At 47.8% G+C, this 53,739-nt stretch overlaps 2 protein-coding genes and 1 long non-coding RNA gene across 3 annotated transcripts; all 3 read left to right on the top strand.

Moving 5' to 3' along the window:
• The first annotated feature begins 21,973 nt into the window (after positions 1-21,973).
• Positions 21,974-27,592, top strand: LOC117849837 (uncharacterized). The gene is made up of 7 exons (XM_034731540.2): positions 21,974-22,554; positions 23,248-23,657; positions 23,963-24,115; positions 25,718-25,810; positions 26,556-26,614; positions 27,031-27,124; positions 27,284-27,592. The coding sequence occupies exons 1-7, from the start codon at positions 22,083-22,085 to the stop codon at positions 27,494-27,496; spliced, it is 1,494 nt and encodes a 497-aa protein (XP_034587431.1). The 5' UTR covers positions 21,974-22,082; the 3' UTR covers positions 27,497-27,592.
• Positions 27,593-30,547: 2,955 nt separating this feature from the next.
• LOC117848005 (uncharacterized) lies at positions 30,548-32,556 on the top strand. The gene is made up of 2 exons (XR_011897816.1): positions 30,548-31,709; positions 31,791-32,556. It is a non-coding gene; the product is annotated as an uncharacterized lncRNA (long non-coding RNA).
• Positions 32,557-34,896: 2,340 nt separating this feature from the next.
• Positions 34,897-39,302, top strand: LOC117848336 (uncharacterized). The gene is made up of 3 exons (XM_034729691.2): positions 34,897-36,939; positions 37,023-38,676; positions 38,776-39,302. Exons 1-2 carry the CDS (start codon positions 35,319-35,321, stop codon positions 38,663-38,665), a joined length of 3,264 nt encoding a protein of 1,087 aa, XP_034585582.1. The 5' UTR covers positions 34,897-35,318; the 3' UTR covers positions 38,666-38,676; positions 38,776-39,302.
• The last annotated feature ends 14,437 nt before the right edge of the window (positions 39,303-53,739 follow it).

Raw genomic sequence — 53,739 nt, 5'->3', positions numbered from 1 at the left:
GCGGCGCGTGGAGCGGTAGCGGCGGCAGTGGGTTCGGAATTGAACTCGTCTTTGGCGGGATATCGTGTATGCGCGGGCGCGTGGCCGACGGATCTGGTTTCGACGGCTCCTGATTCAAAGAGGGCAGAAAGGGAGATGGGATAGAAGATCTTTTTTCCCTGGTTCGATGAACTGCTTGAGTGGCAGTATGGTCCAACAGCCCCATGTCGTGTACGTACTCGTGTAGTTTGCTTGCTCGATACGGTGAGCTCCACCAAAAACAGGTGTATTCGGGTTTTTTTTTTTGCTTTAACGTGTTGGAATTATTTCTTCTATTTCTCCCGAGACACCACGTGTCTTCTCGATCCCGGACGAATCAACGGCGATCAAAATCAGATGCATCTTCTGTGCATCGAAAGCGCTCCACCAAACTGCCACGGTACTCGAGTACTGTAGCATCGCGCGCGCCCACCCCCTGGGCCCCGTCCGAGATACGTGGCCGGCCCGGCCGCCGCGCACGGTCTATCAGGTTCGGCAGGCGGCACTGTGCCCCGCCCGCTCCGCGAGGTAGGAGCAGAGTTAACAAGGCGTCAGCTGACGCGCTCGCGCGTCACCTTTGACGTTGCGCTTGCGCGCCCGTGCGACGGGCGTCCCCGAGACTCGCCCGTCGGCCCGTGCTCGCGCGCGCGCGTGGAGGTGGAGCCCGTCGTGCTGCCTGGGTCGCGTCGCGTTCGCGTCCCGTGCCCGTGGCCGCGGCCGTTGCGTGTGCGCGAGGGGGAGGGAGGGCTGAGGGCGACTCGGCGTCTCCCTCCGTCGCGTTCGCGTCGCGTCGCGTCGGCTGGGACCTTGGGGGACCGAGAGCGAGCCGAGCAGCTAGACGCGGCCGTGACGCCGGCGGAAGCATCGGCGTGCGTCGTATACCGGGTGTAATGTATGGGGGTTAATTGGTTTCTGTTCCAGCCTCCCAGGCATGACAGGCGCGGTACTTGCCGACGACGCCCTCTGAAGAAAGGGAAAAGAAAGAACCACGTGACCTGCTCAATGTTAGTAGTACATTGTCGCCACGACGAAGCATAAACTCTAGTCTCCTTCATGTACGTGCGAGTTTTAAGGTTCTGCATCTACTAACCTCCAAATACAGTGGCCATACTGGATAAGTACTGCTCAAGCCCGTACCGTACCGTAGCAGCGACCAATCATATGCATGCATTCATTTTTCTCTTGTTCTGCGGCCCCCGTATCGTTTTCTCACGGTTCACATCATCAAAGCAGTGGGCGGTAGAATGACTAGAATCAGTAGGATCCGGCTAACCGGTCAAGAGCACGCATACGTGGAGGGTGGAGCTGCCACATGTCGATCTATCGATGTGCGACCTTTAATTTGGGTCCATAGATCGGATGACGTAGCACCTTTTTTCGCTTGCAGAATCAGACCGTTCTAGAACGTTCCATGGCTCGATGGTCAAATGGTCACGCACCGTCCATGACTAGAAACTGGCCAGTGCTATCATTTTCAAGGTAGGTTTTGCTTTTTAGCATTTGGATAATTTTTCTAGTGGATGTATCTAAGCATCAGCATGCCATTTGTTCGGCAGCATCAGATTTGCAGTTGTAAAAAAAGAGCAAAATATACAACCTCATATCGAATTAGCTTGCAAAATGTTTTTATATACCATGTGTTAAGCAACTTCCCATCTGTATGAGTAATTATAATTGCATCCCATTGTTTCTAAAAAGATTATGATCTTGATATAGTGCTGCTACATCTCCAATACCACATCGTTTTATTTTGCTAATTTGTTTCGGAATGGTGTTTCAACCCTTTTGTATGGATTATAAACTTCAATTCAGATTTGTTTTAGACAATTGTAATACTAAAATGAGAAGGTGCAAAGATATTACTTCTTTTCTCTGCACAATATGTTTTATTACTTTTCCTTCTTGTGGTCAAGCATGATTTTGTGAATTTATTGTGCAACGAGTCTAGTCTGGATATTAGATGTAAAAGAGAGGGACATGCAAGTAAAGAAATTACCACAGTTGCTAGATTGCTCAATGGCACGCAATTCAGAAAGGGTGAGCGCCTTGACCTGCACGCTTTCAGCTCGCCCCTGGCATCCACGGCCTGGTTCTGCTGGTACCGTAGTCAATGTCGAGCACTTTGTCGAGCATGTGTGGGCAGGAGCGGATCAGAGCGATGGGTTGAGGAGGCACTGGCGATGGTGCTTGGAGAGGACGCCGTCGTTGTCGGATGCGAGGTCGGTTTTCGACACTGCAGTACAGTTGAGATACCTGTCCGCGGGCACCATCGATCGATCTAGACATCTGCGAACGAAGCAGCAGCGAAGCTTCCCCTGCAGCTGAGAGATATTCGGCTTTGGATGGACGCAATTCCTGCAGGGAATTAGCTTTGCAACTGTGGCTATACTCCTATGCAACTAGCTAGTTTCGGTTTCTGTGTCCGCACGTTGGGCATCGAGATATCTGTCTGAATAAGCCCTTATTTACTTGGCCAAGTTGAGACCTCCCAACTTGGGAGTTACTGTTTGGCCGAAAATTGGCCTGCACGTCAAATTCTGGATGTCCCAACTTTGCACTTCACAAACTTTGAAAATCAATGTTTGAGCATTTAAAACCAGGAAATCTTTGCATGGCCCATGCATGCCCACATGCAAAAAACGCAAGAACAGCCCAGGGGGACAACACATCATCGCATTTTCAACAAGAAACCTTCAACGAAAATTTCACAAGTACATCAACAAATTATTACAGTCACAACACCGTTCCAAATTATTACAGTCACAACCCGGTACAGTAACAAGACCGAAAACTGTTACATGGAATGACAAAGTACATCAACAATGACATGCCCTCAATCACAAATTATTCAAGACCTAGCAAACAAATGTTCAGCAAGCATGTCTCGGAATGCATTCATGCTTGCCATGTCCGCGCTCTGTGGCGCAGGAATTGTATGTGGCTGATCCTGAGTGCCTTCAACAGGCACATAATTTATGTTGTTGTCTACTATACCAAAGTGACTATCAAAGTCACCATTAATCCTAATAAAGTTGTGCAACGCCATGCATGCACATATTATCATTGTCTGTGTTTTAGGTGGATAGGCCGGGATGTCCAACAATATGCGCCACTTCATTTTCAACACTCCAAACGCCCTTTCAATCACATTTCTAAGAGATGAATGTGCGAAGTTGAATATCTCCTTCATACCTTGTGGTTCGGGCGCGTTTTGGAAGTCTTGGATGTGATACTTGGCCTGCCGGTACGGAGCCAGGAAGCCGGTTCGGTTTGCATACCCCGAGTCCACCAAGTAGTATTTGTCTATATGAAGAGTACATACCTGTAAGTTTACGATAGTGCAATTAGAAAACAGTAATGAGTGGGAAACAGGGCTGTGTACCTCTAGGTGGCATTGGGAAGTGGTCTGTGTAAGTTGTCATTGCATCGTCAAACACCCTCATGTCATGAACCGAACCCGGCCACCCAGCAAGGACAAAAGTAAAGACCATATCAAAGTCACAGGCAGCCATGACATTCTGGGTTGTCTTGCCCTTCCTACACATGTGCTGCATAAACTTTCCACTAGGCACAACAACAGGGATGTGAGTGCCATCTATTGCTCCTATGCAACCCTTGAATTCAGGGTAGAACCGATTGTTTTGCAGCCTAGGATGCATTGATCTAAAGTGTGGGTCACGAGGTTTAATTATGTCGGCAGATAAGTCTACTAGACTATTGAGGACTTTGTAAAATAGTCTATGAACAGTGGCTAGTGATCTCTCGAATCTATCCTCTGCTTGCCTAACTGATTGCGGTGCCCCACATATCCAAAGGAACAATCCTAGAGCCTCAATAGTGCTGGTTCTGTTAGATGTTCTAAGACCATACTGAGATGTCAACAAATCATGTAGCCTATGAAACATGTGTGGGGTCATCCTAAACATATTGTAGCAGGCTGAATCATTGTCAAGCTTGTTCAGTACCCATTGCTCCCCAGTCAAGGCTGGATTCCTATACGGCCGCCTATTGCAATACTTGTCCACATGAATATCATAGGCATACATACCGTGTTCACACGCCATGGACCACCAGTCGTCCCACGAGCTGTTGTAAAGTTCCAGCACTTCGTCGAATTCATCTTCTGAACATTCATCTTCGAAGTCTTCATCTAGGAAGGCAAGATGTAGTAAGGCTTCATCTTCTGCGGCTTCTTCTTCTGCAGCAGCAGCTTGTGCAGCATCATCTTCGACGGCTTCATCTTGTGCAGCTTCACCTTCTGGCCCATCATCTTCTGTAGCATCAGAAGGTTCAACATCCTGGGTATTGGAAACAAAACAGGCACAGTCAGTTCAATTCAGTTTGTAGCAACATTACTAAAGCCTGCTACCTCCATTCAAACACTCATTCATCTCACACAGAGGCAATCATTTTCAGAAATAATAATAAACATTACTAAAGGAAAGAACCATTCTTGTAATTAAACATGTGCTGACATAGTTCCTCATAGTTCATCATCACAGCTTAAATAATGACCACAACAACTGAAATGACCTACACGCCATGACCATCACACACAAAAGACAGGCCATCATGCCAACAGTACTAAAGGGACAATAACTAAACAATGCATGGATGTTAGGGTCTGGTATTAGACCGTAGCAGCATATTGCTTGATCATGGATAGCCTTGCTTCATTAGGTGTGCACAGGAAGATGTTGCGTAGATCGTCATGCATGCAGATCTTGACCACACCATTCCATAGATGTCCGTCCATGAGGTGCACTCCAAGCTCTTTTGCTGCATCTGTAACTTGTTTCTGTTCTTCTTTCCTAGCACGCCTTTCTTCTTTCTCTTCTTTCTTACCATCCATTCCATGAACCTGCTGTGCCATCCTAGCTTCCCTTGCTTGTTGCAGCTGGGCCAGCATAGCCTCCCTTGATTGTTCCTGCTGTGCCAGCCTAGCCTCCCTTTCTTGTTTCCTCTTCTCCAGTACCTCATCAATGCCCATTTTGTTATCGACCACCGCCCTTTCCAATACAGCCGTCATTGTATCATAAGACGACTTCACATTTGTCTGGTTGCGAGGTGTGCTGCCCTTGTTCTTCTTGGTGGGGCTTGTAGCTGTGCTGCGCAAGCTGCTGGTGCTCCTCTTGCTCCCAGTGCTGACTGGGGTCGCACAGCTCAGAGGGGTGCCACCGTCAGCTTCAGCGTCATCTTCCTCGCCGCTAGAGATGAAGCTAATCTGTCGGTTGACCCCTGGAACAAAGGAGGTCTCTCCAGTCACTGCAACCCCACTGAACATCCGGTCCATCTGGTCAATGTATTCTGGCCATCTGTCCTTCAACTCATACCAGTCGGCGTGCCCCTGCAATGCAAATACAACCCACACATAAACTTCAGCAGGTAGTACACATCTGTTGTAATTACACAATGAGGCTTGACAGATTAGTTACCCTTGTCTTCTCCCCCACCACTTGTCAGAAGCAACAACAGAGCCATCTTCTCTGTGCCCCAAGCTTGTGCACTTGGTGCGAAGATGGTCGATGAACTGCCACATCGACTTCAACTGCCTGTACTTGTAACCAAACTGCTCGCTGTTTCTAAACTTCCCAGTGGCCTCTAAGAACTTATCCCTAACATCTATCCAGCCCCACTTGCTCATGTTCCCGTTCTTGCAGTTACCCAAGTCAATCTGCTGGCAGTAAAGCTCACAAAACAACTGAGTGTCCTCTTTGGTCCACTTGGCCCTGGTTGGCTCAGTCTGTGCACAATGTAATTGAAACAGCAATGCATGAAACAGCAATGCAATCTGTGCACAATGTAATTAAAACAGGAATGCATGAACTCCTATTGACAGTAACCATGACTATCCTACACACATGACTATCCTACACATTTCATGCAAACCAGTTGACCAGATCATGGAAGGAAAGAGGGGGACAGGCAGCAAGTACCGAAGTGTTGTCGCCGTCAACTGCTTCAGCCGCGCCTCGACGCCGGGAACCGCGGCCCGTGGCTGTAGGTCGCCGTTGCCGTCGCCCGGGAGCCGCGGCCTGACCACCGCTGCCGGAAGCCTCTCGGCGGGGACGGGGGGCCCGGCTGCTACCGCCTGCTGCGCCTTGGTGGCCGGAGCGAAGGATGCCTTCGTAGTCGTCCATGTGCGCCCACCCGGAGGAGGCGTTGAGGTTCAGGCCCGACATGCCCAGGTGGCTTGGGGTGGGCACGGTGGACGACGACATGTGATGCGGCCCGGAGGAGTAGGGGTTGTAGGATCCAGTCCCTGCGCCCGGCGGCGCCAGGGAGAAGAAGGTCCTTGTGCGGTGGCCGCCATCATGCTCGGGGGCGCTGCCGAAGTCCACCCCCGAAGAATCGCCGTATCCCCCACCGTTGTAGGCGGCGGGGTTGCCGGATCCGCCGGCGGTGAAGGCCGGGGGGTTCCCGGATCCGCCGGCGACGAAGCCCGCGGGGACTCTGGATCCGCCCGCTGTGAAGCCCGCGGGCGGGCCGGATCCGCCGGAGAGGAAGGCCGTAGGGACTCTGGATCCGCCGGCGTTGAAGGCCCCGGGGTACCCGGACCCGCCAGGGAGGAACTCCGAGCCGTTCCCGTCGCCGTTGAAGTCGTCCATCGCCGCGGACGGGGTCAAGAACAGTGGATCCGGGACAGGCCACGGTGGATCCGACGGAGAACGTCCTAGATCTGGTGCTGCAGTGCTCTATTGGAGCCCAGGCAGCGAGGTGAGCGGCGGGGGAGACGGAGAGTGGCGGGGGAGGGGGCGACCGCCGCGGGGGAGGGGGAGAGCGGCTGGGTCAGGGCGAGCGGCGGGGGAGAGGGAGAGCGGCGGGGGAGGGGGCGAGCGCCGCGGGGGAGGGGGAGAGCGGCGGGGTCAGGGCGAGCGGCGGGGGACCGGAAAGCGGCGCAGGGGGAGAGGAAGAGGGACTGGGGGTGGTGCTAGGGTTCTGCACGCGGCCAGTGGTAATAGGTGTCGAAGTTTGGGCCGAAATCGGGACATCCAGAGGCCGAATTTGGACCCAACTTTGGCAGCCCGTTTACTTGAAAACTCCCAAAAGGTGGCCCAATTACTGTACAAAGGCCAATTCGGGCCTCAAGTAAACAAGGGCTAATTCTCGTCTGGACGTCACGTTTTGGTACGGTGATGAATCAGTTGCATGATAATGCAGCAACCGTTCGGAGAACCGAATTCCTTTATCGGAGCATGGAATTTGGCACTTGTCCATCCAGCGTAACAAGTATTGACACTTTTTGATCCGGAATCAAAGGAGCTTTAGTCCTGGGTCAAACAACCACTACCGATGACAGGAGCTTTTTTATATATATTAATTATAATTAATATTATGCATATACTATGGGTCTGTTTGGCAGAGCTCTACGCAGCTCCAGATCCAAAAAAACAGTAGCTCCACTACAGAGCAGCTCCAGCGTGGATCTATGTTCTCACCGTGAAGCTGAGCAAAAGTGTTTGGCTGAGACAACAGCTCTAAATCCAGAAACAGAGTTTTTGGTTGGATTGTCCACTAATACCCTTAGTATTTTCCATTTTTTTCTTCTCATTTTTTTCTGAGAAAAGGAAAATGGTCGGAGGAAGAACATACAGGTCTCCAACTACTGCAAGACGAAACTGTCATTTTCCGGATTCATTAGCAAAAGTTAAAATAAGGAAAAAAAAAGGTCATTTTTCAGAGGAATTGCAAGCAGCGCAATCACGTATTGACGTGTTTTTTTTATATACGCATGCATCTAGTTTCATTCGTCTACACTGACGGATAGTTAGGTATTACACGACGACTTTGATATGCTAATTCAGCTGAATTTTATCCCGTTTTACAAGGTTGTGTAGTTTTACAACTTTGATATGCCCAGTCATTTTCCCAAGCAGTTGATTAATTGTTCATACATAAATTAATTGTTCATACATAAATTAATTGTTCATACATAAATAATTGTCCATACATAGAAAATAAATTTGATAATTCACTACTTCATTACATTCTACCTCCAAGCAAGAGCAAGATTGGTGGCCAGCTCATCGCGAAAAATATCAATTGTAGTGACACTGCCTTCTGAAGTAGATCCATCCGATGGAACTACAAATCGATTGTATCGTTGCGGTATTGTAGGGACAAAATTAGGATCACGATCAAATCGAGCAAAGCCTGAATCCTCACTATTATGCTCACGAATGAAATTGTGAAGGACCATACAAGCAATAACTACCATTTTTTGTTTCCACATCGGGTAGTTCGGCATTTTGTATAAAATTTGCCACTTCATTTTCAATACGCCAAAAGATCGCTCAATCACATTTCGAATAGAAGAATGGATGCAATTGAATTTTTCCTTTGGGGTTTTTGGTTCCATACCTCTATGCCACTCAGGCATATGATACCTCTCACCCTTATATGAAGCTAGATAACCTCGACGATTGGGATACCCCGCATCGACAACGTAGTATTTACCTACAAATGATAATAAAATAATAAATTTATTTGTAGTCACATATAATGGTAAAGTAACTATTCCAATAAATTTTACCTTGCGGTGGATGTGGAAAGAATTTCTCGTCCACACTCAATGCATTGTATAACACACTTATGTCATGCATAGCTCCTGGTTGGCCCGTTGACACATATGTGAACTGCATGTCGAAATCACAGACTGCTAAAACATTTTGGATGGCTATCCCTATCTTCCCGATATACCTCACTTGATCATCCGGTGGAAGGGAAACACGAATATGGGTGCCATCAAGTGCTCCAATGCAATCTTTGAAATGTGGATATGCTCGCCTATCATCCCTTATTCTCCTATGAACATTATGGAAATTTGGATCTTTTGGCCTAATGAAATCCTTTGCCATGGCCATCAAACAGTTCAAAACATTCTCAAATTTTCGACTAATAGTTTCACCAGAGTGCTTGAATCGATTTTGACATAGATGAATAAAAATGACATGTCTAAAAAAAAGATGGCAAAAAGCTCGGCCATCACTTTGCAAACATCATATCGTACTTCCTCTTAAGCCAACTAAACCTAGCCTCATTGGTAGGAATAGTCATGAACATTTCCCTTTGCTCTTTCTTGATAAAAAGCTCAGTTGCCAAAAAATGCTCATCACTGCCACACGCAGCCCCACATGCGGCAACATGGTCCATTACTTGTTCAATAGTGATCCCAGCTTGCCTGCTTGCTACAAAAGAGGAAGCATTATCTGATATCTTGGAGATGTGTTCTTGTATAACTAATGTTGTGCTTGCCTTATGTTTCTTGTTAGGTTTATCAAGGATCACATGGACTTTTTTCTTAGCATTGGCAACGGAAGGAGAAACCTCCTGGACCTCATCGCCATTGTCTAAATCATTGTTACCACCCATCTCTAACCCATCCTCGGCATCAATGAAGTTGGAACTCATAGGATTGGGTGCTTCTTGGCTTGGGGGTATGATGGGGTTGGAACTCATAGGATTCCAATGATCTTGCTCTTCATTAATGATGTTTCCAAACATCACCTTCAACTCATCTTCATTTTGGAGAGGCCTATTCTTAAATTTCCCCACACCAGGAATGTCCTAAAAGTGTTTGACAAAGGTATTAAATTGAAATTATACAAGACTAATACAATCTATATATGAACAAAATACCATGCGAGAAGTGCTCACTTTTTTTGTTTTTTTCCACCACTCGGCGTCCATATTGATAGTTCCCTTCTCCCAGTTCCAACCAGTACCAGTTTGTTTTCTCATTAATTTGTTCCATGCAGACAAATCACCCCTCAACTTATCCCACTTGTTCTTAAGTTGACTTTTTTTCAACATGATACCGGTACTCTGAAAAAACCTTTCTTTCACCTCGGAATATCCCACATTGTTCAAATGAGTGTTTGGTCGATTTCCTTTTCTAACTTGTTCAGCAAACAACTTGCAAACAATGGTGGTACAGCCATCATTCCAATCCATATGATCACCCTATTAATGATTTCCCCAAAATATTGTTTAAATTCCAACTCTATTATACAACAGCTCCACTACAATGGAAGAAATAAATACCTCATCATCCCTTGCCCTTTTGTTAGCTGATGCAACACGCCTCCTAGCTTGCGCAACCGGCGTAGAAGATGCCTGCGACGCCATCAGGAACTCATCGCCGATCACCGCGTCCTACATGCCATTTGCCAATAATCCAATTAGTATAGCCCATCAGAAGATGCTGTCACAATATTAACAGAGTTAAGATTTATGATCTTTTATAATCTTGAAGTCCTGAACAATGAATGAATTAGCTCAGATTTGATAGCTGTCAACTAGGCGAGTAATTCTGTAAAATGATTTGCCACTTGCTTGCGTTGGACAGTTTCATCTATATTATATCTGTTAGCTGCAAGTTTCAATAGCCTCATGATCAAAAATAAAATCTTCCTTTCACCACTAAATACCAAAAAATAAACATGAACTCTTTTTGCAGAAAAGTGGTATCTATTCCAATTATATAGTCTGTGCAATAGTAGATAGAACAATAAAATCAAACTATGCTCCACAGCCTGCATTCGTCAATATTCATTTCCGAGATGAGTTTGCTTAATGCCCTTCTACCAGCAAGGCAGCAAATGTGCACTTGGTGTTAAATGCTAGTTTCCCCCAACATATGATATTTTTCTCTTGCATCAAACTATGGGCGAGTTACAATTGCCAGGCAGAACAAGATGGCCCTCGACTCCAACTTCGGAGTCTAGGGCCACCTTGTTTACTCATAAGCAACGATAAGATTTATTTTCTACCCTAAAAAAATGATAAGATTTATTTTCAGTAGAACAATGGGCACGCAATTTCAGTTCTAATTACGAATGATGAAAAATTGCCAATTGTGAGCAACTAAAAAGTCAGTTTGTATTAATATGTCAGAAAGGTTGCACACCATATTCTATACGGGGAGCTCGAGCAAGAGTGAACCAGTATAACATTCATCGATGGTACAATGTGGTGAACCAGTATAACAAATACAATGCATATAACGTTCGGTCATTTTTCCCTCGGGTGCAAATGCAATTATCGCTATCATGCTGAACAGCTTGCCTTCAGGTTGCGTTCAGCACGAATTAGCTAGTCTCCGCAATGTGAGCAAATGAAATGAAACTAAGCTCCCAACACCAAATGACGTTATGATCTGCAACTCAGATCTCCACATAATCATTATAACATGATAATCATGAAGCCAGGGGTAACCCAGAGTGGTTTGCAAGGGGGCAATTCAATGGAACCCATTTCACGCAACTATCTTTCACGAGTTGATTAACAATATCAGAGACAATATCAGTTGAGGCATTACTCACCAAGCCATCCGCGGCCACGCTACCACTGCCGGCCGCGCCGCCCAGGCCCGCCGCGGCCCGGCTTGCGCCGTCCAGGCTGGGCGCGCCGCCCAGGCCAGCCGCGGCCAGGCTTGCGCCGCCGGCCGGGCCGCCCAGGTCAGGCGCGGCTATGCTCCCGCCACCGCCCATGGCCGGAGATCCAATGACGCCGCCGGGACGGGGAAGTCCAACCCTAAGGGCTGGATTGGAAGACGAAGGGGACGGAGGAGGTGGAGGAGGCACTGATCTTCTCATTCCCAGCGGCGATCCGGCCACCGACGGTGACAAAGGGGGCGATGGAGGCGGCGGCCGGCGCTGGATGCGGCGGCATGCGCTGGTCGCGGGGGGAAAAAAGAAAGCGGCGTCGGAGGAAAAAAGAGAGGCGGCGTGGAGAAAAGAATACGCGAACCGGTACGAGGATGTGTAATCGATGGTATTGGTGGGTAATTTCCACCAACTCCATGAGGGGTTACAAAACCAACGTTTTGAGAGCACCCCCTCGGGTGCTCCGTGGATTTGGTGGATCTGGGAGCTGGATCCAGTTTTTTTGCGAATCTGGATTTCACGGAGCTGCACCGTTTAGCTGGAAAAAAAATGGGAGCGGAGCTGTTTTTAAGGATCTGGAGCTGCGTGGAGCTCTACCAAACAGGCCCTATCATGAAACATATATACAACATGCATACAATACGAGCATATACGTGTAAGTAGTGTACGTTAAGGATATATACGTATAAGTGTATATATAAGTGAAGCAACGATTAACATTAATATGGAAAAGAATTTAGGGGTAAAAAGAAAAAAATCTTTAGTCCCGGTTGGTAGGGGCCATGTGCCTGCGCCTGCATGGCGCCCCAATACCAACCGGGACTGAAGAGGGTTTTTATCCCGGGTGAGTGACTGGGACTAAAAAGGTACCAAGACTAATGCTCACTTTTCCACCAGTGTGTTCTCACTAGAGCACCATTTCTTGAATCATATCCATGATAGCAATATCATGACACTAACGTGGAGGGGCTGCATGGAGTATTGGAGTTAGGCAAGTTCGTGTGTGTGTGTCTGTTTGTTACGTCAAACAAGCGCTAGATTCCCTTCTGTTTTCTGATTGAAATGCGTGGCGTCATTTCTCTGTCGGTCTTTTATGTTCAAGAATGAAATTTGAGTCGGTTTCTCACTATTGTTTCCTTTTAATTTTCAGTAATTATATTCACAATTAAGTTATTTTATGTTACGTGCATATGTGCAATCATGTACATACCACGTACTATTTGGACTCACGCTTGGTGCGTGTTCGCCGGTTGGGCCATACTGCCCAACGGAGTGGCAACTCCATTTGGCATGGATCGGCGCATATCTCTCATGCTCGAGCAACTAATTAAGGATTAGGAAGGGATTAGACAATCTTTGTTTCTTTTGGTTTGTTTCCTTCCGTGGTATAACACGTATCCCAATATGGTTATACATTGCCAAGTCGGCCAATCGAAATAGCTAATCTGTGGGTTATTTCCGCCTTATAAAACGCGTATCCCTCTGGCTAGAGCTAGCTAGTGGCAAGGCTTGCAGCACGCTGCACGCACGGCACGACCCCCGCCGCGATCCATCGGGGTCGACCAGCGGCACGGTGCCACTCCCGTGAGGTCGCGCGCGTCACTTTGTTGGCGTTGCGCGGCCGCGCGCCGTCGCCGTCCGATCCGATCCGACCCCGCGTGCACGTGAAGCCCGCCCGGGTCGCGTGGGCGTGGCGTCTGAGCCAGGGAGGAGGTTCTTGGCGCGGGCATGGATCAGGGATGGAATGGAGCTTTCCGCTTTAGCCTTTATTGGGAGCCTAGCCGTCACTATCGCGTAAACAGCTGATCGAGCCAAACCGCTGCCACAGTAGTATCACGGTCCCTGGTTGATCGCAATATCGCATTGAGGAACAGCACTGGATCAGACTCTCGACCGGGAACGTCACATTGTCAGAAGCCATAAGAGCAACTCCAAGAGACTGCTAATCTTATCCCCAATACCCTTTTTTAGGAAAAAAAAAGAAAAAATGAACTCCAACAGTCCACCCAAAACTCCCCCAAAAAATTAGTGACGCGAAAAAACACCCTCTCACCCCGCATATTTTCGCAACGCGCGGCCTTCCCCAATCCCCCCGACCTCCGTTCCCGCGCCCCCTTTGCGCGCTCCTCTCCCGGTGCTGGTTCCAGCGGCGGCGGCGCTCCTCTCCCGGCGGCGCCCTCCTCTCCCGACAGCAGCGCTCCTCTCCCGACGGTGTCCCGGCGGTGGCCCTCCTCTCCCGGAGTATATGAATAAATAAGATCTGAGACTCCGGCCGGTGTTCGGCAGCAGGTTTGAGGCGCCGTCTCCCACGCACGCGCGCACGGCAACTCCACGCACGCATGCATGGTGTCGGCGGCCTATGCGCCTGGGTGCTGTCGACCAGAGCCACACCACATGCTATGCTATGGCCGTGCATCAAAAGGCTGGCATGGGCCTGTTTGGACGCGAGGTCATAAAGTTTATAACATGTCACATCGGATGTTTAAATACTGATTAGAAGTATTAAATATAATCTAATTACAAAACTAATTACACAGATGGAGTCTAATTTGCAAGATGAATCTATTAAGCCTAATTAGTCCATGATTTGACAATGTGGTGCTACAGTAACCATTTGCTAATGATGGATTAATTAGGCTTAATAGATTCATCTCGCGAATTAGTATAGGGTTTCTGCAGTTAGTTTTATAATTAGCTCATGTTTAGTCCTCCTAATTAGCGTCCGAACATCCGATGTGACCCCTCCTAAAGTTTAGTACCTGGTATCCAAACACCCACTTAATTGATGCTTTTTTGCCCAGAGAACCAAGCTGAGCATAAATTGGATGCCTCAAGGTCTGATTGATTGAGCCGTGGATGCGTATCGGAATCATTGCATTGCATGCTATGGAAGGAAAATTGCAGGCAAGGTAGCGGCGGCGAGCTTGCAGGCAAGAAGAGGATTCGCGTCGACCTGGAGCTCGAAGCGGAGGAATTGCTATGCGCAGTGGAGGAATTTGTGTGCACATCGATGGAGATGCTTCGGTGGACAAGAAGCAGAGGAAAAGAAAGGGGAAGATAGATGAACTTGTCCTCGATCGAGTCCAAGAACACAAGGCAGATCCGGAACTCGACGATGGCGAGGGGCTTCTGGTCATGGTGGTGGAAAAAAAAAGCACGGATCCTAATGGGTCCAATACGATGACGTGGTCTATTTTGAATTATTGGGGGTAGTTTTTAGCGATCTGCTGTGGGCTGATACGTTTTTAGTGGAAAAATTTTTAGCATAGCCCTCAATACCTCGTTTTGGGGGAGAATATTTTAGCATACTCTTGGAGTTGCTCTAACCCATGAGGTGTCAATATTTTTCCACCGGGTAAGGCATCCTGGTAGGGTAGAAATAAAACAAACATTGAAATATACTCCCTCTATCCCAAATTACAATTCATTTTAGCTTTCCTACGTGCATAACTTTTGCTATGTATCTAAACATAATATATATTTAGGTGCATAACAAAACCTATATATTAAAAAAAAGTTAAAACGAATAGTAATTTGAGATGGAGGGAGTATATGTGAAACGCAAGAATCCGACACGAATGATCGATGCATGTGAAAAAACGACAAGATTGGAAACACGCGAAACTCTTGCTGAAAATGTCATTATTTAAGATAAGAATATAGGGAACGCACAAAAAGTTCCCAGAATCCTATCACATGTGTCCTCAGCTTTTATTTATTTATGTAATAAGGTTCATTTCATTCCTTATAACTTTTGTGATACAAATTGATGCCATTAGGTTCGGATTAAAATGTTGGTGCATGTGTGTAAGCGTGATTCATGTGAGCGTACGTACTTTAAAACTTTTATAGGAACTCATTTTATGTTAAAATCCATATAAAATTCCTTCAACCAAAAAAAGCATGTACGTAGACTGGTGGCTGGTCAGTTTTTTAAATTGACAAAACCTTCTCAATGTTATGGAATCCCGCGTGTTACAAAATCATGTTGTCAGAGCGGGCGCCCCGTCATGATGATAGAATAGAGAAAGAAGGGTCGCGGTCTGTCACGTGGGGACAGGATTTCGATTTTGGGCTCCGCGAAGCCAAGTGTACTATTTGTTCCTACCCTTTTCTCACACCATTAGCACGTTTATTAATGCGCTGTATACCGGCGTCTGGACGCAAGGTCATTGTGTAGATAACCAATCTTTTTAAATTCATCGTGAACTCGCACATGTCTGGCGGTGACGAGGCGGTCGTCGTGGCAGGTATGGCACCGTGGAACTAGTACCATACAAGTACTAAATCTTGACAAGTGGATCATACATGTATGGTGTGCTACAAACACCAGTAGTATATCCCAGGACTTTTAGCTTGGTCACGCTGAAATTAACCTGCCACGCCAGATATTAAATACTAGGCCGCCTGACGAAAGCGCGTCAGCAGGACGACCTGTGTGTGTCATTACTCATTAATCGCGGATTTGCCTTGTACTGACCCAAATCAGCTGCACCGTGCAGACCTCGATGCGAGGCTGCAGGGTGCAGGCTCGTGGATCAGCGGGGACCGGAGAGAAAGAGATCGATCTCCGTACCCACTGGCGCGGCCCGGAAATCTGAGAAACGAAGCAGCCGCGAAGCTTCCGCGCAGCAGAATCTGTGCGTGGGTCGACCATGACGACGATGCCTCGTGGAGATCGGAGAGCGGCAGGACGAGCTAGCTAGGCGGCTAGGCCGGATATGGAAGCTATGGCCTGCTGTACGCCTCACGCACCATCACACGTCCACCGATACGGCGGCATGGCCCGGTGCGCGATCGAGCTGCGTGGACCGGCCGTTCCGAACATTATTTGCTTCTTGGAACATGGAATTTGTTCGGCGCTGTCTGCGCTCTCCACATTTCAGGGGAAAGAACGGCCGCCCGCTATTTGAGCCGCCGGTTCCGGCACCTGCTTCGCTCTGGTCTGGGCTCTGCGAGTCTGCGTGGAGGGCAGAAGCCGAGAAGCGTTGAGCATCTATCTGCCTTTCGCTTGGTAGTCGCTTCTGCTGTGGCGACAGAAAGTAAGATGGAGTGCACGCCGACGCAGTGGCTTCTCTGTTCTGGTTTGACATCTCCGTGGAGGGCAGAAACGCAGAAGCTAGCGTCGTCGCGTCGAGCATCTCTCTCCCTAACTGCCTTTCCCTTTGGTAGTCACTTGCCTTTCTCCAGTGTCCGGGAACCGGCAGAAAGATACGTGGCATGGCATAGCCGAGCAGCGATCGCGGACACCTGTGCGCATCGAAGATACACGGCCGGCCGGCCGGTCGCCGCCATCGGGTTCAATTCGGCTGGCACCGCCTCCAAATCGACGCGTCCCCCCGCGACCTCGCACGGAAGGCGTTTCTGTTGACGTCACGGCGCGCGCGTCACCTGTGACGGCCCTCGGCCGTGCGCCCGCCCCGGAGTCGCGTTCCGTCCGCTCCGCCCGAGCGTGCACGTGGATCGATCAACCCAGAGCACAGCAGAACGCGACCGCGAGACCATGGTCCGTACTCCGTAGCTAGCTAGCATCGGCGTCCAGCCTGAGCCGCGGGTTTTGGTTGGGGAACGGCGCTGGGCCACAGGCCTCTGAATGTCTGATCAACCGGAAGGGCACAAGTCCTCGACGACGATGGCCGCCGCCATCAAGCTAGGTTTCTATTTGCCACGCTAATTAGCTAAGCATGCCAACTAACCCCCGCGCAATGCTATATAATTGGCCTTGTCAGCGAGCAAGTACTCCCTCCGTTCCAAATTATAAATCGTTTTGGTTTTATTAGATTCATAAACTTTGTTATGCACTTAGATATACTCTAGATGCATAATAGTATCTATGCATCTAGAGAGTATTAGTTAAGTTTCATCTTTAGGTAAGAAATATATTTGTACTTATTCACCGGCCGGGCAAACATAATTGTTCTTGGTCTTGGTCGCCGTCGTGGGGTTCATCATCTATGATTATAATTATCTATCCATTGCGTGGCACTAGTAAAACATCAAGTATTCAAGTGGAGCATGCCCCGGTGCCGTGCGCACTGCCATTTCGGAGAAATGGACCTCTGCAACTGCAAAGAGCTAGCGATAAGCATGGCATAAAACAAGGGCCGTTCCGAGCGATCACTTTACTCGTCTTGCGCGATCTTGTCTCGCTCGCCCACTGGGTCGCTGCCGTTCCGTCGCCACTAGATAGTGACGAGGGTACTATCTGACCGGTCAAACGCACACGTGGAACCGCACCGTGTGGACGCGCGTCCTTGGTGACGCCCTGTCACTTTCACATTCTCCTTTCTCTCGCCCTCTCCTTGACCTGCTCTCTCACTTCGCTTTCGCGGCAATCAGTTGGTTCTAGAAAGTTCCGCGCTGTGCTCCTCCATTATTCCCTTCCATCACTGCCACTGCGCACCATCCTATGAGAAGCTTTTCGAGCTACATAGGACCGGCTACGCAAGGTAAGGATCACAAAACGTGCCGCGACCTGTCCGGTGACCGGCGCCTGCTACGTCCACGGTTTGGGAGGGGAAGGAATTATAACGCGGCATGCGCAGCCATTCCTTGCTTGGAGCACGGAATTTTTTGTTCGGTGCTGCCCACTTGGGAGTTGGGACTTGGCCCTTGGGAGAGGAGGGGAATACCTCGCCCACGTGCATTAGTTCGGTTCTTGCTTCGCGCTTTTCCTGTTGTGACATCAACGTTGACGGAACGGATCGGAAGAGAAACGGATACCGATCGAGTGAAGAAAACTGCGGCCACCAATCGCTGTGATGATGTTGTAGTGGTCATAGCACTATTCGAATCAGACCAATAGCTTGTTTTAGGGGCTGTTTGGTCTCCGATCACGTCACACCGTGCCACGCTACAGGCTGTGACGGTGGAAATTGGTATCATAGGTCGTAGCGTGGAGCTCGCCACGACCGGGAACCAAGCACGCTCCTAGTGGCAACAGTGGTGGCTATGACGAAGCAGCGGTGAAGATGTGCCTTCGAGCTTGTTCGTATTCTAGTGAAAACATGCGAGAAGACGATAAAAGGAGCATATCGACCTTAACCTATTTGAAATAGTTTGAATCCCACTTATAATTAAAATAAACTGAAACTAGCAACCAAACAGGTTTCTTTTCACACTTCTTCCCACCACTCGCATTTATACAAACGCAGCCGTTTCCTATGCGAGCGTTTTTCTCATATTTTTATGCGGTTGAGAAGTGATTTTCCCTGCCACTGTACCAAAAGAGGGCCCTTATATCTTCTTTTTGGTTTTGCTGGGCCCAGGCCTGCTTGCTAGTCCAGGCCGATCCAACACATTTGCGGCAACGCGGCCCAAGCTAGCCCTGCTGCGTGAGACATGTCGCCGGCGTCCGTGTCGACCTAACTAGTTAGATGTAGGAGAAATTATTTGCATCAATATTTTTGTTATACGACTTATGAATAATACCTGCAAAAAAAGAGAGAATAATAATAATAAGAGATAAAAGCTTACTACTAACTGTGACATCCACCGAATATGTTACGTATGTGTTTACCTTTAGATGATGCCATGATGGACATGTTTCTTGTAGATGGTGATTAACTCCACTATTGAAGATGATACGCAGGGTTTAGAGGGCGCTTGCGCAGAGTTGCTCGAGGTCATCGATTAATTGGCAGGAGTAGTATGGTGCTGCACTTCTGCTGCTGGCATGGCAGCTGGACCTCGCATGAACCAAAGGCTTTCGCTGGACATTTTCTGTTTCAATGAGCCTAGCCAAGGCCCAGTTGGTTTTAGTTCGGTCCAACTGGGTCTTACTAGCATCCATACCATCGTGCCTTCAACTCAATTTCGTGTTTGTTTTCAGACCACGCGGTGAAAACCATTCTATCCATGTTTTCCTCGCTAACCCTATGAACGCACTAAATGAACGCACTAAAATTAGACCAACAGATTTTGAAATCGGCAAAAGTATTATAGCTGTCTCATTATCGACCAACATATAATGATTGCAATTTGATTTAGAACTTCATATTTTCACTGAATCTTACACTTCGATTATTTGGACTCAGCAAAATTTATCGAGCGAAGTAAACCGGTCTCGTTTGGCAAACGCATTTCCATTTTACAGCAACTAACGTTGAAGATATTTTCCCCCTCCTGGCATTACGAAAAGATGAAAAATTCAATTTCTCATCACTCGAAAACTGACCCCCAAGTTGACTATTCGATAGCAGAGGGGACTCAAGCCCCCGTGTTATCTAGCTTGGGTGACTCGGGCGGGCACTCCAGCCCCGGCTGCCGCAACCCTCCGCCACCGCCTCCCACCTCCTCGCTGCTGCCGGAGCGGCTGCCGGAAGCCCGCGTAGCTGTGAGGAAGGCGGTGGCGGGGCCTCTTCTTTTTTCTCCCGAGCATGCCCATGTTGGGGCTCCTTCTGATGGACGGCGACGTCCTTCTGACAAGCCACGCTCAGATCCGGTGCCTCAATGGCCAGATTCGTGTGGCCCGTCACCGGAAATGGCGAACTCTGAGGCGGATTGACCATCCTCGTGAAAGTTTCGATGGGGGTCGCTGCGGCAAGTTATGGTGGCCAAAGGCAGCGATGCGCAGGGCGTGGATGCCGCATGGCGGCGGCTACGCGCGAGGAGGCGGCTCGGGTGGGGCTGCGCCTGCGGAGCTGTCGGCTGCACGGCGTTGGCGGCTAGCAGGGCAAAGAGGCATGAGGAGGATGCACGACAAGGAGACAGCGTCGTCACGCAAGGTGACCGCGAAGGAGGAGGAGGCCCCAGCCCCCACGTCGCTCTCCCCTAGGCAGCACGGGTGGCCCTACCTTGCCGGGTGGCAGTGGGGCTGCTTTTGCGGACTCTGGGGGAGACCCGACCGGATCTGAGCCATGTTGAACGGCGCGACGACGCGCAGCCGTGGTGGCCCTGCGCGTGGAGCAGACGGCGCGCAGGCACAGTGGAGGCGGCACGCGGAGGCACTGCGCGCGGGCAACGGTGGCTGTGTCGGCTGGGCGCAGAGGCAGAGTGACGGCGGCTCGGCCCTACGGTGCGCCGGCCTAGAGTCGAGGAGGAGCGGCGGGCCAACCTTGCGATGGCAGCGACGAGGAGGCACAATGGCACGATGCAAAGAGGCACGGCGGTGGCGCCGCCCCCGGGAGGACTTCCATGACTGTGGTCCTAATAGTGACGGACTGTGTGCATGCAACGGCTAGGGATGGGACGCTCCGGGCGAAAGCCTTGGCCGACAATCTTGTTGGTGGCAGTGGCGGCGGCGCCCTAGGGCGTCGTTCTCCCCGTTAGGGGCGTTATATTGGAGCCCCATCCATGCTGCACGGGGTTCTCTAGGTGAAAACTGTGTCTAGATTCTGGACGAGCGACGGCGGTGCCACTGGCGTCGTCCCCTCCTTGGAGGCGGCGTCTCTAGAGGCCCAACTCAGCTTGTGGCATTGTTGGTGACGCCAATGGTCATGGGAGGCTGCAGTCGGTGGCAGCTGTCCCGCTGCGACGACCTTGAGGCGCGGCAAGGAGGCATGGTGTAGGATGGCAAGCTTAACGTGGATTGCCGAACTCACGTGGAGGTAATTGCAGTTATGGTGGCAACCAGGGGTTGTCGCATGGTTGTTAGATTCGGCTGCTTGCAGCGGACCGCGGCGGCTGGCATTGCTTGGCAACTGTTAGTGTAGCGTGGGACTGCGTCGGAGGACAGCGTTTGTAGCAACGACATCATGGGACGGCTAGGCTTGCAGCGGACTGCGGTAGGTTGCTCAGCCTTGCTGGGCTACTCCGGTGCGGTACAACGTTCGAAAGACGGCACAAGCGACTTCTTTGGCATGCTGGCACGGTGGCGGAGGCTATGTGCGCGGGTGGAGCAACGAGGAGAAGTCGACTTGTGGTGATGGTTTGGCTGTTTGATGGAGACCTTGGGAGCGGGGCAACATTGCTCGCCATTCTGATGGCGACATAAGAAAACGGATCCGCAGCATGGAGTAATATGGCGGACGTTGCGAGGCCCCTGCACGCGGTATTTTTTTTCGAGGCGATGAGAGCGAGGTAGAGTCCAACGACGAGTGTGGCGAGACCCTTGCGCGTTTGTGTTTTTGCGGTGACGATTGTGAGGCAGCCTGCGAGAGGTCCGCATCTGGTGGTATCACTCTTTTGGGTGAAATGTGGTGTTGCAGCGGCACTACGGCGATGGGTTCCGCATGGCACTGGCCTTCTCGGTACGTTGCGATCTGTTTCTCTTGGTTCCCTATCGACATGGGGTCACGTGTGGAAGTTTCGATGACTACATGAGTGTGAGAATGTTGGTGAGCGCCGTGGTAAGACTTCGGTTCTGCCATCATTCTTCGAGTGAAGTGGTATGGTCGTGTTGATGTTCCAATCCAACCGATCAAGTTTTGAAGGTATCGATTTGAGTGGTTACCGGTGTTGACATTCCAATCTAATCGAGCGAGCCTCGTTTATTTTACTTTTCTTTTCCTGCCCATGACTGTTATATTGTTTCTGCTGTATCAGTAGAAACTCGCAATATTGTTCGAAAAAAAAAGACCCAAAAAATCTGCTCAGCCGCGCTCCAGCAGCAGCTCACTCCGGTCTCCGGTCTCCCCCTTGCCGCGCGTGCAACGGATAACAAACACTCGGCTTGTCGCCTTCCGTCGCCGGCCGCCACCAATCACCTCTTATCCCGCCGGGACTGCCCCCAAAACGATGGCCGCGGCGGCGGCGGGTGCGGCATCTTCCATCTTCTCTTCCACGGCCCCGCGTCGCCTCCCCTTCCCTCCCGCTCCCGCCCGCAAACCCCTCGCGGCGGCCGCGCCCAAGGCCCTCACTCCGTCATCTCAGAAGCTCCTACGCCTCCCGTGTCCGCCCGCTCCGTGCGCCCCCGCCCCCCCGCCGCCCCCGCCCGAGGGAACGGAGAAGCCGGACCCCATCAAGCTCGCGTTCGCCCGCGCCGCCGCCTATAAGAAGGAAAGGGACAGCCCGAGCCCGTCGCCGGCCCCGCCTCCCACTCCCACGCCTCCTTCTCCTCCTCCGCCGCCGTCGCAGCCGCAGGCTTCGGCCGGGGAGTCCGGCAGCAAGGAGGCCTTCAAGCGGGCGCTGGAGTACCGGAACGGCAACGGGACCGGAGCGCGCGCTGGTGGTGGTGAGGCCCCGCTGTTGGGAGGATCGCCGGATTTTGGTGAGCTGATTACATCCCATGAATAGAACCGAGGAATGGTTGGCGGCAGATGGAAATGCTTGCGGTTTTAGATTATACTAGCACCGCTCTGAGCTGGTGTGTCTTGGTTCTTGACAGAGGGCTGACCAGTCTGGGTCGTGATTTCCGGGCTGGTTCTGATCCGTGAGAAATTGAGAATTGTAGTTCATCAGCATTGGATTGTTGACACGCTATTTTAAGCATATCACAGACATGATTAGTCTTTTCAGTGAATCAATGTCACTTGCTTTGTGGGGTATTGGGGCTTGGGGGTGGTGTGAGGGGGATCATATATTCTAGGTGTAGCAGTTGAGGTGTATTATTTTCCGTGGTAAGCAAGGAGCACACTCGGACACTCCTAGGGAGGTTCAGATTCGTACATATGTTTGAGATAATGCATGCTTGCAGTATATATTTTTGTATTGCATTTGCCATACACATTTGAAATATAAGGGATACTCTCATGAATCATGATCATATTTGATTGATGTTATTAATGCTCATTACAATAGCCTTTTTCACTAAACAATGAATTGGATCTAGCACATGGGCAATTGGAAATGTTTTTATGACAGTAATAGATTTTGATCCACTTCAATAATGACATCTGTTTTATGAAGTAGTAGATTTTGGTCCTCTTCAATTACACTCTTATGATGCTTATTTTGTTTTTAGGTCAAAATGCCTTACTTAGTGAAGATGTCACGCTCGGCAAGAAGGGAGAGTACGAGTTTGATGAGACTGATTTTTTGGGCCTCGATTTTTTTGAGAAAAAGCGTTATAAAGGTCCACCACCTGGGCTGGCTCCAGCTTTTGAGCCTTTGACAGATAACGATTTTCCTGAGGTGGAGATAATAATTGGAGACCGTAGCAAATTTGAGAAGTCTCGTGGCTCAACAGGAATCCAACCAGCAGATGACAGGGAGTCAGAGGATTCACAATCAACTAGTGAAACAAATGAAGCTGACAAGGTTGACAAAGCACCCCCCTCAACTGTTATCGAACCAGAAGAAGATGAAGATGTTTACAGACCCACTGTTAGATCATGGGGAATGTTTCCAAGGCCACAAAATATTTCAAAAGCGGTAAGATATATTTGTAGCATTTCACAAGCTGTATTTGTATCTTTCCTTCCTTTCAGATAAAGAAATTTTCTAGTCTGCACAATTCCTTTGCTGTTATGTTGAATTATAATTGAAGAATAAAAACAACGCAACACTAACAACAACTTGATGAAGCTTGATATAGTACATGTTTTGGAACCTGTTGCCATTCTATGATATGTATCATTCATTCATTCATTCTTGATGAAGCTTGATTACAGCGTGATATACTCTATGGTACTGCTGCATTTGCTCAGATCTAATTTTCCCATTACCTTTCCTTCTAGTATGGTGGTGGAAGAAACATTCGCCTTGGTGGAGAGACTCAAAGTGCAGAAGAAAAGGCAGCCAAGGATAAGCGCACCAAAGAGCTAATAGCTGCATATAGGAATCGGCAAAACATGGTAGTCGATGCAAAGACAAAAGCAGAATGTATTGAGGTACTGATTGAAATATAACTTCATATAAGTTGAGTACTCCAGTGATTTTAACTTGACCTTTCTTATCCCTTCAATGCTTGCACTTTTATGGGACTTCTATGTCATGTGAGGGAATAATATTCAGATTTCTTCTATTTTGTATTCATACTTTTCAGTAGTGTTAAACATGAGCTTTACTTGTGGTTCAGGAAAATTTGTTCCTATTTCATTTTATTTTAAACTGGCAGAAATGCCCGTGCGTTACTACGGGTCTTTACTTGCTCTCACGTCCTTATTCACTTGTTCCTAATATGTTGGCTTCGCTTTAGCGCTAGGCCATAGCGCCTCTGGCCGCCATAAGCAAGAGTGTGTTCTCCTCTTCTTCCTGTTTCCATCCACCTCCCTTCTATAATCCACTCCAAATCGTTCCAATCAAGTGCAAAATTGAGCCCCCAATTGCTAGATGTGGAGGCATTCGTTCCAGATCTGAAGGGAATGGACGTCATAAAGAGGGGGGTGTGAGGTCCTGGGTGAGCGGCAGTAGTGCGTGGTGAGCACGGGGAGGGTTGGTCACGCGAGCGATAGAGCGGTGGCGTGCGTCCCGTGCCGCCGCTGGCAAGCGCGTTGTGTGGGCGGGACAAAAGAATAGGAGCAAAGGCTGGATCTTGGGTCAATTGCAGTAAAGTTTGGGGACCTTTTTGCAAAATCGTGAAGACATTCCAAGGATTGCGGGTTGATTACGAAAAAGTTGAGGAATTTTTTTGCGAAACAACCATGACGGTTGGAAGGAACAACCGTACTTTAATATCAGGTAGAGATGTTTAACCTTTTTTGAAAGGATCAGAATTAAAAGAGAATGAATGAGAGCATAAGCTAACAAGGAAAGATAATTAGTTCAAGTGTAGCTTAACATATGTTTGGCACCAAATGATGCTCTGCAGTGCTATATCTGGAGTTACTAATTTGATCAGCATATTGCTTATACAGTTTATCATTTTTACAATTCTGTATCTGATAATTCTAGTATGATTTTAGATCTCCACACATGATCTTTTAAATGTTCCATGTACTTATCTGCATTGCCTATGAACATGGTACATTGAGAAGCAATTTCTTGTTAATATTAGAATGCTTTGTAAGCAGTGTCAGCCTTGGTGTAAAACAATAAGAGGGCTATATTAGTTTATACTTAACATTTAAGTAGTAAAATTAACTAATATTTAAAAAGAATAGAGAGGAGGAGCTCATGGTCCACCCTGACCCCTCCACCATTGTCAGTAAGGATAATTACATTCCTATATCTCAATCAGGCTCCATTTGCAACGCAGCAATATTTCCTGACTCCAGTAGGAATTGGACTGTTTTGGTGAAATGCCAGCCTTCCAAATAGGCTGCAAGGTTTGAAGTTAGTTGCCAGCATAGTACCAAGTTGTTTGTCAAGTTTATTAAATGTGCATAAATGTCCCACAGTGCTAGTTTAATTTACAGATACTCCCATTATGTTGGTTTGAAACTTGTTATCCTTTTCTGTACCAAGTACTTTTGAAACATCTTGGAGCAGTTTTCATGCTATGCTATGGTACACATGACTTTGGTATGTGATCTAAAATTTTAATGCTGAAGGCCTTGAGGGAAGGTGATGAGATGATGAATACTGGAAGGCTTAAACAAGCATTGCCTTACTATGAAAAAGTGATGGATGCTGTGGACTTTAAGGTATTACATTACATGACTGATATTATGTTCAATAAAAGTTATTAAATGTATTGGTTTGATATATGTCTGTGGTTCTTCTGTTATTAGTGATGAATTGTTGGATTCTGGTGAGAAAATGAACTTTTGAACTGAACCCTTGTCTTGGTGAGAAGTCTATTACTTTACTGTTGAATGTTTAATTAACATACTTTTATGCAGCTGTGATTTATTTCTCAAACATGGTAGAGAAATAAACTGCACTTTTGTGTTATAGTTTACCAAAACCGTTTTCGGATATTTCCTAAACTCAGGAAGCCATGTTTTCTATCATTCACCAACTACTATATTGCTACTTTAGGCAGATCTGTTCAGCTGCTTTTGGTTCTGTGTTTCTCCTTTCAATTACTTCACTCTTTAGATATTATTATGACAATAATGTAGCAATTGAACCTAGCCTCAAAGCACAACCCTTGATTAAATTGCTTCAGATGCTGAGCTCCTAATTTTGTAAAATAGCTGAACATTGAAAGAACAAAAGAGTTGTGTATTTTCTACATTGTTATAGTGCACCTTGATGATGTATAAACAATATGCTATATAATGGATTAATGGTTGTCCTATTAAACTCATGTACAGAATTTTGGCTGTTTTCTTTCTCATGCTATCTGTGCATTCTAGTTTGCAAGTATCCTGCCTTGCCATTGTTTATTGCTGTGCCCTTCTCAGTTCCTACTATATATTTGTTTGCTCATTAAGTTAAGTGCAGACTGAACTTCATGGAAGGGCTGCTTTGCAATGGTCCATCTGTCTCGATTCACTCTGCAGGTAGTTCCCTTTGTTTTCTGCTTCTTATGTCCTTACCCTGCAGTGCTCTATTCATCAAGTTTTATGTTTTTCCTGCTAAGATACAAATGAACGGAAATTTCCTAATCCCTTGATGAAAGCTACATTTCATGCTTACATGCTGAATAACACTGGATTTCCCTTTTGGATTTGAAAAGATATCATATTTATAAATGTCTGCATGTTTCCATGTTCATTTGTGCAAAATGCCCGTGTGGTTACTTGTAAGCATAAAATATAACTAAATTGCAGTTTGATTCAGAGTATCATCGGCTTGCACAATGCTTAGTGTATTAAACTAGCCTGTTCCCAATTCGGGACACTAACCTGGCGGCAGTTTGCTATCTGTGGTTCCCTTCATGTTGCACATGTACTTCATGGACACCCTACTTTTACAGGTCCAAGGAAGCAATGAGCATGTATAGCAAACTCAAAAACCACCCGAATAGTGAGATTAGCAAGAAGGCAAACATGTTTGTGTTCAGCTTTCAGGTGAGTCTCGAAGTCTTTAGCTATTCCTTCCTCGCTCCAGTAAAGTAGAATCCGAGCAAACTGTAAGCTTATTATGCATGATAAGCTGATGCGATGTCCTTTGAGCAATATCTTCTATGGTCACTTGACTGACATGTTTCCCTTTCTGACCATCTTAAGGCGATGGACTTCATGAAGGTGAACAGCACGCCGGTGCCCAAGAGCACAGGCTACGAGACGTACTTCACAAAGTTTAGCGGGCAGAAGAACTACTACGCGAGCCTGGACGAGCCCGAGGTGGGATTCGACCAGATCATCCCTTACATGCTCTTCCTCGTCTCCCCGATATTTATAGTCGCGTTTGCTGCGCTGAGGAAATCCTTCCAGCTATGAACAGAAATCACGAACGAATCACTGAAGCTTTAATACCATACAGGAGCATATAGCTTGGTAAATAGAAAAAAAAATCATGCTGTATAGTTTCGTTGAGGCGTTCCTTTTGCATGTTCACTTTTTCACTTTTTCTACGCTCGCCTTTACTGAAAGTTCCTCGGTTCCTCCCCCTCTCGCGGCTACTTGGACCGAGTGAAGCCCAGAAGCCTGGTTGGCCCAAATTGTGTGCGCGGCATCATGGTTTCTGAACTTGCTTCCTTTCCCGTGGCTTGTGGGTCAGTGCATTGTTGAAATTCGAGTGCCACCATGCAGGAGTAAAATTCTCCTGCATTGACATTGAACCAGTAGATCTTTGTGAGGCGCCGTCCTTGCTCCGCACATCTCCCCCTCTTGACCTATCTGCGGTCTCGCTGCGTGGTCTATTGCCGCTCTACGCACGGCACGGCCAAGGAAGGATTCGCACCCAAAATGTTAACTGCCGCAACTGCCCTCTGAAATCTTTAGCACCTTACCGAGTCACCGGTCCAAATTTCACCGTCCGGGTGGGCTATTTCTACCAGAAACTTGGTCCACACCCCCAGCCCCCCAGAGGATGAGAGGACACCCCTCCCTTCCTCCGGCTCACGTACGCGACCTTTCTCCGCAGCCGCGCCTCACGTTCTTGCTCCTGGACTGCTGGACCGCGTCCTTTTTCCTGGAGCGGCGGTTTCAGCATAAACAAAAAGGGCGTAAAAGCTGGTCCATAAAGCTGCGTCTGCGTGTACCGCCGGCCCCTCTCGCGCCCGATCCGGCCTTCCAGAAACACGAGGCAGTGGCGGACCACCGGAATACCGGATGATCGTCCCGCACCGACCAACGCGACCAAAACGCGGAGAGATGTGGAGCACGCATTTCTTCGCCGCCGCCGCCGCCCGTCCGTCCTTGGTTCAGTTGGTTGGCCCTGGCTGGAGGAATTGATAGCGAGCGGGCACACAGGGATGGAACGGGAATGGAACGGCCGGCCGCGCGCTGGTCGTTGTTGGGCCGGACCACACGTACCTTTCGAGCAGCAGCAGCTCTCTCGCTTTCCAGCCGACCACAGGCTGGTGGGCTGGCCCGCGCGGCCGCCCACACGACCACACACCCTTCCAAGAACCGCTCGTTCTCTCTGTTTTTTTTTTCCTTGCAGTTCCATCGCCCATCGCTCGCCCCACTCCGGGCCGTGCCGACTCGGCGGCAGGCAAGCGACTTGCCGAGAGGACTTGCCGTCCCGGCATGGCCTTTCCACCTTCTCGGACCTCCTTCGTCGCCAGTTGCCTTTTTACCTTCCGCCCGGCCGTCCTCACGTTTCTTCCCTCGTACGAATGCTCGTACACGCGCGTAGGGGTAGGAGTAGTGTAATGGTGTAAAGCATCTTTGCACAGGCCCCGGTTGGGTCAAAGCTGTTGCGAGCCTTCGACTCCAAGGGAAAACAGCACAGCCATGTGCCGTGCGTGTCTTGTACCACGCGGGGGCGGCTCGGAAAGTCGGTGTGGTTTGCAAGGACACGGTTGACATAAAGAGGGCCTGGTACCGTCTTTCCAATTCAAGGCGCACCGTGTGCCGCCTGCTGAAATCATCGTTGCCCTACACTGCTAATCCTTACGTTCCCGGTTCGTGCGTGCTTGCTCGAGTCTAGGGCGTGCACAATGTAGTTGGGGGTCGAAAAAGGCATCGAAGAAAGAAGCAAGGTGTTTAAAGTGCCACGGCATCGAGCGTTCATGTAGGTCTCCATATGTCGGGTCATGGAGCATTCGTGCAAGAAGCGCCCATGCTTTCCTTTCGTTTTCTTTTTTTTTTTGCTGAGGGAAAGAGTGTATGAAGTTTCATTTCCTTTCTTTGTGGAATTTTGAAACGCCATGACACAGTTTCGCATGGTGCTCTGCCTCTCGAATATACTAACGCTAGTCAACGAAAGAAGCACCGTCCGCCCAACGGCCCAAGAAAAAAAAACGAAAAAGCACCACCATCGAATACTTTCTTTGCTCCTCGAAAAAAAAAAGAATCCTTTCCTTGCTGCTAGAGTGGTAGTAGTATTCCGTAGTACGGCGGCAACTGTAGCGAGTCCAAAGGAAGTGAATCAAGTTGAGGGCCCCATTTTGGACAACCAAAATCACTGCGCCAGTACCGTAGCATACTGTACCGTTTCGTTTGTATTTGTTTCGTTTGTATTTGTGAATTATTTTTCAAATATTGACTAATTAGGCTCAAAAGATTCATCTCGCAAAGTACAACCAAACTGTGCAATTAGTTTTTGATTTCGTCTACATTCAGTACTCCATGCATGTACCGTAAGTTTTGTGTAATGGGGAATCTTCTTTTTGCATAGTGCCAAAGTTGAGATTTTGGGGTAACTAAACAAGACCTGAATCTTTTTGACGCTAACCTGCTAGTAATTAGGAGAACTTGAACACGCACTACTGCATCTCCAATCCTCCACAGTAGACAAACCGGTCGAACTGAAGCTGCAGGGTGTATCCAAACACCCTGCTAAACTTTAGCACCTGTCACATTGGATGTTTGGATACTAATAAGAAGTATTAAACATAGTCTAATTACAAAACTAATTGCACAGATGGAGTCTAATTCGCGAGATGAATCTATTAAGGCTAATTAATAGATTGTCAAATTATGGACTAATTAGGCTTAATAGATTCGTCTCGCGAATTATACTCCATCTGTGCAATTAATTATGTAATTAGCTCATATTTAGTGATCCTAATTAGCATCCGAACATCCGATATGATCCTGCTAAAGTTTAGCGCATCGTTTCCGAACCTCCAAAACGGAGCCTAGCTAGCTTGTCGGACCGTCAGGCTGTAGCCGGAGTAAATAGTCCAGGTCTGCAGGGCATCAAACTTGGCTTTGGCTTGCAGCAGAAAAATAGCCGGTTCCCTGCTGACTGCACGCAGTAGCCGTTGGAGTTGGACTCAGGCAGCACTATCGGACAGCGTCGCGGAAATCACCGTCACCCAGCTCTCGATCTCCCTCACCAGCGGGTAGGTAGGTTAACGACAACAACCGGCACGCGGAGGGCCAGCGGCGTCGCACTCGCATCGCACGGGAGTCACCTTTTCCCCTGCAGGAAAAGGCGCTCCCATCCGCCGTGGCCTGTCTGTCTGTCTCTAGTGGGCTCTGCTCTGCTAGCTGCCGCCTGCCGGTGGTGGCGCCAGAGCCGAGCCCCGCAGGGTGGTAGGTTAGGTTTGAACCGACTAGCCGTTGCGACCCGGGCATGCCCCGTGCGCGCACTCATTTCCCGAAAGAATTCTATCGAAAATACAGTCATCCCTTCAATGCCATCGGATCTATTTTTCCGTCCCTTCTGTGCCATTCCGTTAGTTTCAGCCGTTACTTGTGCTGGATGCCGCTGTGGGCCCCGCGCGTCAGTGGGTGGGAGGGAAAAAAAAATTCCCCTTTCCTCTTCCTCGGACCAAGCCGGGGCGCCGCCGTCGATTCTCCTTTCCTCTTCCTCGACCAAGCCGAGGCACGCCGCTGCTGAGCTGCTCCCGGCCGCCGCCCCGCCACCTCCCCCACGCGGTGGCGCTACTCCAGCCACCCGTGCGCCGCCACCGGCCTTCCCCTCACCCACCCGTGCGCCGCCTCCGGCCATGGCCAAGCCGCAGAGCTCGAGGAGGGGCTCTGGCAGGCGGCCGCCGTGAGCAAGACGCGTTGCAACGAGGCCGTCGCGCTGAGGCTCCGCGCCGCGCTCAACACCCTCCTCCTCGCCGATTCGCCGCAGCTGGAGCACCCCGATGTAGACTAAGACCACCAGGAGGTCCGCGTCATCCACCGTCCACCAGAGCACCGCCGTTGCGTGGAGCCCGAGCTGGCCTCTCGTGCGCGGCAGGAGGAGCGCCGATGGGCCCGCAGGCGCCGGCCTCGCGCACTGGCGGGACGGGCGCCGAGGGGGCCGCGGGCGCCAGCTGCCAGCACCGACCGCCTCCTCCGCGCACCCTGCTCGAGGCGCGCTGCCGCCGGTTGCCTCCTCCGCGCGGGGTCGCGCACTGCCGTGGTGTCGTACGCAGCGGGGCGGCCGTGCCGCACCTCGAGCGCGCGGCGGCCATGGGCGAGGTGGCACTCGGCGGCGGGCGGCACCCGTGGCGGTGGGCTGGGTTGCGGCATTGCTCCGAGGAGGAGGCCTGCGGCGGCGCGTGGAGGATGCGGCGCGGCCGGCCTGCGGGCACCTCTGCCTCAGGTCAGAGAAGAACAACAGTGATGAGAGGCTAGGGGTATTATTGTATTTTCAACTGTCATTCTAACGGATCTGTTACTGCAGTGTGACGGCAATGGTATAGAGCACGCGCGCGCCGCGCCAGGCACCAACCCCCGACGAGGCAAGCCGCGCCCGCGCGCGCGTCGGCGTCGTCCCCCGTGCCCGTGGTGCCTCGGGTGTGCCGCCCGGGGGAGCGCGGTTCCCCGATTCGGACGCACATTGAAGCCGAGCGTCCCCTGTTGGCCTGCCTGCTCCCCCGGGTCGCGACGACACCAACGGCCCGCTCGGTCTCGATGCTCGCGGAGTCCGCCAACGGCCGGATGGTGCGACGCCACGGGATGACTTCCGGGGCAGGCTCGCGGGGTTGGCGCCGTGGTCCGTGCGTTGCAGTGCGCGGGGTGTAGCGTGGCCTCAGGCCTCCTCCGGCCGCGGCAGTGCGGCACACGCTACTAGAGCAGCAGCTGCAGTTCCTGTTCCTGCTGTACGCGTCCTGTGCCTTGCGTGGTTGGTGGGTTGGTAGTACGTGCTATAGAGAGGAAAGGCTTCTGCCGCATCCCTGCCGAGTGCGGTTAACCGATGCTACCGTCCGATCCGTGTCACCATGCGCTCGGCTCGCCTGCTGTGACGCCCGGGACGGCATCGAGCTGGCACGGCATCCGTTGGCAGTGCACGTATTGACATTGTAAACAAAGAAAAACACAAGAAATTGCTAATGCTACTCTAATGTCTTTTCATAGAAAATTTGCTCCATCTGACAAGAGCAATTGTACAGAGCATGCTATGTTTTCATGATACCGTTGTGCGGTAGGAGGATGCAGATGTTTGATGATTTGGGTCTGAGAGCTTACATTAGGAAGTGCCACAACTGGTCAAATAATGGTCGCACTTTCCAAATCTGCTCTCTCTGCTTCTCACTGAGTTAATTTGCCCGTATGTTCTCGACATCACACAACATTAATCTCTATGGCAAGTGGTAAATTAACCCGTAATTATATAGAAAAAGGTCCCAGTGCTAAATGGATATGGACATGTACAGTAAATTGAATCTTTAAGATTGTATGCAGTGCACTGAATTGGTGTGACAAAACTTTTGTTTGAAACATTTGGTCGTGTAGTAAAAACTAAAGCAAGCAATTGACGGGGTGATGGGTGAAGTACGTTACGTCTTTTGCATCTTTTGCACGTCATAAGCAATCAAGCCGCAGCGTTTGTACTCGTGCATGCTAGCTTGGTCCGCCACGCAAGCAAACCGGAAGTTTGCGGCTGCTCAAATTTGTAGCACTCGCATATTTCAGTTAATGTTCAGTTAGGGTTCCTGAAAACGACGTGGCGCCATCAGGCAATCAAGGGGGCTCATGGCCGACGCCCACCGTACCTAATATTCCTTCTCCCTCATTTTATATATATAGTTTTTTTTTTGCCAGGTCGAGTCCACGCCAGAAGATCGCTGGGCAGTGGACACAGATGAAGCGAGGACTGAGAAGAAATATTTTGACTTTTTTTTTTGGCATATGCGGCTCGGATGCTGGCGATGAGTTCGCTACACGTGCGATGTGCGTGCATCACTTGCACCAGATCGAGGCAGGTCAGACAACGTAGCGCAGCAGCTCTATCAATCATGCAATTATTATAGTATTATATGGATCCGTCCAAGAGACCGGAGATGAGGATGACGATCCAGGGATTAGCTGCGGCTTTGCTTCTCGTGGATGCTCTGATGATTGGGTCTCGTCTCCGGCCATCGGATTAAGAAAATCATAACGGGCATGGAGTACCGATCGACCAGAAACCGCGACGGCTGCTGATCGAGAGCGATTTCGTTCAATCCTTGATTGCAGGTTGTACGGCGCTACACGTACGGCTCCAAAAACAAGCCAAATATTGCATGTGAGAATTTCTTGTGGTTGTTAATTTTTGATAAACGGTTAAACCTCAGAGACTAAGTAAGTCGAAACGAGTCTCTAGTCTTCAAGTGACGGAATAGTGTCATTTTCAGATATTTTTTTTTCATCTCCAGTTACGTTCCCGCTGATCTGATCTTCTTTTATTGCCGTCGTGTTGCTGGGACGAAAACGATTGGAAATAATCAATAGTGATATTATTTATACGGAAACGATTGTCGGTCGATCTCGCATATTTTACCAATTTCACTATTTAACTATTCAGTAAAAACAACAACATAAAAAAAATTAAAAAGAAAATCAAATTTAAATACGGTAATGGTCGGAAAACAGCATCACTTGTACAGAAATTATTCGAAAACGTATCCTGATGAATGAGATGTTCGGTCACGATGTTCACAATATGTGCCTTTTTCGGCCGCTGAATTGAGCCAAAGGAATCCAACGTTTTCTATGGTGCTCCAGCATCAGAATCCAAATACCTGGGCCCGCACCACGCCCTGTAATTAAAGACTAATAATCCCCAAGAAAGCATATTGCAAATCTCCATCAGTATTGTGGATATCTACGTCAGCATCTTATCTTGACGTCCCAGTTTTGCCTTTTTGGGATCCTGTGAGAACAAAACTTCAAGAACAACCATGAACCATGAGCTTATGTACATTTTCCTCGCATAAATTAAGCTCCTCCGATTTGAATGTCAGTGGTACACAATAACGAACACGAACAGATCAAATGATTTTGTTGCACTTCATTTTTACTCATGTACATCGTGAAAGAAATGGTGACACTAAAACGGCATATGCTTTAGGATTAATATGAACATGGCTGACGTTCCCAAAAAAAAATTGAAAATGGCTTACATTAGGAGTTAGGAGAGCACATCCACGTTGTCATCATATGTACTAATTTTAATAGATATCCTAGTTATTAACCTGGTTGGCAATTAAATTTGTTAACTAAAGATAAAGATATTTGGCAAAAATAACGTAAATATATTTGGCTTAACAAATCTAGATGGGCTTTTATATTTATTATTGGAGGAAAAGACGCGTGCGTTATCAAAGTCACACTCAGTCCTAAAGCATATCTTAATGGTGGAGCAATAAAATCCATTCTCTTTCAAGTTTCACCATGAACTCATAAATGCGGCCTGCTAAAACCAACGCAGAACGGCCCCAGAATGGCCGCCACAGAAGATGCACGCCCGTTGCCAAAAATTCTCAATGGACCTTCCGCTCAAAGGCTCAAAGATGACGGCCGCTTTGAGCCGCCCACCCACTGTCTCCGGCTCCCCCGATCCATCTTCCATCCACCACCATCGCCGTCCCTCACAAACCTCCTTTCTTTTCCTCCACCTTTTCCTTGTGCTCTCCTCTCTATCAAGTGAAGTCTTATCCCTCCCCTAATCCCCTTCCCCCTGCCTTCCTTCTCCCTCCCTCCCTCCCAACCTCCTCCCTCAGTTCACATCACCTTTGCTTCGCTTTGCTTTGCTTTCGTGCCGTCCTTCAACTCAAGAAGCCAACAGGTGCAAGCAAGCCTTCAGTTTCAACAAGACAAGAACTTGGAAAAGAAACTGTCGTTGATCTCTGCAAGCCAAGAAGAAGTCCAGAGGAAGTAGCCTCTAGCCCATCCGAGAAGTGACGGAATCCAAGAAGCCGCAGCCGTCGCCGCCGCCGAAGTAGCAGCCATGGTGCGGAGCAAAGAGACGCCCAAGAAGAAGCCCAAGGACCCGCTCCTGACGCCTCCGTCCAAGCCCAGGGGCGGCTTCCTGGACGAGCCGGGTCGCCCGTGGAACCGCGGCGGCGTGGCCATGTCCCCGGCGCCGGCGTCGGTGCCCAGCTACATGAGGGGCACCAGCAGCTCCGACGCCAAGGCCGGGCGCCGCGGGCGGCCGGTGGCGTCGGTATCCGCTTCGGCGTCGCCGGCGAGGCGGATGACGGCGGCGACGGTGTCGGCGTCGGCGTCGCCCGCGAGGAGACCGGCGGTGCGGGTGCTGACAAGGGGAAAGGTGCTGTTCCCGGAGGAGGCGCCCGGCTCCGGCTCCGGCCTGGGCCGCGCCACGTGCTCATCGACCATGAAGGAGGCCAAATTCCCCGACGCGCTCGACCTCGCGCCGGGCGCCACCGACGCCGAGGGCCCCGCGGCGCTGCGGGTGTGCCCCTACACCTACTGCTCCCTCAACGGCCACACGCACTTGCCGGCGGTGCCGCTCCGGAGCTTCCTCGCGTCACGCCGGCGGCTCATCAAGACGCAGCAGAGCATGAAGCTCAAGGGCGTCTCGGCGTTCCGCAAGAAATCAGGGGAGAAGACCAGCGGCGGCAGTGGAGGCGGAGGCGCAAAGATCGCGCCTTTGATCGACGAGGAGGCCGTCGGCGATTTCTTCGTCGAGGTGTACGCCGGCCCGAGGGTGAGCACGGACATGAGCTGCAGCGACATGTCCCTGGACGAGATGGACGCCACGGTGAGGAAGATGGAGTTCGTCATGTTCGATCGGTGCGGCGCCGAAGAGGACAGCGAGAAAGGCAAGGATCCTACCGTTTGCGACGAAGGTGAGCCTGAGCCTCACCTGAGGTTGGAGGAGAAGCATGGTGCCTTCAGGGACAGCCTGTCGGAGTGCAGCGGAGCTGACACTGGCAGTGATTTTGTTGAGGAGTTGCCATGGATGAGGTACCAAGGTTACGAATACGATGATAGCTTGGATGATGAGATCTCGGAAGAACAGAGGATAAGAGAAGAGGAGGCTGGTGGAGCAGAGATTTCTGTGGAGCAAGAAGAGGAACAAGGAACATCTGGTAGATCGGGTGATGATTTCAAAGAAGATGCTGCTGAAGAACAGGAAAATGATGATGATGAAAACACCTCTAATTTGGTCCAAGAAACAGAGATCATCGCAGATCAAGGTGTTGCTTGCAGAGTGGAGACATGCCAGGAGCCAGATGGAAGAGATGAAGACAACATCCTGGACACGTGGTGTTGTGGGGAGGCATCTACTGGACAAGGAACAGCAGAAGAGCAGCTCTCTGAAGATGTCTACAAATCAGAGATTCTTAATGAAGAAGTAACAGGATGGGCGGGTACTATCCTGGAAGAGAGCTGCAAAGAGGAGATTTCAGGGGATCGAGGAGCAAATGATGATGAGTACAGCGTGCGATCTGATGATGAATCAGAGGTAACCAGGGAGCAGGACAAGGATGAAGAGAGCACACCAGATGATGGCTCTGAGATGGAGATTTCTGAAGATACTATCTCTGGTGATGGATGCAGAGCTGATTTCTCTGAGGAAGTAACCTCCAGAGCTGTCCCAGAAGGTAAAGTTTATCACTTCAATGTTTTAGTTTTTGTATGTTGACATCCAGAGACTTATCAATTGATGACCATGCGTTGAATACAGATGATAGCACTGTGGACTATGCATTTGAACAATATGTGGGCACTGTGGATGATGCATTTGAACAAGATGGCAGCCCTACAAATGGCCACAATGATGCTCGAAAGGAATTTTGTATCACAAGAAGCAAACTTGAAGTTACCTCTGAAGGAATCGCTACAGGTCAAGAAACCTATCAAGATGGCTCCATGGATGGCATGGTTCCAAAGGAATTGGAGATTACTGCATGCAGATTGGAAGAAGCTTCAGAAGAATCTGGTAATTCCAAAGAAAGCAACCAGGGTGGTATCTCTACATGTGTCGATGATGCTCTAGTGGAACTGGATATTACGACATGCAAGTTGAAGGATGCTTCTGAAGAATCCAACACCACTGAAGAAAGTGGGCTAAACAGTAATGCAGAGAATGTTACAGATGGCGCTGAAATGGGGCCAGAAATTGCCAAATGCAATTTGGAAGATGCTTCTGAAGAATCTGATATTGATCAAGACACTGCAGAAGATGATGACTCTACATGTAACAGTGGTGATACTCAAAATGCTGATCAGAGTGATAGGTCAGCAAATGTCAGTTCTGATGCTCAAGAAGCCATGGGAGATGATGGTTCTGCATATGTCAGTGATGATGTTCAAGATGATTTGGAGATCTCCAAATACAACTTGGAAGATGCTTCCAAAGAATCTGTTATTGCTCAAGAAGCTGATCAGGGCCATAGCTCCGCAGATGTCAGTTCTGATGCGCAAAATGAATCTGAGCTTACCACAAGTGAGTTGGCAGTTATTGCCATCACCGATGACCATGAAAATGAATTCAAGATTTCCACATGCAAATCAGAAGATATTTTTGATGAATCTGTTATTGGTGAAGAAGCTGATCATGATGAGAGCTCTGCATATGTCGGTGATGGCACTCAAAATGAATATGAGGTTACCACTTGTCATTCAGAAGGTGCTCAAGTGGAATCTGATGTAATTAAGGAAGATGAGGATGGGATTAATACTGCAGGTGGTCAAAACAAATATGAAATTACAGCATGTGAATCAGGAGGTGCTTCTTTAAAGCCTATGCCTCAAGAGACTGATGGAGATATTAATAACGTATATGCAAGTGACGGTTCGCAAAATGATACTACCATGCCAAAACTTGATGCTTGTGAAGCTGTTCATGTTACTGAAGAAGCAGATCAGTCTTTGCAAATACCAGCAGAATTTTCTGATGCAAAAGAACCTTCTATTGACGACATATGCGGTGCATTCAGTGGGATGAACCTCAAGGGAGACGTATATTTTGATCCTGCTGAGTCTGCCACATGTCCGGGGAATAAACTGATCATCTCCAGGAGGAGGAGAACGCCTGAAGAGGAGGAATACCTGCGAGGTTTCAATCCGCGCGCACCGAACTTTCTTCCTCTGGAATTGGATCCAGACGCAGAGAAGGTTGATCTGAAGCACCAAATGATGGATGAGCGGAAGAATGCTGAGGAATGGATGATCGATTATGCGCTTAGGCAGGCAGTGACAAATTTAGCTCCTGCTCGGAAGAAGAAAGTGGAGCTTCTGGTCCAAGCCTTTGAAACCGTTCTGCCACATGATGAGGAAGATAAGAAAAGCATCTCACCCACAAGGCCTGTCCAAGCCTGCAACTGATAACATTAGAGGTAAGAACATTTTCTGAAATGTTGTTCCTACAAATAGTTCTGTTGTACTAACAAATTCTTTACTCTAACTCTCCAATTGCTTTTGCGTATCTTTTGCAGTTAGTGGTTACACTAATGGCGATCTTGACCGCCGAAGCTACTAACTCGGAGGTCGCTGCAATATTAGTGCCAGTGAACCTGCTCCAAGTTTAAATCGGAGAGCTGCTTACTAATTGCTAGGGATAACTAGAGATCTCTAGCTGAGTTGTTTAAGAGGAGCCCACTCCTGCTCCACAATGAAGGATAACTGCTTAGTGCTTACTACTGATCAGGATATTCCTATCCAGTTGCTGAGTTGCAAAGGGAATAGCTCACCGGCTTGAGTTGTGTTATTCAAGTGTGTATACATGTCTCGTGTGCTAATGTCGTCTGATATTGTACTGACGGCTCTGTGAGGATTGAAAACTGTCAAGGGTGATGGTGTGCACGTGTCCTTTGGCATAGGTCAATAAAACTCATCTTGAGTGCACAACTGTTGTTTCCGAAGATGATTCTGTGTATCATATTATAACAGGTTTGCATTTGTAAAATGTAACACACCAGCAAATCTTGAGAGCCATGTGCCTTTGTAACTGCACACACTGACACACATGATTTCTCGTGAATACAGTTGGTTCGGTAAACGGTCAGTTACTGAATAATCTGAAGAGACCAGGTCGTTGTACTCGAAGACGAACACTTAACCCGTTAACCGAACTGATGCTTGCAGCTAAACTGTTTCAGTTCTAGAGCAGTGTATGCCGGTGCTAGGTGCCACCAGAATTATTAGAGTCCAAAGCAGTCTCCATCTATGTTGACGCAGGAACAGATTGGCTCAAGTCATGAGTCCCAAGTTCCCAACGGACGAGATCGACACGCAGACGGCAGCCGACCATGGATCTTTCGATGTGACGCGCGAGCTGAACAATCGGCATCCTCGACGTCGCTTCTGCTGTAGCCTGATCTTCGTGTATCACATGAGTAGATATGCTTTCCATTTGGTCGAATTCATTCGGTCGCTTTTTGAAGACATTTAAAGTGACGACAAATCTGGAATTATTAAATCTATTTTGGCATTCTTTCGGTGGAATTTGCACGGAATGAAAGCCACAACACTTATGATCTGGTGGTCACCACATCACCGAGGAAAGTTCAGTTGGAAAACAGCACGGTTGGTCATTCAGTCTGACGCAATGCAGAAATGTGCATCAGGGTAGGTAAAGCATGAGTTTAGTTCAAAAAGGGAGTGGAGCAATAAACGGCAAATTCAGTGGAAGGATCATCGTCGTGTACATGGATTGAAGAACTAACATTGGGAAAAAAATGTCAGAGTGCTTAAAAAAGGAATCTGGATCAATGTATGTGCAAAAGGCACATGTTTCTTACTTGTGATCATGGCGATCAACATCCTGAACAGAGATCATGGAGAACCATCAATTAGTTTTTTTTTGAGGCAATAGTTTTATTGAGGAAGGATATGAAAAGGGCAAAATACAGTAACAAAAGGCTACTTGTTCGAACTGTTTGTTACTCAGTTGCATAAATTTGCAGTAACTCTTCGTACTACATGAGCTGCAACCTGTTTTTCAGTGTGTATGACTGTTTCCCCCAGGCCTTTTGAGGCTGAGCTGCAAAACTTGAGAGAGTTGCATTCAGGAATCAGGACTACAGACTATGCATCAGAGTCAGAGAACAACGATCCAACAACAATATATCACCAACAGTTCTCTCCTTGCCTAATCATTTCTAAGGATCCCATGTCAAAACTTCATGTCCCGGCATCCACGCAATTCAGAGTTGTCTGGTCTGACAGAATCCACAGCTCTGTCCACTTGGCTGTCATCAGTTATTACAAGAGTTGTCGGCAATGATGTTCTGGAACAGCTGAAGTGCGTCATCTGCAGAGATCTCTTGCACAGAGCTGTGCAGCTCCTGCAAGTTGTCTCTGTTCTGGGTATCATTCAGGCACCAAATTTTCTCTCAGCAACGCTAGTTAGCGCACTGTTGGGACCGCAATGAACAAGAACCATGAGGAAAATGCAAAAACCTTGGTAATGCTAGAGCAGATTAACAGAAAACCTTTGCAGCTGGCCACACACATCCTTGCTCCGTTCCTCCATCTCAGAGTCAGGCAGTCCCTCAGAGTTTCAGAGAGCTGGAGACTAAGAGGCACGCCGATTTTCAGAATAATTAAGCACCAGACAGTGAACACGGATTCGAATGACACACGACGCCATCAATCGCCGACCCCAAGGAAGCTTCTCTGTTCCACGAAGCTGTTGCTGTTGGCGGCGGAGAAGAGCGGGCGAGACCACCAGCTTCTGCCGCGGGAGGAGGCGGCGGCGGCGCGGCTGACGGTCGACGGGTTACGCACGCCCCTTCCGTTGCGCAAGCGAGTCGTGACATCGCCGATGACATGCGGGCCCATGATCTACGGGCCTACGGGCCCACGTGTCAGTGACGAAGTCATATCCACCCCGTGTGTGTGGGAGCGAGGAATGAGCAGGACTACTGGGCTCGGATGCGACGGGCCTAGGCCGCATGAGAGAATGGATACAAGGCCGGTGTGGGTTATTTTTGAAATTCTGGGTCAAAGAAGATTCACGTAATCATACCACGAAAATACGAAATCAAGCAGAAATTAGATTTATTAGCCTCTTGCGATTTACGTACATATAAAAAATCCTATTAGCCACGCGTACATAGATCGTTATCGTGCGAGATGTCCGAACTTGAGTTCCAAATTGTAGGTCATTTTAACTTTTCTAGATTCATATATATTATTATGCATTAGACATACACTATATCTAAGTGCATAGCAAAAATTATGCACTAAAAAAATAAAACAACCTACAATTTGGAATGGAGCATACCTTTTACTACCTGTCCTAAATGTCATATATTTATGGACAGAGGGAGTAAATTTTTTTTGAAAGCTGCATGCTTTTTACATTCATTGCAAATCAAGATGAATCTTAGTCCCGTTTGGCAGGAATTATGGCTTCTAGAAGAATACTTTTTTTGTTGTTGTTGAGAAACGGGTATTTCTACTTTCTAAGTTTTTGGTAGTAACTAAAAAGCGTCTTGTTTTGTTTCTATAAAATTAATAAATCATTTTAGTAGGGATGATGTGTTTCTCTTCTGAAAGTGTTTGCATTTGGCATAGTTTCTTCCGGTTTCTCGGGAAAGAATCCGGAAAGAAAAAACCCTACAAATGGGAGTGTCCAGATATTGTCCAAGGCGATAAATCCACCACAAGCTCCTCATCTTCCTCTCCACCCATGAGCTGCTCGCCATCGTGCCCTGCGCCACAGTTCCTCATCTCTAGCGCCCCCTGCCAGATCCACTACCACTACCCACCACCATCTCTCCTCTCCTCACCCCGCACCGCCCTCCTCCACTGTCTCTGATGGCCGGAGCCACTGAATTCGCCACCACCATCCACCGCCACCCTAACTGACTCCGTCGGGAAGCTCATTGTGACGCCCCCGCCTCCTCCGCCACCCACCGGTCTTCCTCCGCCACTCGTGGCCAGTGGTGCCCGGCCACCGCGCCGACAACCCGACGCTGCCACCTAAGGGCCCTCCCTCTATACCTGTGAACTCGTCGGAGAAGACCACCCCCACCCCGGCAACCCCCGAACCTGAATCCCAAACCCTAACCGGCAGAGCTCGCGTGCGGGAGATGCGGAGGCAGATGTAGGAAGAAGAAAGCTAGGCGGTCGAAATTAAATTATCCTTCGTGCATGAACCCACTTGTCGCCTATGCATGTAGGCGACATATTACTATTCATCGCTTATGTGACATATAATCGCTGGCCTACAAACGGGCCCGTGACAATGGACAAAAATCGTGTGCAGGTGGGTTGCAAACTCCGTGCGGCGCAGCCTTGCTTCGGATGACCTACACGCGGCGGCCTTCCACATCCGATGCTTGGTACGAGGATGCCCGTCCGCACAGGCTCCATACACGGGCTTGGCTCAGACTCGCTCAAATGACAAGCTCATCTATGCACGCTTGACTCAGGCTCGGGAATATAGCTCAGGCTCGTAAGGCTCGCCGCAAGCCAGCCAGGCTTGACGCACTCCCATGTTGAGCGAGCCCCGCTCTTCTTCTCTCTCTGCTTACTCTACCTCATGGCGGACAAGAACAGGACCGGTGGTGGTGCGACCGAAGAGCGTGGGGGTGAGGGCAGTGGTGGTGTGGCCGGTAAGCACGGGGGTGGGGCCGTGGGAGGTGCAATCGGCGAGTGACGTCCACTACGCCCAGTGAGTGTAGGCGTGGGGCCGCCACAGCAGGCGAGCGTGGAGCAGAGCCGAAGAGGGTGGAGGCAGGGCAGGGTTGAGCCGCCGGCTACGCCATGGGAGAGGAGTGTGAGAAGAAGAGTTGAGAAGAGAGGATAGGATAGGATTGAGAGCATTAAACAAATGCTGACATGCAGACCCTATAATAATTTAGAAAATTGTGCTACGGTAAAGATTGTTGGATAGGTAAGCTATATAGTATATATGTGCTGTAGCCCACTAGCGTATCTTATATCAACTTTTGATTTACCTTCGTTATTGCAACTTTTGCATGTGGTGCCGATCCTAGTGGAAGCTGCTTTGTACAGCAGGAAATTGAGGTGGCCACATGTGAAGAGATCATTAATTGAGCAGTCCATAAGGTTAAGTGTCACTAACTCTATCAAATATATATATACGAGCATGGTTTCTATTAATTGAGCATGAACTCCCACAATATTAATTATTAACCCACTATTTATTTTACCACCACATTCTTGAGTGTGGATCTAAATCCTACAAGAGGAAGCTCGTTAGTTACCTTATTAGGCACGTGTTACCCCTAAGATTTCATATGTATGGTTGCCCGGTCATACAGAAGGTAAACCAATATTTCAGTTTTGGAAATGCATGATGTACGCAGTATGCGTGCGTGCGTGTGCTGTGTTGTGTTTGCGTTTGCGTTTGCGTTTGCGTTTGCGTTTGTGTGTGTGGGCTGGGGGGAGGGGGACTTCTGATTTAATTTTTAGGGTCAATACGTATACGCCGTATACTACATTGATATAGCACTTGGCATTTGTTGTGCCTATTTCACGCTTTTGAAGAAGGGAAACATGGCCAAAAGAGGTTGCAATGGCCAAAGGATTGGGTTGCAACGTGCTCAAATGTGTTTAGGGTCAGTATGCAAACTATATATGTCATTCAGAAGTGCATAGTGTGTACCTCCAAAGAATATCTAGTTCATCTTCCGGAGCTTCTGCGAAAAGGCCAAGGCACTGTCCACCAACCCTTACATAGTATAGCAACAAGGAAAATCTTGTGTATTACATGCTTGGATCAACCGCCCGGCCTCATGAGAATCATGTGGCCAGTGGATCGAACAATATGATTTCACATGTACAACACCTTCACCGGCAGCAGTTGGCGACTCCAATGATAATAAACACGACACTGAGCCTGATGCAAATAAATGGCCAAGTAGCTGCATCTTGTGCATTTAACTGTTTAATTTAAGCCCACTATTGCATCTTACATGCACTTGTGATTTTCCTTCCTTATTGCAACTTTTATTTAAATGTAGTGCCGATCCTAGTGGTAGCCGTGTACAATGGGCAATTGAGGTGGCCACACGTGAAATTAAGCAGTTCATAAGGTTAAGTTTCTCTAACTCTATCAAATATATATGCGGGCTTAGTAAGTTAACTAGAGCATGTGAAGCACTCACTAGAACAACATAATAAATTGAGCATGAAGTCCCATATTATTTATTAACCCACTATTTGTTTCACCATCGGATTCTTGAGTATGGACCGAAATCCTACAACTGGAAGCTCATTAGTTATCTTATCGGGCATGTCTTTTACCCCTAAGCTTTCATATGTGCAGTTGCCGGATATAGATGGTAAACATGGTAAACCAATATTTTAGTTTGGGAAGTGCATTGCCTGTGTGTGTGTGTGTGTGTGCGTGTGGTGTGGTGTGGGGTGTGTGTGTGTGGGCGCATGCATGCTCCTATAACTCTGAAGGTTTTTACAACATCTTATTTAAGTTCTAGGTGTTCCTATATATTTCTATGCCATATACTACATTGATATAGCACCTAGCATTTGCTGTCCCTGTTTTAGGGTTTTGAAGTAGGGGAACATGACCAGAAGATTGCGATGGCCAAATAATTCATTTGGAAAATTCTGAAATGTGTTTATGACCAGTATGATCCTGTGAAATTCCTATGGATTGGCTTGTTTCATAGCAATATAATTTTAGAGGAATTCTACCAAGAGTTAGACCTCATGAAAAGTATACTTTGTGTTACTCTCTCTCATCCAATTCTTGTGTTTTCCCGTGTTTCTTCTGTCCATAGGATTGAGAATCCCGCGTGCCAAAGATGGCTTCAAAAGCTCCTGTTCTTTCTTCAGCCATCCAAATGACTGACTTCTAATTACTTAATTCTATCTATAATTAACTGCTTTTTTTTTGCGATTGATGTATTTCATATGATTCTGCCACTCTATTAGGAAAAAAAGCAGAGCCCAAATTGCAAACTTTGCTTCATGTGCATCCACGTAAAATGGACCTTTTCTTTTGAGAATTTGCATATGAAAACTATACTATCAAGATAAGTAGAGGACAAACTCGTGTAACTAATGGCAGAACCCCATCGTATCGTCGTGATTTCTCTTGTTTGAAATCAACATGGTAACAATATATGTTGCAAATTTGTGATGCGTGCAAATGGATTGCACAAGCGAGAGTACCAAATTAATCTTTTATCCATGATTGCTGTTGCCTACCCGGTAAAATTGCACAAAGGCATGTTTGGATGGGATCAGGAACTTTTCAAGATCAATATGATTCATGCAGAATTTATGAAATTATCTAATTTAAACAAGACATTAGTTGATGTAAGGTCTTATTTCTAAAAGAGCGGATATTAGATCTTTTTCTGGGAACACAATGTTCATGTGACGCTTATGTGGAATATCCCTTTCAAATAGCCCTCAATTTTGTGAGTGGAGAAAGCATGTAAAAGAACTCCACTTGTTGAAGGGAATGTCCTTATTATCACTAGGCGTAATGGCTAGGAATCTGTAGGTGGGTGGCACGGGCGGCTCTCCATCCTGCGCCGCCATTGGCCGCGCCCCACCCTCTACCCCACCTAGCCGCCGCCCGAGTGGGCTGTCGGAAGCTCGGCGGCCACAAGGACAGCGGTGGTGAGAACCTCCACCTCCTCCTCCCCTTCTCTCACATCGCAGATCTAGCGCGCGGGGTTGGGCTCCCTAGCAGGCGGCCAACCGCGGCGGCGGCGGCACCGGTCGGATCCCCAGCGGGTGGTTGCCCGCGGGGTGGCAGCGGCACGGGTCGGGTCTTCCCGCGGCCGCTCGTGGCTGCGGTGGCGCGGGTCTTCCCCATGGCCCGGATGGTGTCCCCAGCGGCCGAGCGTGGGCGACACGGCTTGCGGTGGCGGCGGTCCGTGGCGGCCGGGCCTTCCTTCCCACGGGTCGGACGACGTCCCCGGTGACCATGCACGGGCGAGACGGTATGCGGCGCGGTGGCCTGCAGCTGCTATGCATACGCTAGCGACTGGACCTCTCCCCATGGCCCGGATTTACGTGCTCTGCTGGCCTTGCGGGCTCGCCGGCGGCCAAGTCGCCTCCTTATCGCCCGGATGCCTCCCCAGCCAGGAGACGCCTATGGCCACCTTTGGGCCTCCAGCAGGTCCTTGATACCTCTTTCGTGCTGTGAGGCGGGAGCTTGACAGAATTCTTGTTGTGGTAATGATATGGTCGTGCAGGAGCTACAGGTGAAAGGTTTACCCAGTTGTTGGATCAGTGTTAGCAACGACGGCATCGTTGGGTGTCGTTTCCCTCCCTTGAGGCATTTGTTGTGATGTTTTCTGCAAGGTCAGCGGTCTTCTAGGTGAAAACCTTACTCCGGCTCGCCGGATGGGCAACGACGGCGTCTTCGACATCGTGTCCTTCTTGGAGGCGTCATCTTGGAAGACCTTTTGGCCTGACATTCATTATCTAAGGTGGAGTCTATTGTGCGAGCAATAGAAGACAAGTATTCCAAGTCCGACATTAAGTTTGTAAGAAAATGAAAGATGTGATGGATTGGTGCTGCATAAAGACAACGCAAGTTTGAAGCATGGATGAAGAAGAAGAATGAAGCTTAGTCTTCTAATATTTTCTTTGCCTTAGAAATTACTTTCTTGTGTTTTGAGCTCCTCATTGAGGATTAGAGTCTAAGAACTCTTTGTAACCTTTTGCTGTATATATAATCTAAAAAATCACTAGGCGTAATGGTTAATAAAGGTGAAGGTTGTACTGTAATATCATACGGCGTCAATTACTGTGTATATAGAAAATTACCATGGTGCCCCTAAGCCATGCGGCTTGATGAAGGGTAAATGTACCATTAACCGTATCCCCTCATGCATACGAGCCCCATGTGGGCAAGAGTAGGGGATTTATTTTGTAGCCATTTTTCTCACGAGCCCTCTCATTTCTCTCTATTCTCATAAACTATCCACTCCTTTCCCCTCACCGTTTTCAAGCTTGAGCTCTCCCATGGCAGGAGAGCTCTTGCCCACTTGTCTGTTGGGAAGTTTTATTCCCCAGCAACATCCTACTCTAGTGCATCTCGAAAGGATGATCAAACTTTTCTCAGTCCAGATTTTCAATGAAGAGGAAAACTTACACAGGACCACCCAAGGGAAGTAGAAGAAATTTCAGAATTTGTGATATCCATCCATCTCAAATTACGATTCGTTTAGACTTTTGTAGGCACATGACTTTTGATATGCATCTAGATATATACTATATCTAAATTTATTTTAGAAAAAGGAAATTTAAAAAAAAGATGTTTCCAGCCTCTGCAACCGCACATAGCCAAGTTTTACAGTATTCTCAGCTGAAAAGCTGATGAAAAAAAGGGAAAAGATGTACGCATATAAAGGGAATAAATCAAAAGTAAAGTTTATTATTGTTTCTCCATCCATTCTTAGCAAAGATATCCAAAGCGACAATCTCCAATGTTTTGCTTGCTGAACAGATAGTTTCCCTTGATTCCTCATGCCGCAGTAGAGATCAAAATCGCAATCAATATGCTCCCCTAAAAATAGCTTGCATAAAAGAGGTAAACCGTTTTTTCTCAAAAACCAAATCGTTACGCATACACCAAATAGCCCACATAAGAGCTGCGACCCCCACCAAAATCAGTAGTCTTTCTTTCTTTCTTATGCCCGTTAACCAGATTTGAAGCATATGAGATACTGATTTAGGTGGAGTTAACCCAGTAGCTATATCCTCCAAATAGTCTTAGCACGCTAACAATCAAAAAAGAGATGTTTAATTGTTTCATTACAATTGTAGAAACAACATTTTTGACTTCCAGACCATCTTCACTTTGCTAAATTGTCCTTTGTTAAAATCACACCTCGCTGGAGGTAACAAAGGAAAATCTTTATTTTTAGCGGAATCTTCAGCTTCCATATGAATTTATTGATGAAGGGGTACCCTAGTTTAAAAGATAATGATACATAGACCATACTGTAAAATAGCCGTGACTATGTAGGTCCCAGGTAAAAATGTCCCTCCCATTAGAAAGCCGATAGATAACAATTTTAGCTACTAGGTTATGCCACGCTACTAGCTTATCCCCAACTAATGCTCTTCGAAAAAAGATATTCAATGGCATTTGATTTATCACATTTACCACTATTTCATGGGGATTATGTACAATGTTATACAATCTAGAAAATTGCTCTTTCAAAGGTTTAGAGTCCACCCAAGCGTCCTCCCAAAATCTGGTTTGTGATCCATCTTTTATCTTGAAGGTCCCACATCCCAGAAAATCTTCCCTGACCTTTAATAGACCTTTCCAAAAATGTGAGTCTCTTCGTTTGATTTGAACTTGAGACAAACACTTTGAATGATATTTATTTCTGAGTAGAGTCTACTAGTTGTCATCTTCGTTAAGTAATTTAAGCAACCATTTGCTGAGAAGGCATTTATTTTTAATCCAGAGATTTGTTATTCCCAAACCCCCTTGATCTTTGGGATGACACAAGATATATTCCATTTAGCTAGGCGGTATTTTTGTTTATCATTATTACCTTTCCAGAAGAATCTGGATCGATAAAAGTCCAGTCTTTTAAGAACACCTTTAGGGATTTCAAAGAAGGACATCATGAACATGGGAAGGCTACTCATAACTGAATTTAATAAAGTCAGCCGTCCGCCATAAGATAAATGTTTGGCTTTCTAAGTACTTAGTTTGTTCTTAAATCTTTCCTCCATTACACTCCAATCTGCATTGCAGAGTTTATGGTGGTGCATCGGGATACCTAAGTACATGAAAGGGTAAAACCCTAGGGCACAACCAAACAAATTAGTATATTCTTGTTCATACTGTTTAGCCTCTCCATAACAAAAAATTGGACTCTTATGAAAGTTAATTTTTAGTTCTGATGATTGTTCAAAGACACAGAGCAATAGCTTCATATTTTTAGCTTATTTCTAAATCATGATCCATGAACAAAATCGTATCGTCTGCATATTTGTAAAATAGACAATACATCTTCCACAAGGTGAGGTATCACCCCATTAATTTGCCCATCATCCTTTGTCCTCTTGACTAAAATAGAGAGTATGTCTGCCACAATGTTAAAAATGATAGGGGATATGGGGTCTCCTTGTCTGAGGCCTTTTTTTGTTTGGAAGTAGTGTCCAATATCATCATTAATTTTGATGCACACACCTCCTCCTGTAATAAAATTTGCAATCCATGTACGCCACTGCTGGCAGAACCCCTTCACCATTTTACCTTATCACCTTTTCAAAGTCAATTTTGAGAATCACATCATTAAGTTTTTTTTGATGTGGAGTTCATAAATAGTTTCGTGTAATATCACTACTCCTTCCATAATGTTCCGACCTAGCATGAATGTTGTTTGGGAAGGTCGAACCACTTTGCTAGCAACCCCATGAGCCTATTTGTAGCAACCTTTGTGAATATTTTAAAGCTCACATTGAGCAGACAAATTAGTCTGTATTGTTGTATTTTCTTTGGCTCTTTTATTTTAGGTATAAGAGTAATTACTCCAAAGTTGAGGCTATACAGAGGAAGACGTTGTTCATAAAAATCCATGAATAGCACCATAAGATTTGGTTTTATAATATCCCAGAACATTTGGTAAAACTCTGCTAGGAATCCATCTGGACTAGGGGATTTATTACCCTCCATTTGGAATACTGCATCTTTTACCTCTTTCTCTATGAATGGTGCAACGAGGAGATTATTTTCTTCCTTCGTCACCTGAGGTATGTCATGATTATGGTTTTCCACCATGCTAAAATTATATACTATGTCTACATATATAGCAAAAGTTATATATCTAGAAAATTAACTATGCCGGATCTCACCCATGAGATGAAGTAAAGTAATTTTTTCCATGAACAAAGTAGCGAAGCAATAAATGCGAAGATATGTTGCATTAACTGCATTTGCATATATGTAATGGCTATGGATGGACTCCGTTGACTCTGGTACTAGACGCAAAGCCATTTGTTCAGTGAAGGGAGCTTATGCAACAATATAGATGTTCATAGGGTTCCTACCTATACTATCCAACAGTACTACTAAGTGACATGAACTCAGGCAGCAGTTCTACACTTAGGGTTCCTATCTATTTCTCCAATACTACTAATAACAAGTGACATGAACACTGGCAGCAGCAGCAGCTACAAGACAGCACAGGCCTGGGACGCATCGGGAATTAAAAGGTTGGTTCGTTTCTGAATATTAGTTCATTTAATTAGCACCCGTAACTATTTCTCGCTATAATTTGATTACCCATTCACTAGTTAACTGTTTCTTGCACATCCATGCACACTCACTGGTCCATCCATTATTGATTCATCTGATGACTTCAGACCGCTGGGGAGAAAATTCTGTTTACGTTTGGCCATCGTCACTGCTAGACCAGGGTGCGGACAAGATCACCTATCTGCTCATGCTGTGCGAGGGGAAGCAACTCCGTACATGTGCCTGGAGACCAAGACAAAGCCAAATCATGCTGCTCTCTGACAGCTCTGCTGTGTGTCCATTGTCAATTCTCGAAGTGAATAATTTATTTTCACTTTTTTTTGGTCCATATGGTCCTGCAGAAAGGGTATAAAAGAACTCATCTTACTGTACTAGATGCGAGCCATTTTACCCGTTGAAGTAGGGGAGCTGAAGTGTATATAGAGGCAACAATGCAACATTATACCAACCTCTCTAAGCAGCCTCATGTCGTCATAGCTTGGACTCTATTGCACATATGCATGGTACTTCAGAGATTCATGCAATTGGAGGGATGATCAAAGTTGTTCTATATCATCCAGTGCCACATACTAAATGGCATGAACACGATAACCGCAGCACTGAGACACTAGCTGTGGGCTTGGGAGGTATGAAGAATTTTACGGTAGGTTGCTTTCTTGATTATTCATTTTAAACTAGCAAAGATTATTCCACAAGTATTTTTTGAGGAACCATTATTCCACAAGTATAATTCACACAACTAACTCTTTCCTTCCTGCAGTCTTTCAAAAGAAACTATTTCCTTCTTGCACATCCACACACATGCATTTGGTGGCTCATCGATCGATCCATTTGACTTTAGGCCACCTGAGAGAAATATGAATTTTCGGATGTCCATTAACCTTGGACATGGTGCGCGCGCGCGCGCGCCCGTGCGTCTGTGCTGTGAGGGATGCCTGCATCTACATCACTTAGTACTCTTTGCAGCAAAATCGAATTCTTGAAAGTCTTATCCCTTCATATTGTGCACGAGCTTTAATTCATATATACATCACAAATTGTTGGGACCATTTCCTAAGAATCATCTAGCAAGGTTCTCCGTGATTCGAACATGGAAGGTTGTGGTGCGTATAATCAGGGCTTGTTTGATAATGGTGGATTGGAGTGGAATGGGAGGGATTGGAGGGGAAATTAGTTCATTTTAGACTCAGTCCCCCTTCGTTACACTCTAATACTCTTCGATCCAAACAAGCCCTCAAGAAGAGATGATCTCTCTGCAACAATTCTCGGTTTGATAATGGACCTGTTTATTTCAACTTTTCTGAGTAGTGATTTTTTGAAAAATCTAGCTACCCTGAAAAGCTGCTGTCCACAGAATCTGCTGGTAGGAGAATCAGAGTGTTTGACAACCTGATTTTTTTTTGTTAGGGACATGGAGCTCGATGGTAGGGTGGTGCTCGGCGGCCGGTGGCATTGACTGACGGGCGACACAGGAGGTGGAGGGGTCGGGAGGGGCTGGCGGCGGGGCCACGCCACCACTGGTGGCACGCGCCGGCGCTTTGCCACGCCGCCACCGGCGGCACACGTAGGTGCTTCTTCTACACCGGCTCCTCCGACGGCTATGTCAAGGGACACTGCCTCGCTAGCGCCATGGTCGGGAGGGGCCGGCGGCGGGGCGCGGCGGGGCTGGTGATGGCGCGCTGACCGGTCGGGAGGGGCTGGCGGCGGGGCATGGAGGGGTCCGTGGCGGTGCGCTAACCAGCCGGGAGGGGCTGACGACGGGGCGCGGAGGGGCCGGCGGCGGCGCGCTGACTGGCTGGGAGGGGCCGATGGCGGGGCGCGGCGGGGCTGGCGGAGGGGCCGGCGGCGGACGGTGCGGAGGACGAGTGGGAGGGTGCGGAGGGGAGAAGGGGTGCTGGAATCGGCGGGATTTTCCCGCAAGCGGCACCCCGGCCCGATTCTCACCTCATGTTATACTTCCGCTTGGGAGAAAGTCTGATTAATGTGGAATCGAACGAGAATCGTGGCATTTGGGAGGGTTTGTTCGATTTTTTTAGTAGAATCCGCTCAGAATCGGAAACGGCCCAATAGCGTGCTAGATTAATCTCAGTTAATCAGTAATACAAAGTTGACCAAGTGTAAAATTACCTTGCTCTTTGTGCTAGTTTTATGTGCTTTGCTAACAGTGCATGTATTGCCATATGTTGCAACTTTTAGTACTAGAAATGTTGCTTGTTTCTACGACAAGTGCACCTTTTGATATGGATCGGAGCATCCTTTTTAGAGCTTCCAAAGAGACTGGCAAGAAATGATTTTAAAAGTAAAATGCATGGCCGATCCTTAAACTTGTCCAGCTGTGTCACTTAGTTCCTTGCACTCTCAAACAAAATACATATCTAGCTTCTTGAACTTAGGCTCGGGTGTCACTTAGGTCCATATACTCTCAAAATGCATATCTTACTCCCTAGACTTCGCTTCGGTTGTCATGTAGGTCATTAAACTCTTGAAATGCAGTATCATCCCACTAATAGAACTTGATAAGCTATTACTTTCATTGGCATATTTTCTAACTTGTTTTATTGCCCCTTCAGCTTCTCCTAATATTCATCTAGTAATTTATCTTATAAATCCCTGATTTTAGTTTAGTAAGTGCAACACGAGTTGTTCAAATTTAATTTAAACAATCTTCCAAGAATAATAGACCACACCTGTCATGCGCACCTAGCAAATTAATTATTACCTCCAAAGTAAAAGATTATCAATCTTTCTGGATTCAACACATCAATATTCTTCACATAAGTTGAACTGAAATTCACTTTATGTGACTATAATTAAATTATATCTATTTTAAAATAAGTTTTTATCAATTTAATTGAGATGATGATGCTTTTTAGAGAGTATATGTTCCTAGATGACATGCGAAGCCAAGTTTAGGGGGCTAGATCTGCATTATGAGAGTATAGGGATCTAAATGACACCCGATCCCACGTTTAGGGAGCCAGATATGTATTTTGAGAGTACAAGGATCTAAGTGACATAACCGGATAAGTTTAAGGACCGGTCATGCACTTTACTCGGATTTTAACACTAAGTCACTAAAAAGCCAAAATATGTTCGTCCTTCCTCTAACTAAAAAGGGTGTGTATAGCAAATGAAATTCTTAAAACATTGTTCTCTAATTTCCTTCATAAAAGGACTTCATCCTGTGAATACTATACTACTACTTAAAACAGACCTT

Source organism: Setaria viridis, chromosome 3 (assembly GCF_005286985.2).
Source record: "Setaria viridis chromosome 3, Setaria_viridis_v4.0, whole genome shotgun sequence".
In the NCBI taxonomy this organism is placed as follows: Eukaryota; Viridiplantae; Streptophyta; class Magnoliopsida; order Poales; family Poaceae; genus Setaria; species Setaria viridis.
The sequence above is the reverse complement of the archived record's forward strand: the minus strand, read 5'-3'. Positions and strand labels throughout refer to the sequence as shown.

Coding starts and splice junctions, on each gene's coding strand:
- LOC117849837 (XM_034731540.2), top strand. CDS start 22,083: ATGGCCGCGGCGGCGGCGGGTGCGGCATCTTCCATCTTCTCTTCCACG. Junction 23,658..23,962: donor CACAAAATATTTCAAAAGCG/GTAAGATATATT, acceptor CTTTCCTTCTAG/TATGGTGGTGGAAGAAACAT. Junction 26,615..27,030: donor TGTCTCGATTCACTCTGCAG/GTAGTTCCCTTT, acceptor CTACTTTTACAG/GTCCAAGGAAGCAATGAGCA.
- LOC117848336 (XM_034729691.2), top strand. CDS start 35,319: ATGGTGCGGAGCAAAGAGACGCCCAAGAAGAAGCCCAAGGACCCGCTC. Junction 36,940..37,022: donor CTCCAGAGCTGTCCCAGAAG/GTAAAGTTTATC, acceptor CGTTGAATACAG/ATGATAGCACTGTGGACTAT.